At 48.1% G+C, this 60,948-nt stretch overlaps 1 protein-coding gene across 1 annotated transcript; it reads left to right on the forward strand.

Annotated features, from left to right (window-relative positions):
- The first annotated feature begins 30,187 nt into the window (after positions 1 to 30,187).
- Positions 30,188 to 60,155, forward strand: LOC143768104 (uncharacterized). The gene is made up of 3 exons (XM_077256792.1): positions 30,188 to 30,504; positions 31,367 to 33,737; positions 60,066 to 60,155. Exons 2-3 carry the CDS (start codon positions 31,590 to 31,592, stop codon positions 60,153 to 60,155), a joined length of 2,238 nt encoding a protein of 745 aa, XP_077112907.1. The 5' UTR covers positions 30,188 to 30,504; positions 31,367 to 31,589.
- Positions 60,156 to 60,948: the final 793 nt, after the last annotated feature.

Genomic DNA, 60,948 nt, shown 5'->3' on the forward strand with positions numbered 1-60,948 from the left:
CCCGATTATTGAGGGCAAACTCCGCTAAAGGCAAAAAAGCAACCCAATCATCCTGATCTGCAGACACAAAACACCTCAAATATGTCTCCAAAGTCTGATTCGTCCGCTCGGTCTGGCCATTAGTCTGAGGATGGAAAGCAGACGAGAAAGACAAATCTATGCCCATCCTAGCACAGAATGCCCGCCAAAATCTAGACACGAATTGGGTTCCTCTGTCAGAAACGATATTCTCCGGAATACCATGCAAACGAACCACATTTTGAAAAAACAGAGGAACCAACTCGGAAGAAGAAGGCAACTTAGGCAGGGGAACCAAATGGACCATCTTAGAGAAACGGTCACACACCACCCAGATGACAGACATCTTCTGAGAAACAGGAAGATCCGAAATAAAATCCATCGAGATGTGCGTCCAAGGCCTCTTCGGAATAGGCAAGGGCAACAACAATCCACTAGCCCGAGAACAACAAGGCTTGGCCCGAGCACAAACGTCACAAGACTGCACAAAGCCTCGTACATCTCGTGACAGGGAAGGCCACCAGAAGGACCTTGCCACCAAATCCCTGGTACCAAAGATTCCAGGATGACCTGCCAACGCAGAAGAATGAACCTCAGAAATGACTTTACTGGTCCAATCATCAGGAACAAACAGTCTACCAGGTGTGCAACGATCAGGTCTATCCGCCTGAAAATCCTGCAAGGCCCGCCGCAGGTCTGGAGAAACGGCAGACAATATCACTCCATCCTTAAGGATACCTGTAGGTTCAGAATTACCAGGGGAGTCAGGCTCAAAACTCCTAGAAAGGGCATCCGCCTTAACATTCTTAGAACCCGGTAGGTATGACACCACAAAATTAAACCGAGAGAAAAACAACGACCAGCGCGCCTGTCTAGGATTCAGGCGTCTGGCGGACTCAAGATAAATTAAATTTTTGTGGTCGGTCAATACCACCACCTGATGTCTAGCCCCCTCAAGCCAATGACGCCACTCCTCAAAAGCCCACTTCATGGCCAAAAGCTCTCGATTCCCAATATCATAATTCCGCTCGGCGGGCGAAAATTTACGAGAAAAAAAAGCACAAGGTTTCATCACGGAGCAGTCGGAACTTCTTTGCGACAAAACCGCCCCAGCTCCGATTTCAGAAGCGTCGACCTCAACCTGAAAAGGAAGAGCAACATCAGGCTGACGCAACACAGGGGCGGAAGAAAAGCGGCGCTTAAGCTCCCGAAAGGCCTCCACAGCAGCAGGGGACCAATCAGCAACATCAGCACCCTTCTTAGTCAAATCAGTCAATGGTTTAACAACATCAGAAAAACCAGCAATAAATCGACGATAAAAGTTAGCAAAGCCCAAAAATTTCTGAAGACTCTTAAGAGAAGAGGGTTGCGTCCAATCACAAATAGCCCGAACCTTGACAGGATCCATCTCGATGGAAGAGGGGGAAAAAATGTATCCCAAGAAGGAAATCTTTTGAACCCCAAAAACGCACTTAGAACCCTTCACACACAAGGAATTAGACCGCAAAACCTGAAAAACCCTCCTGACCTGCTGGACATGAGAGTCCCAGTCATCCGAAAAAATCAGAATATCATCCAGATACACGATCATAAATTTATCCAAATAATCACGGAAAATGTCATGCATAAAGGACTGAAAGACTGAAGGGGCATTTGAAAGGCCAAAAGGCATCACCAAATACTCAAAGTGGCCCTCGGGCGTATTAAATGCGGTTTTCCACTCATCCCCCTGCTTAATTCGCACCAAATTATACGCCCCACGGAGATCTATCTTAGAGAACCACTTGGCCCCCTTTATGCGAGCAAACAAATCAGTCAGCAGTGGCAACGGATATTGATATTTAACCGTGATTTTATTCAAAAGCCGATAATCAATACACGGCCTCAAAGAGCCATCTTTCTTAGACACAAAGAAAAAACCGGCTCCTAAGGGAGATGACGAAGGACGAATATGTCCCTTTTCCAAGGACTCCTTTATATATTCTCGCATAGCAGCATGTTCAGGCACAGACAGATTAAATAAACGACCCTTAGGGTATTTACTACCCGGAATCAAATCTATGGCACAATCGCACTCCCGGTGCGGAGGTAATGAACCAAGCTTAGGTTCTTCAAAAACGTCACGATAGTCAGACAAGAATTCAGGAATCTCAGAGGGAATAGATGACGAAATGGAAACCAAAGGTACGTCCCCATGCATCCCCTTACATCCCCAGCTTAACACAGACATAGCGTTCCAGTCGAGGACTGGGTTATGAGATTGCAGCCATGGCAATCCAAGCACCAACACATCATGTAGATTATACAGCACAAGAAAGCGAATAATCTCCTGATGATCCGGATTAATTCGCATAGTTACTTGTGTCCAGTATTGTGGTTTATTACTAGCCAATGGGGTGGAGTCAATCCCCTTCAGAGGTATAGGAGTTTCAAGAGGCTCTAAATCATACCCACAGCGTTTGGCAAAGGACCAATCCATAAGACTCAAAGCGGCGCCAGAGTCGACATAGGCATCCGCGGTAATAGATGATAAAGAACAAATCAGGGTCACAGATAGAATAAACTTAGACTGAAAAGTGCCAATTGAAACTGACTTATCAAGCTTCTTAGTACGCTTAGAGCATGCTGATATAACATGAGTTGAATCACCACAATAAAAGCACAACCCATTTTTTCGTCTAAAATTCTGCCGTTCGCTTCTGGACAGAATTCTATCACATTGCATATTCTCTGGCGTCTTCTCAGTAGACACCGCCAAATGGTGCACAGGTTTGCGCTCCCGCAGACGTCTATCGATCTGGATAGCCATTGTCATGGACTCATTCAGACCCGCAGGCACAGGGAACCCCACCATAACATCCTTAACGGCATCAGAGAGACCCTCTCTGAAATTCGCCGCCAGGGCGCACTCATTCCACTGAGTAAGCACAGACCATTTACGGAATTTTTGGCAGTATATTTCAACTTCATCTTGCCCCTGAGATAGGGACATCAAGGCTTTTTCCGCCTGAAGCTCTAAATGAGGTTCCTCATAAAGCAACCCCAAGGCCAGAAAAAACGCATCCACATTGAGCAACGCAGGATCCCCTGGAGCCAATGCAAAAGCCCAATCTTGAGGGTCGCCCCGGAGCAAGGAAATCACAATCCTGACCTGCTGAGCAGGATCTCCAGCAGAGCGAGATTTCAGGGACAAAAACAACTTGCAATTATTTTTGAAATTTTGAAAGCAAGATCTATTCCCCGAGAAAAATTCAGGCAAAGGAATTCTAGGTTCAGATATAGGAACATGAACAACAAAATCTTGTAAATTTTGAACTTTCGTGGTGAGATTATTCAAACCTGCAGCTAAACTCTGAATATCCATTTTAAACAGGTGAACACAGAGCCATTCCAGGATTAGAAGGAGAGAGAGAGAGGAAGGCTGCAATATAGGCAGACTTGCAAGTGATTCAATTGAAAGCACACTCAGAACTGAAGGAAAAAAAAAAAAAAATTTTTCAGCAGACTTCTTTTTTCTCTCCTTTCTCTGCCAATTAATTTAACCCTTTGTGGGCCGGTCAAACTGTTATGGTTCTCAATGGCAAGAGAACATAGCCCAGCATACATAGGAACTAGCTCTTGGAAGGATGGAAACTTAAACTGACCATGAACTAAACCTGCCGCACAACTAACAGTAGCCGGGTAGCGTAGCCTGCGTTTTATCCCTAGACGCCCAGCGCCGGCCGGAGGACTAACTAATCCTGGCAGAGGAAAATATAGTCCTGGCTCACCTCTAGAGAAATTTCCCCGAAAGGCAGACAGAGGCCCCCACATATATTGGCGGTGATTTAAGATGAAAATGACAAATGTAGTATGAAAATAGGTTTAGCAAAATCGAGGTCCGCTTACTAGATAGCAGGAAGACAGAAAGGGTACTTTCATGGTCAGCTGAAAACCCTATCAATACACCATCCTGAAATTACTTTAAGACTCTAGTATTAACTCATAACATCAGAGTGGCAATTTCAGATCACAAGAGCTTTCCAGACACAGAAACGAAACTGCAGCTGTGAACTGGAACAAAATGCAAAAAACAAACAAGGACAAAAGTCCGACTTAGCTGGAAGTTGTCTGGTAGCAGGAACATGCACAGAAAGGCTTCTGATTACAATGTTGACCGGCATGGAAGTGACAGAGGAGCAAGGTTAAATAGCGACTCCCACATCCTGATGGGAACAGGTGAACAGAGGGGATGATGCACACAAGTTCAATTCCACCAGTGGCCACCGGGGGAGCCCAAAATCCAATTTCACAACAGTAGTCAGTGTGTACAGCGAGGGTGGGGTGATGACGAGCGGGCAGAGATCACGCCTCAAGCAGGGGACAGCGTTTCTTGGCCAGTTGGCAGTCTGCAGCACATGGTGGATTACATGCTGCAGTGCCTGAGAAACGACCGCCGCATCGCCCACATTCTCAACATGTCTGATTATTGGGTGTTCACCCTCCTCGATCCTCGCTACCGGGACAACGTAGAAAGCCTCCTCACACCGTTGAACCGGGAGCGAAAAATGCGGGAGTACCAAGACACACTGGTGAATTCCATCATCTTCTCCAGTCCAACTGAGAGAAGTGCTGCTAGTGCATTACAAAGCAGCTCAGTGCGTCCAGGCAGTGGAGGAGGCTCTGCACAAAGAGGGAGCAGAAGCAGTGCCTCTGCCCAAGGCAAGACCAGTATGGCCCAACTGTGGCACAGTTTTGTGTGCCCGCCACAAAAGTCTACGCCATCACAGACGGCTCCAGTCAGCAGGAGGCAACGGTTCCGTCAGATGGTGACAGACTACATGTCTTGCCCTCTTGCTGTACTCCCAGACGGCTCTTCCCCTTTCAAGTTTTGGGTCTCAAAGCTGGATACATGGCCAGAGCTAAGCCAGTATGCATTGGAGGTGCTGGCTTGCCCTGCGGCTAGTGTATTATCGGAACGCGTCTTTAGTGCTGCAGGTGGTGTACTAACTGACCGTCGCATGCGACTATCCTCCGATAACGTTGACCGGCTTACTTTCCTGAAAATGAACCAGGCCTGGATCTCGCAGGAATTTTCCACTCCTCTTCCTGATTAAATAATTAGGTGACTGTCTACAGTATCCAGGTCTCCTGTTGTGTTCATCTTTCTACCACCTGAACTTTAATTCCTGGGCTCCAACACCGCCAGTTGAGGCTCAGAAGTGCCGTCTGCACAGTCAAAACATACGACCCAGTGTTATTGGGTGTCAGTAACGTCAGCTGATCCCCAGCTGTGTAGCCGGCAATGTGTCCTGCAACCGCCACGCTGACACAACAACTGAAATGTAAGGGAACCTGTCCCCCCCCCAGGTGTTTGTTACTGAAAGAGCCACCTTGTGCAGCAGTAATGCTGCACAAGGAAAAGGTAGCTATTTTTGTTTAGCTCCTTGCACATGCAGAACTTAACACTTATAAAATGTGTCCACTGATACCGTAAAACCGTCCCGGAGGTGGGACTTTCCTTCGTAATGTGACGCAGCACAGCTGTCATTCTTACCCCCTTGGCGCCGTGCGCCGGCTCCTCAGCGTTGTTTGATTCTGTCCCGAAGCCTGCGCTGTTATGTTATCCCTTGGCCAGGCACACTTAGCGCTGCCCCTCTTCTGACATCATTTGTCAGGCTGACTGTGCCTGTGCGTCCCGCCTCGCAGTGTCTTCTGATTTAATCACACTGCGGGCCTGGGATCCATGGGCATGCGCAGTGCATATCTTTACCTCCGCCTCTCGATCATCTCCCTTCGCCTTCTTCAGAATGTGCGCCGTCAGCTGATCCCTAATAGCATGCCACGGCCGTGACACCGCACAGTCTGAAGAAGCCGGAGGGAGGGGAGTGAGAGGCGAGGATATGCACTGAGCATGGCCACGGATCCCAGGACCGCGGTGGGATTACATTAGACGACACTGCGAGGCGGGTTCTCGGCCAGCGCGGCCGCACAGGCGCAGCCACACTGACACCAAATGATGTCAGAAGATGGGCAGCACTAAGTGTGCCTGGCCAAGGGATAACATAACAGCGCAGGCTCCGGGACGGAATCAAACAACGCTGAGGAGCCAGGGCACGGCGCCAAGGGGGTAGGAATGATGGCTGTGCTGCGTCATATTACGAAGGAAAGTCCCACCTCTGGGACGGTCTCACGGTATTAGGGGACACATTTTATGTGTTTAGTTCTGTGTTTGCAAGGAGCATAATGAAAAGAGCCACCTTTTCCTTTTGCATCCTTTGTGCTGCACAAGCTAGCTCTTTCAGACGCCTTGGGGGGGTTAAAGGTTCCCTTTCGACTTTCTCCAATCAGGCTTCGGCCTACACTGTGTTCCTCTGCTCCTCCTGCTGTCCCTGGGCCCCAACACCGCTAGTTGTTGCCTGGAAGTGCTGTCCGCACAGTCAACACTTGCTGCTGTGTTATTGGGGTTCAGTAACGTCAGCTGCTCCCCTGCTGTGTGTGCTGCAATACCTCCTATCTGCTCCTCCTGCTGTCCCTGGGCTCCAACGCCGCTAGTTGTTGCCTGGAAGTGCTGTCCGCACTCTGTTATTGGGGTTCAGTAACATCAGCTGTTCCCCATCTGTGTGTGTGGCAATCCCTCCTATCTCCTCCACCTCCTCCTCCTGCTGTCCCTGGGCTCCAACACCGCTAGTTGTTGCCTGGAAGTGCTGTCCGCACAGTCAACAGTCGCTCCTCTGTTATTGGGGTTCAGTAACGTCAGCTGGTCCCCATCTGTGTGTGTGGCAATCCCTCCTATCTCCTCCACCTCCTCCTCCTGCTGTCCCTGGGCTCCAACACCGCTAGTTGTTGCCTGGAAGTGCTGTCCGCACAGTCAACAGTCGCTCCTCTGTTATTGGGGTTCAGTAACGTCAGCTGTTCCCCAGCTGTGTGTGTGGCAATCCCTCCTATCTCCTCCACCTCCTCCTCCTGCTGTCCCTGGGCTCCAACACCACTAGTTGTTGCCTGGAAGTGCTGTCCGCACAGTCAACAGTCGCTCCTCTGTTATTGGGGTTCAGTAACGTCAGCTGTTCCCCAGCTGTGTGTGTGGCAATCCCTCCTATCTCCTCCACCTCCTCCTCCTGCTGTCCCTGGGCTGCAACACCACTAGTTGTTGCCTGGAAGTGCTGTCCGCACAGTCAACAGTCGCTCCTCTGTTATTGGGGTTCAGTAACGTCAGCTGCTCCCCTGCTGTGTGTGCTGCAATACCTCCTATCTGCTCCTCCTGCTGTCCCTGGGCTCCAACACCGCTAGTTGTTGTCCGGAAGTGCTGTCCGCACAGAGCCAAACACCTCGCCAATGTGTTAGTGGGGTTCAGTAATGCCTGCTGCTCCCCTGCTGTGTATACGGCAACGTGTCATGCGACCGCCACGCAGGCACAACAACTTAAATTTAAGGGAACCTGTCCCCCCCCCAGGCGTTTGTTACTGAAAGAGCCACCTTGTGCAGCAGTAATGATGCAAAAGGAAAAAGTGCCTCTTTTCGTGGTGCTCCTTGCACATGCTGAACCTAACACTTATGAAATGTGTCCCCTCACAGCGTTAAACCGTCCGGTCGGTGGAACTTCCATTTGTCATGTGACGCAGCACAGCCGTCATTCTTATCCCCTTGGCGCCGTGCGCCTCCTCCACAGCGTTGTTTGAATTTGTCCTGGAGCCTGCGCTGTTATGTTAGCCCTTGGACATGCACACTTAGCGCTGCCCGTCTTCTGACATTATTTGGTGTCAGGCTGGCTGCGCCTGTGCGGCCGCGCTGGACGAGATCCCGCCTCGTAGTGTCTTCTGATTTAATCCCACTGCAGGCCTGTGATCCATGGACATGCGCAGTGCATATCTTAACCTCCGCCTCTCACTCATCTCCCTACGCCTTCTTCAGACTGTGCAACGTCAGCTGATCCCTAATAGCATGCCACGGCCGTGACGCCGCACAATCTGAAGAAGCCGTAGGGAGGGGAGTGAGAGGCGAGGATATGCACTGCTCATGCCCATGGATCACAGGTCCGCAGAGTGATTACATTAGATGACACAGCGAGGCGGGATCTTGGCCAGCGCGGCCGCACAGGCACAGCCAGCCTGACACCAAATGATGTCAGAAGACGGGCAGCGCAAAATGTGCATGGCCAAGGGCTAACATAACAGCGCAGGCTCCGGGACAGATTCAAACAACGCTGAGGAGGCGGCGCACGGCGCCAAGGGGGTAAGAATGACGGCTGTGCTGCGTCACATGACAAATGAAAGTTCCACCTACCGGACGGTTTAACGGTGTGAGGGGACACATTTCATAAGTGTCAAGTACAGCGTTTGCAAGGACCATAATTAAAAGAGCTAAGTTTACCTTTTCCAGCATTAGTGCTGTACAAGATGGCTCTTTCAGCTACAAACGCCTTGGGGGGGGGGGGGTTAAAGGTTCCCTTTCAACTTGCTCCAGTGCAGGCTTCGGCCTACACTCTGCTCCTCCTGCTGACCCTGGGCTCTAACACCGCCAGTCGGTGCCCGGAAGTGCTAGCTGCACAGAGAAAAACACCAGCCAATGTGTCAGTGGGGTTCAGCAATGCCAGCTGTTCCCCTGCTGTGTAGCCGGCAACGTGTCCTGCAAAAGCCACGCAGACACAAAGCTGCCGCCAGTGCAGGCTTCGGCCTACACTCTGCTCCCTCTACTCCTCCTGGTGACCCTGGGCTCTAACAACGCCAGTTGGGGCCCGGAAGTGCTGGCTGCACAGAGCCAAACACCTCGCCAATGTGTCAGTGGGGTTCAGCACCGCCAGCTGTTCCCCTGCTGTGTAGCTGGCATCGTGTCCTGCAACAGCCACATGGACACAAGAACTGAAATTGAAGCGAACCTGTCCCCCCCCCCAGGCGTTTGTATGTATAACAGCCACCTTGTACAGCAGTAATGCTGCATTTGTACAAGGTGGCTCATTAAGTTACTCTCCTTGCAGACGCCGAGCGAAACACGTCTAAAATGTGTCCTCTGAGACCATTAAACCGTCCCTGAGGTGTGACTTTCCTTTGTAATGACACGCTGCAACCCCCTTGGAAGCGCTGCCCGTCTTCTGGCATCCTTGTTTGGCTGGCTGCGCCTCTGCTGCCGCCCTGCCCGACACAACGCCCCTCGGTGTCTTATTTATTTTGACTGCGAGGGTGTGATTGACGGGCATGAGCAGTGCATATCTTCGCCTGTTGTCACTCATCTCCTTCCGCCTTCTTCAGACTGTACGGCTTCATGGCCGTGGCATGCGATAAGGGATCAGCTGAGGCCGCACAGTCTGAAGCAGGTGTAAGGACCCGAGCGAGAGGCAAACATATGTACTGCGCCAGGCCATGAATCCCAGCCCCGCAGTGTGAATAAATGAGAAGACACTTCGGGGCTGAGATTCATGGGCATCGCGAACCGCACCGGCCGACATTAAATGATGTCAGAAGACGGGCAGCGCTAACAGCGCAAGGCCAAGGGATAACACGACAGCGCAGACTCCTGTACAGCAAATAACGACGCTCAGGAGGCTGCGCCCAGCACCAAGGTGGGATTTTTGACAGCTGGGCTGCGTCTCATTAAGAAGGAAACTCCCGCCTCCAAGACAGTTTGACTGTATAAGGGGCTAAATGTTATACGTGTTTCTTTCAGCGTGTGCAAGGAACAAAATTTAAAAGAGCAACCTTTGACTTGTGCAGCTTTACTGCTGGCCAAGGTGTGGCTCTTCTAGTTTGTAACCCCTGAGGGGGGGTTAAAGGTTACCTTTAAAATTGGTTCAATTAGGCTTCGGCCTACACTCTGCTCCTCCCGCAGAGCCTGGGCTCTAACACCGCCAGTTGGCGGCCGGGAGTGCTGGCTGCACAGAGCCAAACACCTCGACAATGTGTCAGTGGGGTTCAGCACCGCCAGCTGTTCCCCTGCTGTGTAGCCGGCAACGTGTCCTGCAAAAGCCACGCAGACACAAAGCTGCCGCCAGTGCAGGCTTCGGCCTACACTCTGCTCCCTCTACTCCTCCTGGTGACCCTGGGCTCTAACAACGCCAGTTGGGGCCCGGAAGTGCTGGCTGCACAGAGCCAAACACCTCGCCAATGTGTCAGTGGGGTTCAGCACCGCCAGCTGTTCCCCTGCTGTGTAGCTGGCAACGTGTCCTGCAAAAGCCACGCAGACACAAAGCTGCCGCCAGTGCAGGCTTCGGCCTACACTCTGCTCCCTCTACTCCTCCTGGTGACCCTGGGCTCTAACAACGCCAGTTGGGGCCCGGAAGTGCTGGCTGCACAGAGCCAAACACCTCGCCAATGTGTCAGTGGGGTTCAGCACCGCCAGCTGTTCCCCTGCTGTGTAGCTGGCATCGTGTCCTGCAACAGCCACGCAGACACAAGAACTGAAATTGAAGGGAACCTGTCCCCCCCCAGGCGTTTGTATGTATAACAGCCACCTTGTACAGCAGTAATGCTGCATTTGTACAAGGTGGCTCATTAAGTTACTCTCCTTGCACACGCCGAACGAAACACATCTAAAATGTGTCCTCTGAGACCATTAAACCGTCCTTGAGGTGTGACTTTCCTTTGTAATGACACGCTGCAACCCCCTTGGTAGCGCTGCCCGTCTTCTGGCATCCTTGGTTGGCTGGCTGCGCCTCTGCTGCCGCCCTGCCCGATACAACGCCCCTCGGTGTCTTATTTATTTTGACTGCGAGGGTGTGATTGACGGGCATGAGCAGTGCATATCTTCGCCTGTTGTCACTCATCTCCTTCCGCCTTCTTCAGACTGTACGGCTTCATGGCCGTGGCATGCGATAAGGGATCAGCTGAGGCCGCACAGTCTGAAGCAGGTGTAAGGACCCGAGCGAGAGGCAAATGCAGCGCCCCAGAGTCCTGGTCGTTGCAGTAATGTCGCTCTGCCACTAAGGGGAGTGATGTTACGTCTGATTGCACTAAAGGAGTTTCTCTGACCAGGTAACACTCACACTACACTTCACACTCCGGCCACCAGGGGGGGTGGTTCTATCTAGTAGGCCACTCCTCACACTCTGGTAAAACTGGGGGTTGGACAAGAAGACAGAGAGAGAAGTAACTGGGAAAAGCTATTGAGAGGACCTGTCAGGGATGGGATCCTGGCAGACTCCTAAGAGCAGAACTAACCAGTGAACAACGGGAATACAGAAAAGAGGCATTAGGACCAGAAGGAGTCGTGCTGTTAGACCGAGGCAACATCCTTCTGAGGCGCAAACAGTCGGTGGCCGGAACGCCGAGCAAGTAAGAGACTCTAAGTACTACTGCAAACCACGGCCGGACAGCCAATTATAGGTTGGCTGTCTCACACAAATCTCCTAAGCAGACAACGGAGGCAGCTGTGGGAGAGGGGCGACTCTAGGGTCCCGGAAGAACTCCAGGCCTACCCCGTCATACGGGTGCGTCCTACCATATCATCTGGGGGACGGAGAGAACGAACATCAGAGACAGACGGACTCAGTTGTGAGGACTATCCCGGGAGCTCAGCAGGGAAGGACTACAACACACAGCGTTAGAAGGTAGACACTGATTCCCACCTGTAAAGAGAACTCCTGATGTGCCTTTGGACCGGCCGGTCTCTGACAGCCCTGTTGACAGCGCTCTGGACTGAGGATTCTAAAACCTTCAGTAAAGAGGTAAAGAGACTGCAACCTGGTGTCCTCGTTATTTACTACGACCTACACTGCACCGCAATATCACCACCATTTACCACCACCTTTCACTGGACGCCCCTCAGCAGGGTCACGGACCGGGTCTAGCCACCGTGACAACCCCAGAACAGAGACTCGGAGGCCCGGTACCGAGTACCCCTCGGCCCTGCGGCAGTGGGGGCGCTCCATTTTGGCGTCACGAACAGGATTTACTTAAGCCTGAAGAATCAGGTCATGTGTGCCTTGGAACTGTGATTTATTGTGCTTGGACTGTAACTTATTGCAAAGACTGTGCGTTGACAATTGCCGCCAGGAGTTCCCACCACGATTCGCCATCGCAGTGTGCGGAGGGAGGAGCCTCAGCTTCGTGGGCGGGACCGGCCAAAAAGAAGCGCGGAACGAGAAAGCGCGGTAACGTGCCGATCCCGGAAGAGGAACTCCGATCTCCAGCAGGTTAGTGGAGGAAGGGCCAGCCATGTCCGAGTCGGGAGGAGCGGAGGAAGAGGCCGCAGCCGGGGACGCAGGGGCACCTCCGGGCCCCGCAGCGGGCGAAGCCGCGGCCCTAATACAACCACCGGTTGCCGCCGAACCCGCTGTTCCCCTCAGCCAGTCAGACGCTGCCGCTAACACAAAAGCCATAATGCCCTTCTCTATGCCGTACCTGCCCGGAGCGGCCTGGCTCCCACGATACTCTGGGGAGTCACATACATTCACTGACTTTAAGGAAGGGCTCTGCAGCCTGCTCGAGTTCTATCCCCTGACAGAGCCTCAGAAGGTTCATATGATAACCGGCCAACTCTTTGGGGCGGCTCTGAGAGAATTGAAGTCCTGGCTCGCCGAGGATAAGGGAACTGCACAGCAGATTTTTGCAAAGCTTAAAGCCACCTTCGATACTCGCACTGCTACAGAAATTAAACTGACTTTCTATGGATGCAAACAGGGACCGCAGGATAGCTTACGGGACTATGCCCTTAATCTCCAGGAGGCGATGCGGGCCATTAAGCAGAGTGATCCCGGCAGCATGCAGGATGAGGATAAACTCCTGAAGGAGCGGTTCATTGAGGGGCTCCTGTGCAGTCACCAGCGGGGCCAATTGCACTTCCTGGCCATGCAAAATCCAGACTTGACTTTTGCGCAATTCAAAGATAAAGCTATCCAGGCATTGCAGGAGCGACAGCCCAGCCGTGCAGCACCTCCCAGGCGTCCCACTCTCACATACCACCAGGAGGTGGCGTCGGATGTCCCATTCGCCGCCGAGGCCGATGCCCAGAGCCTAGAAGACGACTCCCCTGCAGGACTCCGCCTCCAGATGCAGGAGCTGACCAAGAGCGTTGCTGCCCTGGCCCGGACGGTGCAGTCCCTACAGGAGGCCCCCAAGGAGAAGATCCAGTTGGCATCCAGACCAGAGGATGTCCCTTGGATGCGACAGAGGAGGACTCCGCCGACCAGAGGCCGGAACGACGATCGCTTCCACAAGGACGGACGACCCATCTGCTGCCGCTGTCACCAGGTGGGCCACCTTGCAAGGTACTGTCCTTTAAACGAGCAACCCCTGGGGCAAAGGGCCAACCCCCAGGAGTAGGACGGTCAGGCCCGCAGCATTGGAGAACCAAGTACATTGGAGGACGACCAGTTCTCCCTGTAGTGGTTGATGGAATCCCCTTGAACGCTTTGCTGGATACCGGTTCTCAGGTGACGACTATACCTTACGTGCTTTATAAACGGTATTGGGAGGACACCGATATTACTCGTGGCCCTGACGATGATTTTACCATAATAGCCAGTAATGGTCAGCCGTTGCCACAGGTGGGGTATAAGGAGGTCACCATCAAGGTGGGGCGGGTGGAATTGAAAGCCCAAGGGATTGTGATTGTTGATATTGATCATCGAGAATGTAACCCCATGATGACTCTTGGTACTAATGTTATAGAAAATTGTCTTGCAGAAGTTATTGTTTTGTTGCAACAGGTGGCAGAAACCGCTGGCCACAGTGAGCAACGTGCCCTGCAGAAGGAAATCAGAGCTCTGATGCAGAGACAGCAGGTAGAGCTGACTGGTGGTGAGATTGGTCGTGTCACTGTGAGTGATTCAAACCCCATCGCGATACCCCCCAGGAGTGAAATGTTAATATGGTGTCGGGCAGCCATAGGCCTCAGGGGAAAGGACTACCAGGCCTTTGTAGAACCCGTATATTCAGACAATAGGCCTACTATTCTGACAGCCCGGGGGGTGGTCGACGTTCGCCAGGGGAGAGTGCCCGTACGTGTCCTCAATTGTGGGGAGGAAGAGGTTCACCTCACCAAGTATGCCACGCTCGCCAAATTGTTCACTGTTAATAATAGTGTGATACAGACACCTGAACCCTTGGTCCCGTCAAACGTGGCGGAGAACAACGGTTCTGCAGAGCACTCGAAAGATTGGTGTCTAGAATTGCATGTGGGCACTGACTCTACCCCATCCCATCAAAAACAGGGGGCCTACAGGGTGGTACACGAGTACGAGCAGGTATTCAGCAAACACCCCTTAGATTTTGGGCAGGTGAAAGGGATCCAACATCATATCCCCACGGGAGATCACCGACCCATAAAAGAGAGATATCGCCCTGTACCCCCAGCTCATTACCAGTGTGCCAAGGACATGTTGCGGGAAATGAAGGAGGCTGGGGTGGTGAGAGACAGCTGTAGCCCCTGGGCAGCTCCCTTAGTCCTTGTTAAAAAGAAAGATGGTACAATGAGGATGTGTGTTGATTACAGGCAGTTGAATCGCATTACACATAAGGACGCATACCCACTGCCCAGGATAGAGGAGTCTCTGGCTGCCTTAAAATCTGCTAACTACTTCTCTACCTTAGATCTCACCAGTGGGTACTGGCAGGTTCCTGTAGCGGAGGCAGACAAAGAGAAGACGGCCTTCAGGACACCAATGGGTCTCTGCGAATTCAATTACATGCCCTTCGGATTGTGCAATGCTCCCGGGACGTTCCAGAGGATGATGGAGTGCTGCCTGGGACACATGAACTTCGAAACCGTGCTGCTGTATTTGGATGATGTCATTGTCTTCTCTAAGACCTACGAAGACCATCTGAAGCACCTGGCTGAGGTGTTTGAAGCCCTGTCCAACTTCGGCTTAAAGGTGAAACCGTCCAAGTGTCATCTGCTGAAACCTAAAGTGCAGTACCTGGGCCATGTGGTGAGCGCTGAGGGAGTGGCCCCAGACCCCGACAAGGTCACGGTGATCAAGGACTGGCCAAGGCCCAGTGACCTTCACGAAGTCCGGCAGTTCCTCGGGCTGGTAGGCTATTACCGGAGGATCATTAAGGACTTTACTAAGAAGGCCGCACCATTGCAAAACCTGTTGGTGGGCCAACCAAAGAAGACCAAGGGGAGGAACACCCCCTTTGATTGGAACGAGGAGCTGGAGGGATCCTTCGCTTGTTTGAAGTCGGCACTGACGGGAGAAGAGGTACTGGCTTACCCCGAATACGACCAACCGTTTGTGCTGTACACAGATGCCAGCAATGTGGGATTGGGAGCCGTGCTGTCCCAGGTCCAGAAAGGCAAAGAAAGGGTGATCGCTTACGCCAGCAGGAAACTCCGTCCCACGGAAAGAAACCCTGACAACTACAGTTCCTTTAAGCTGGAATTCCTTGCCATCATCTGGGCAGTAACAGAGAGGTTCAAACACTACCTGGCCTCCGCGAAATTCACCGTCTTCACGGATAACAATCCGCTAACGCATCTGGATACTGCCAAACTCGGGGCCTTGGAACAGCGGTGGATGGCCCGGCTGTCTAACTACGATTTCACCATCAAGTACCGGGCAGTACACAAGAATGTCAATGCCGATGCCTTGTCCCGAATGCCCAATTTGCCAGAAACGGGAGAAGACCCGGAGGCACTTGAAGAGGTGGAGCTGCCTGCATTCCATCCCCCCAAAGCCACTCAGAACTCTCATCATGTGAAGAACAGGCACAGGAACCAACCGGATGCCACGCTGAATCCCCTGCCCCATCACGGGTGGGCAGAAACCCAGGATGGTGACCCCGCGGTCCATCGGGTGAAAGAGCTCTTGACGCAGGCAGGGTTGCATCCCGGCCCAGATGATCCACAGGAAACCCAACAGCTGTGGAAGGGGAGAAGCAAACTGTTTATCCATGATGGCAAGCTGTGCAGGAGGAGCATCGACCCACGTACTCATGAATTGGTGTGGCAGATAGTGGTGCCAATGCGAGATGCGCACATGGTTCTGGGAGCCTACCACGATGGAGCCGGACACTTCGGATGGAGGAAGCTAGAGAGGCTACTCCGAGGGAGGTTCTATTGGATTGGCATGAAGAGGGCCATTGAGAAGTGGTGTCGGGAGTGCGGTCCATGTAGCCTACGCAGGAAGGACCGTGGCAGCCAACGGGCTCCCCTGCAGCCTATCATCACCAAACGGCCGCTCGAACTGGTCGCGCTGGATCATGTGAAGTTGACACCTAGCCGGTCAGGCTATATCTACGCTCTTACCATCATAGATCACTACTCCAGATTTTTGGTGGTTGTACCTGTCAAGGATCTAACGGCCAGGACTGCCGCCAAGGCCTTCCAGCAGTACTTTTGTAGGCCCCATGGCTACCCGGAGAAGGTACTGACCGATCAGGGACCAGCATTCGAAGCAGAAGTGTTCCAAGAGTTCTGCCAACTGTACGGGTGTAAGAAGATCCGAACCACGCCGTACCATCCTCAAACCAATGGGATGTGCGAAAAGATGAACCAGGTGGTGATCGACTTATTGAAGACCTTGCCCGTAGAGGAACGGAACCTGTGGCCGACAAAGTTGCCTGACTTGGTGGATATCTACAATCACATCCCAGTAAATTCCACCCACTGTACTCCAGCGTACCTAATGAGGGGAAGGCCTAGCCAGTTACCCGTTGATCTGGACATGGGGGTCCTAGTCCCCGAAGATACCTCGCCGGATGCAGATTGGGATACAGAAAGGCAGCAAAGGTACCGCAAAGTACAGGAGTGCGTGGAAAGAAGTCTCGCCCAGGCTAGGCAAAAACAAGAAAGGGACTACAACCAGCACACTCCTGCGATTCCCCTGTCACCTGGTGAGCAAGTACTTAAACGAAAGAGGAGACTACACAAGCTCAATGACCAATGGGAAGCGGAACCGTATACCATCCTGCCATCCGATTTCGACAACACGAAGGTCTGTCTCATCAGCAAGGACAGAGGGGAGACCTCGACAGCGGTATCCAGGGATCACCTTAAGGTCTGCCCCGATAAGTTGAGAGAGAGGGACACGGCCCCAGGAATCTCCCCGCCGGTGGAAAAGGAGAAGAATATCCATACCGTCCTTGGTGACTTTCCCCAGTCCTGGACTCAGATAAATCAGGCCATCGTGGTACCTGTTCTAACGTTTCAACAGCCGGACCCACCAGAAGCAATGGTGGTACCAGATCATCCGGTCCCGCAACCTCAACAAGCCCTACCTGAAGATGCCATGCCAACCGTTGAACCGGCAAATCCTCCCTCTGCTATCGGTGAATCTGCTGTACCCACTGTTGATAGCAGCAGCTCTGAGAGCCCCAACCTGCCAGTGCTACCCAGACTCACTAGAAGTGTAGCTAGAAGACAGTGCACTACACCAGCGGTAGCAAGCATAGCGGGCCCTGTTAGGCCAATAGCAACCCCTGCGCTGCGAAGGTCCACACGCAGCACTCAGAACCAAACTCCCCTCCGCTACAAAACTTGGAGGTATTAATAAGGGCTGCTATTTAATTAAAAATGTTTGTGTGCATATCTTTTGTTACAGGTTTTAAAATGGACAATAGAGTAATGGACGGTGAATTGCTCAAAAACTTTCAAAAGGGGGACCCCTTTGTTTACCCGGGGTCCCCGCTGTTTCAACCACTGAACTGAGAGTCATAAACTGTGCATGACCTAACTTTCGCAACGTTCAAGAGTCCTCACCTCCCATAAAGGGAAGCACTGTTATGTTTAATTGTTTATGCTATTTCAAAATTTTGTGTGTTTTATGTTAACATGTATTGTTGTTCTTGTTTTCCCAGTCCGGGAGTACTGGATTTAACCGGGGGGGAGTGCAGCGCCCCAGAGTCCTGGTCGTTGCAGTAATGTCGCTCTGCCACTAAGGGGAGTGATGTTACGTCTGATTGCACTAAAGGAGTTTCTCTGACCAGGTAACACTCACACTACACTTCACACTCCGGCCACCAGGGGGGTGGTTCTATCTAGTAGGCCACTCCTCACACTCTGGTAAAACTGGGGGTTGGACAGGAAGACAGAGAGAGAAGTAACTGGGAAGAGCTAGTGAGAGGACCTGTCAGGGATGGGATCCTGGCAGACTCCTAAGAGCAGAACTAACCAGTGAACAACGGGAATACAGAAAAGAGGCATTAGGACCAGAAGGAGTCGTGCTGTTAGACCGAGGCAACATCCTTCTGAGGCGCAAACAGTCGGTGGCCGGAACGCCGAGCAAGTAAGAGACTCTAAGTACTACTGCAAACCACGGCCGGACAGCCAATTATAGGTTGGCTGTCTCACACAAATCACCTAAGCAGACAACGGAGGCAGCTGTGGGAGAGGGGCGACTCTAGGGTCCCGGAAGAACTCCAGGCCTACCCCGTCATACGGGTGCGTCCTACCATATCATCTGGGGGACGGAGAGAACGAACATCAGAGACAGACGGACTTAGTTGTGAGGACTATCCCGGGAGCTCAGCAGGGAAGGACTACAACACACAGCGCTAGAAGGTAAACACTGATTCCCACCTGTAAAGAGAACTCCTGATGTGCCTTTGGACCGGCCGGTCTCTGACAGCCCTGTTGACAGCGCTCTGGACTGAGGATTCTAAAACCTTCAGTAAAGAGGTAAAGAGACTGCAACCTGGTGTCCTCGTTATTTACTACGACCTACACTGCACCGCAATATCACCACCATTTACCACCACCTTTCACTGGACGCCCCTCAACAGGGTCACGGACCGGGTCTAGCCACCGTGACAACCCCAGAACAGAGGCTCGGAGGCCCGGTACCGGGTACCCCTCGGCCCTGCGGCAGTGGGGGCGCTCCACAAACATATGTACTGCGCCAGGCCATGAATCCCAGCCCCGCAGTGTGAATAAATGAGAAGACACTTCGGGGCTGAGATTCATGGGCATCACGAACCGCACCGGCCGACATTAAATGATGTCAGAAGATGGGCAGCGCTAACAGCGCAAGGCCAAGGGATAACACGACAGCACAGACTCCTGTACAGCAAATAACGACGCTCAGGAGGCTGCGCCCAGCACCAAGGTGGGATTTTTGACAGCTGGGCTGTGTCTCATTAAGAAGGAAACTCCCACCTCCAAGACAGTTTGACTGTATAAGGGGCTAAATGTTATATGTGTTTCTTTCAGCGTGTGCAAGGAACAAAATTTAAAAGAGCAACCTTTGACTTGTGCAGCTTTACTGCTGTGTTGTGAATTCTGTTTGTGGGCTCCCCCGGTGGTGTTTTATGGTAGTGCCACTTATTTGCCTTCTTCTATCCTTGATCACCTGTTGACACCCATTAGGGGAGTTTCCTATTTAAGGATGCTTGGCTGCTGGTCCTATGCCGGCCAACAATGTATCAGTAGCATTCTGTTGCATTCTCCTGCCTCAAGATCCTGTTCAGCTAAGTTGAATTTTGTTTCTTGTTAATGCTATTTTTGTCCAGCTATTTTGCAATGTGACTCTCTGTAGCTGGAAGCTCTCGTGGACTGAAATTGCCACTCCAGTGGCATGAGTTGTCACTGGAGTTTTAAAGTAATTTCAGGATGGTGTTTTTGAGTAGTGTTTGAAGTTGACCGTGAAGTGACTCTTTCCTGTACTTCTGCTATCTAGTAAGCGGACCTCACTGTGCTAAATCTGCTGTTCATCCTACGTATGTCTTTTCCTCTTGACTCACCGTCAATATCTGTGGGGGGCTGCTATCTCCTTTTGGGGTTCATCTCTGGAGGTAAGGCAGGCCTGTATATTCCTCTGATAGGGGTAGTTAGATCTCCGGCTGGCGCGTGGTGTCTAGGGCATCGTAGGAAACACTCCCCGGCTACTTCCAGTGTCGTGTCAGGTTCAGTTCACGGTCACTTTAGTTCCCATCACCCGAGAGCTAGTCCGTTGTTATTTTGATTTCCCTGCCATTGGGAAAATCATAACAGTTTGGCCGGCCCACATGTGTTAAAACTATGCACTAAAGCAGGAAAGGATATGAAAAGGTTTTTTTTCCTTCTGTGTTTGGAAAGTGCACCTTAGTACTTATTTGTACTCCTTGCTTAAACTGCAGTCTTCAGCCTTTTTTTTTTTTTCCTCTCCTCTTAATCTCTGAATGGCTTTGGTTACACCTGTTTGAATCATGGATCCACAGAGTTTGGTTGCAGGTCTGAATAACCTGGCTACAAAGGTCCAGAACTTACAAGATTTTGTTATACGTGCTCCAATGTCTGAACCTAAGATCCCTATGCCTGAATTTTTTACCGGAGACAGATCCCGTTTTTTGAATTTCAGAGAGAATTGTAAATTGTTTTTGTCTCTGAAATCTCACTCTGCTGGTGATCCTGCACAACAGGTTAAAATTGTTATTTCTCTATTGCGGGGTGACCCACAAAGTTGGGCATTTGCATTGTCGCCAGGGGATCCTGCGTTATTAAATGTAGATGCGTTTTTTCTGGCTTTGGGGTTGCTTTATGAAGAACCTAATTTAGAGATTTTGGCTGAGAAAGCCTTGATAGCTCTTTCCCAAGGGCAAGATGAAGCTGAGATATACTGCCAAAAATTTCGTAAATGGTCGGTACTTACTAAATGGAATGAGTGCGCTCTAGCAGCTAATTTCAGAGAAGGTCTCTCTGATGCCGTGAAGGATGTCATGGTGGGGTTCCCTGTGCCTACAGGTCTGAATGATGCCATGAAATTGGCTATCCAGATTGATCGGCGTTTACGGGAGCGCAAATCTGTGCACCATATGGCGGTATCTTTTGAGCAAAAACCTGTGCACCATATGGCGGTATCTTCTGAGCAAAAACCTGTGCACCATATGGCGGTATCTTCTGAGCAAAAACCTGTGCATCATTTGGCGGTGACCTCTGAAAAGGCACCAGAGCATATGCAATGCGATAGTGTATTGTCTAGAGGCGAACGACAGAATTACAGGCGCAAAAATGGGTTGTGCTTCTATTGTGGAGATCCAGCTCATGTTATATCAGCATGCTCTAAACGCATAAAGAAGGTTGATAAAAAGGTTGATAAATCTTTTTCTATGGGTACCTTGCAGTCTAAATTTCTTTTGTCCGTGACATTGATTTGTACTTTATCATCTGTTACTGTGAATGCTTATGTGGATTCTGGCGCCGCTCTGAGTCTCATGGATTGGTCCTTTGCCAAGCGTTGTGGGTTTGATTTAGAGCCTCTGGAGGTTTCTATTCCCTTAAAGGGTATTGATTCTACACCTTTGGCTAGCAATAGACCACAATATTGGACACAAGTGACTATGCATCTTTCCCCAGACCATCAGGAGATTATTCGTTTCCTTGTGTTATATAATCTACATGACGTATTAGTACTTGGATTACCATGGTTACAAATTCATAATCCAGTCTTGGACTGGAGATCAATGTCTGTGCTGAGCTGGGGATGTCGGGGGATTCATGGGGATGCACCTTTGGTTCCCATTTCTTCATCTACTCCCTCTGAGATCCCAGCATTTCTGTCAGATTTTTATGATGTCTTTCAGGAGCCTAAAACTGATTCTCTCCCCCCTCACAGAGAGTGTGACTGCGCTATTGAGTTGATTCCCGGTAGTAAATTTCCTAAGGGTCGCTTGTTTAATTTGTCTGTACCTGAACATACTGCTATGCGGGAGTATATCAGAGAATCTTTGGAAAAGGGTCATATTCGCCCCTCTTTGTCTCCACTGGGGGCAGGGTTTTTCTTTGTGGGTAAAAAGGATGGTTCATTGAGACCTTGTATCGACTATCGACTTCTGAATAAGATTACAGTTAAATACCAGTACCCGTTACCTTTACTTACTGATCTTTTTGCTCGCATAAAGGGGGCGAAGTGGTTCACTAAGATCGATCTACGTGGTGCGTATAATTTGGTGCGGATTAAGCAGGGGGATGAGTGGAAGACCGCATTTAATACGCCTGAAGGCCATTTTGAGTATTTGGTAATGCCTTTCGGTCTCGCGAATGCCCCTTCCGTTTTTCAGTCCTTTATGCACGATATTTTCCGTGAATATCTGGATAAATTTATGATTGTGTATTTGGATGATATTTTGATTTTTTCGGAGGACTGGGAATCTCATGTTCAACAGGTCATGAGAGTTTTTCAGGTTTTACGAGCTAATTCTCTATTTGTGAAGGGCTCAAAGTGTATTTTTGGGGTTCAGAGAATTTCCTTTTTGGGATATATTTTTTCCCCTTCATCTATGGAGATGGACCCTGTTAAGGTTCAGGCTATTTGTGATTGGATACAACCTACTTCTCTAAAGAGTCTTCAGAAATTCTTGGGATTTGCTAATTTCTATCGCCGATTCATAGCGGGTTTTTCTGCCATTGCTAAACCTTTGACTGATTTGACCAAGAAGGGTGCTGATGTTGCTAATTGGTCCTCTGCGGCTGTGGAGGCCTTTCGGGAGCTTAAGCGCCGCTTTTCTTCTGCTCCTGTGTTGCGCCAGCCTGATGTTTCGCTCCCGTTCCAGGTTGAAGTAGATGCTTCCGAGATCGGAGCAGGTGCAGTTTTGTCGCAGAAAGGTCCTGACTGCTCAGTGATGAGACCATGTGCGTTTTTCTCTCGAAAGTTTTCGCCCGCTGAGCGAAATTATGATGTTGGAAATCGGGAGCTCTTGGCCATGAAGTGGGCATTTGAGGAGTGGCGTCATTGGCTTGAGGGTGCTAGACACCAGGTGGTGGTTTTGACTGACCACAAAAATCTAATTTATCTTGAGTCAGCCAGGCGTCTGAATCCTAGACAGGCGCGCTGGTCGTTGTTTTTCTCTCGATTTAACTTTGTGGTTTCATATCTGCCTGGGTCTAAGAATGTGAGGGCGGATGCCCTCTCTAGGAGTTTTGAGCCTGACTCGCCTGGTGATTCCGAACCTACTGGCATCCTGAAGGATGGGGTGATATTGTCAGCTGTCTCCCCAGACCTGCGGCGCTCTTTGCAGGAGTTTCAGGTGGATAGGCCTGATCGCTGTCCGCCTGGTAGACTGTTTGTCCCTGATGACTGGACCAGTAGAGTTATTTCGGAGGTTCACTCTTCCGCGTTGGCAGGTCATCCTGGAATTTTTGGCACCAGGGATCTGGTGTCTAGATCCTTCTGGTGGCCTTCCTTGTCTCGAGATGTACGTATTTTTGTGCAGTCTTGTGATGTTTGTGCTCGGGCTAAGCCCTGCTGTTCCCGGGCCAGCGGGTTGTTGTTGCCCTTGCCTATTCCTAAGAGGCCTTGGACGCACATCTCTATGGACTTTATTTCTGACCTTCCTGTTTCTCGTAGGATGTCCGTCATCTGGGTGGTGTGTGACCGTTTTTCCAAGATGGTTCACTTGGTACCTTTGCCCAAATTGCCCTCCTCCTCTGAGCTGGTCCCTCTATTTTTTCAGAATGTTGTGCGTTTGCATGGTATTCCTGAGAATATAGTGTCTGACAGGGGTACTCAGTTTGTGTCTAGATTTTGGCGGGCGTTCTGTGCCAGGATGGGCATCGACTTGTCTTTTTCGTCTGCATTCCATCCTCAGACTAATGGCCAGACTGAGCGTACTAATCAGACCTTGGAGACTTACTTGAGGTGTTTTGTGTCCGCTGATCAGGACGATTGGCTTGATTTTTTGCCATTGGCAGAGTTTGCCCTTAACAATCGGGCCAGTTCTGCCACTTTGGTTTCTCCATTTTTTTGTAATTCAGGGTTTCACCCTCGCTTTTCGTCCGGTCAATTGGAGTCTTCGGATTGTCCTGGAGTAGATGCTGTGGTTGATAGAATGCATCAGATTTGGGGACAGGTTGTGGACAATCTGAAGTTGTCCCAGGAGAAGACTCAACAGTTCACTAATCGTCATCGGCGTGTCGGTCCTCGTCTTTGTGTTGGGGACTTGGTTTGGTTGTCTTCTCGATTTGTTCCTATGAAGGTCTCGTCTCCTAAGTTTAAGCCTCGGTTTATCGGCCCTTATAGGATTCTGGAGGTTCTCAATCCTGTGTCCTTTCGTTTGGACCTCCCAGCATCTTTTACTATTCATAATGTTTTTCATCGGTCATTGTTGCGGAGGTATGAGGTGCCGGTTGTTCCGTCTGCTGATCCTCCTGCTCCTGTGCTGGTTGAGGGTGAGTTGGCGTATGTGGTGGAAAAGATCTTGGACTCCCGTGTTTCCAGACGGAAACTTCAGTATCTGGTTAAGTGGAAAGGTTATGGTCAGGAGGATAATTCTTGGGTGACAGCATCTGATGTTCATGCTCCTGATTTGGTTCGTGCATTTCATAGTGCTCATCCAGATCGCCCTGGTGGTTCTGGTGAGGGTTCGGTGCCCCCTCCTTAAGGGGGGGGTACTGTTGTGAATTCTGTTTGTGGGCTCCCCCGGTGGTGTTTTATGGTAGTGCCACTTATTTGCCTTCTTCTATCCTTGATCACCTGTTGACACCCATTAGGGGAGTTTCCTATTTAAGGATGCTTGGCTGCTGGTCCTATGCCGGCCAACAATGTATCAGTAGCATTCTGTTGCATTCTCCTGCCTCAAGATCCTGTTCAGCTAAGTTGAATTTTGTTTCTTGTTAATGCTATTTTTGTCCAGCTATTTTGCAATGTGACTCTCTGTAGCTGGAAGCTCTCGTGGACTGAAATTGCCACTCCAGTGGCATGAGTTGTCACTGGAGTTTTAAAGTAATTTCAGGATGGTGTTTTTGAGTAGTGTTTTGAAGTTGACCGTGAAGTGACTCTTTCCTGTACTTCTGCTATTTAGTAAGCGGACCTCACTGTGCTAAATCTGCTGTTCATCCTACGTATGTCTTTTCCTCTTGACTCACCGTCAATATCTGTGGGGGGCTGCTATCTCCTTTTGGGGTTCATCTCTGGAGGTAAGGCAGGCCTGTATATTCCTCTGATAGGGGTAGTTAGATCTCCGGCTGGCGCGTGGTGTCTAGGGCATCGTAGGAAACACTCCCCGGCTACTTCCAGTGTCGTGTCAGGTTCAGGTCACGGTCACTTTAGTTCCCATCACCCGAGAGCTAGTCCGTTGTTATTTTGATTTCCCTGCCATTGGGAAAATCATAACACTGCTGGCCAAGGTGTGGCTCTTCTAGTTTGTAACCCCTGAGGGGGGGTTAAAGGTTACCTTTAAAATTGGTTCAATTAGGCTTCGGCCTACACTCTGCTCCTCCCGCAGAGCCTGGGCTCTAACACCGCCAGTTGGCGCCCAGGAGTCCTGGCTGCACAGAGCCAAACACCTCGACAATGTGTCAGTGGGGTTCAGCACCGCCAGCTGTTCCCCTGCTGTGTAGCCGGCAACGTGTCCTGCAAAAGCCACGCAGACACAAAGCTGCCGCCAGTGCAGGCTTCGGCCTACACTCTGCTCCCTCTACTCCTCCTGGTGACCCTGGGCTCTAACAACGCCAGTTGGGGCCCGGAAGTGCTGGCTGCACAGAGAAAAACACCAGCCAATGTGTCAGTGGGGTTCAGCACCGCCAGCTGTTCCCCTGCTGTGTAGCTGGCAACGTGTCCTGCAAAAGCCACGCAGACACAAGAACTGAAATTGAAGGGAACCTGTCCCCCCCCAGGCGTTTGTATGTATTACAGCCACCTTGTACAGCAGTCATGCTGCATTTGTGCAAGGTGGCTCATAAACTTATTCTCCTTGCACACGTGGAACTGAACACGTCTAAAATGTGTCCCCTGAGACCATTAAAACGTCACTCAGGTGTGACTTTCCTTTGTAATGACACGCTGCACCCCCCTTGGTAGCGCTGCCCGTCTTCTCACATCATTGTTTGGCTGGCTGCGCCTCTGCGGCCGCCCTGCCCGACACAACGCCCCTCGGTGTCTTATTTATTTTGACTGCGAGGGTGTGATTGACGGGTATGAGCAGTGCATATGTTCGCCTGTCACTCATCTCCTTCCGCCTTCTTCAGACTGTGCAGCTTCATGGCCGTGGCATGCGATAAGGGATCAGCTGACGCCGCACAGTCTGAAGCAGGTGTAAGGACCCGAGTGAGAGGCGAACATATGTACTGCGCAAGGCCATGAATCCCAGCCCCGCAGTGTGAAACAATGTAAAGACACTGCTGGGCTGGGATTCATGGGCATCGCGAACCGCACCAGCCGACATGAAATGATGTCAGAAGACGGGCAGCGCATGGCCAAGAGATAACGCAACAGCGCAGACTCCTGTACAGCAAAATGCGATGCTCAGGAGGCCGCGCCAAGCACCAAGGTGGTATTTTTGCCAGCTGTGCTGCATCTCATTAAGAAGGGAACTCCCTCCTCCAAGACAGTTTTGACTGTATAAGGGCCTAAATGTGGTACGTGTTTCATTCAGCGTGTGCAAGGAACAAAATTAAAAGAGCAACCTTTGACTTGGGCAGCTTTACTGCTGCCCAAGGTGTGTCTCTTATAGTTTGTAACACCTGAGGGGGGGTTAAAGGTTACCTTTAAAATTGGTTCAATTAGGCTTCGGCCTACATTCTGCTCCCTCTCTTCCTGCTGTCCCTGGGCTCTAACACTGCCAGTTGGTGCCCGGAAGTGCTGGCTGCACAGAGCCAAACACCCGCCACTCTGTCAGTGGGGTTCAGCACCGCCAGCTGTTCCCCTGCTGTGTAGCTGGCAACGTGTGCTGCAAAAGCCACGCAGACACAAAGCTGCCGCCAGTGCAGGCTTCGGCCTACACTCTGCTCCCTCTCCTCCTGCTGACCCTGGGCTCTAACACCGCCAGTTGGCGCCCGGAAGTGCTAGCTGCACAGAGCAAAACACCCGCCAATGTATCAGTGGGGTTCAGCACCGCCAGCTGTTCCCCTGCTGTGTAGCTGGCAACGTGTCCTGCAAATGCCACGCAGACACAACAGACCTCCAAATGCCTCCAGTGCAGGCTTCGGCCTACACTCTGCTCCCCCTGCTGACCCTTTGCTTCAACCCCACTAGTTGGGGCTGTAAGAAGACAAGCTTGAATAGGTCCCCATCCTGGTTCCAGTACCGTCAGCTGGTTCCGGGCAGAGCCTTTGGCTTAGGTGCCTCCCTCTGGGTATCCGAGTTCCACCAACGTCAGGTGGTCCTTGGTAGTGCTTTCAGGCACGGGTACCTCCTGCTTAGTAACCGGGTTCCAGTAACGTCAGCTGGTCCTCGGTAGTTCCATTGGCTCTTGGACCTTCGGCTACCCATCCGGGTTCCAGTACCGTCAGCTGGTTCTCGGCAGTGTCTTTTGCTCTTGTACCTTCTGCTCCCCATCCTGGTTCCAGTACTGTCAGCTGGTTCCGGGCAGAGCCTTTGGCTTAGGTGCCTCCCTCTGGGTATCCGAGTTCCACCAACGTCAGGTGGTCCTTGGTAGTGCTTTCAGGCACGGGTACCTCCTGCTTAGTAACCGGGTTCCAGTAACGTCAGCTGGTCCTCGGTAGTTCCATTGGCTCTTGGACCTTCGAGTAGCCATCCGAGTTCCAGTTCCATCAGCTGTTTCTCGGCATTTTCTCAGCCTTCTTGTACCTTCTGCTACATTTCCAAGTTCAAGACCCTAAAGATGATGACCCGGAAGACCACCCCTAAGATGACGACGACACCAGAGACGACAACCACTGAGATGACGACGAACCTGGAGACGATGACCCTGAAGACCACCCCGATGACGACGACCCCAGAGACGACGACACTGGAGACGACGACGACATGGGAGACCGAGAAGCAGAAGAACAAGAGGCTGCAGAACAAAGAGCAGAAGAACATTAAGCATAACACAAAATATCAGAGCAAAAGATATTATCTAAATTATAAGCAGAAGAAGACTAAGCAGTGTATGGGGGTGAGTCCGTTACTCCTCGTGGTGCCCCTGGATAAAGCCTGATGCTGCAGGCCAAACTGAACGCGGACAAATGTAACTCTTTTGTGACAGGCAGAACGGAAGGTGTAATCTTCAAACTTTTATAGATAACAACTACGGGAATGCCTGTCACAAATAAGAATATGATGAAGAACTTGAATATGAAGAAGAATAAGAGTTAAATAAAAAGAATATGAACAATGTAACCAAAAAAAATTATAGGTAGAAGATGAAGAAGAAGATGAATAATGTGAAGAAGAAGTTGATGTCAAAGATGCTGATGATGATGAAGAATAAAGTGTGGGAGAAGTAAAAAAGAGGGTGAAGGGCGTGGAAGTAGTGAAACATCAATATCTGACAAAATAAAAAAAATCTTAACATAGTCAATATCTTTGTAACTCCGTAAGTCTTAAAAAAAAAATTAAAATTCCTGCTATTCTATTTGATTGGGCTAAACCTCTATGCCTTTAATGTCTCCGCCACCTCCCCCAATACATCCTACATTATTCTTAGTTGTTTTCCTTCATGTAAAATGAACCTACAAGGAAAGAAAGGGTTTATTTTAATTCCGATATTTTCGTCCCATTCACTTGCATTGGTATCGGGTATCGGAATCGGCGAGATCCGATACTTTGCCGGTATCGGCCGATACTTTCCGATACCGATACTTTCCGATATCGGAAGGTATCGCTCAACACTAATGATAACATGAATAATGGGACAACTAGTCTGGGGAAAACAACATCCCTACGACAAGTCACCCACAAACTGGCATATCGCCACTGTAGTTATAAAAAAAAAATGTTAGCATATGCAGTAAGACAATAAAAAGGGCTTGTTAGTAGAGTTGAGCGAAACGGATCGGTCATTTTCATAAGTCGCCGACTTTTGGCAAAGTCGGCGTCTCATGAAACCCGACCCGGTCCCTGTGTGGGGTCGGCCATGCGGTACGCGACTTTCGCACCAAAGTCGCGTTTCAATGATGCTAAAAGCGCCATTTCTCAGCCAATGAAGGTGGACGCAGAGTGTGGGCAGCGTGATGACATAGATCTCAGTCCCCACCATCTTAGAGAAGGGCATTGCAGTGATTGGCTTGCTTTCTGCGGCGTCACAGGGGCTATAAAGGGGCGTTCCCGCCGACCGCCATCTTACTGCTGCTGATCTTAGCGTAGGGAGAGGTTGCTGCCGCTTCGTCAGAAGCAGGGATAGTGTTAGGCAGGGTACATTCACCCCCAAACCGCTTGTGCTGTAGCAATTTCCACTGTCCAACACCACCTTTTGTTTGCAGGGACAGTGGAAGCTACATTTTTTTTTCCTCAGCGCTGTAGCTCATTGGGCTGCCCTAGAAGGCTCCCTGATAGCTGCGTTGCTGTGTGTGTACGCCGCTGTGCAAACCAACTGCTTTTTTCAAAGCACAAATCCTGTTGTTCCTTCCTTTCTGCACAGCTATCTTGTTTGTTTGTCCACACTTTTGTGTGCAGCAGTCCTTTTTATAGCTGCCTGCCATACTTTTCTGAGATTACTGCAGGGAGATAAAGATTGGCAAGTCTGCCTCTGTGCCAGTGCTGTGTGTGGCATCTGTCTCTCATTGTGTGCCACAGAAAACCTAGTGTGTAATACTGGGCCATTTTTTTTTTTTTAATTCTCCCTGAAAAAAATAAATAAATAGTGGGAGATAAAGATTGTCAAGTCTGCCTCTGTGCCAGTGCTGTGTGCGGCATCTGTCTCTCATTGTGTGCCACAGAAAACCTAGTGTGTAATACTGGGCCATTTTTTTTTAATTCTCCCTGAAAAAAATAAATAAATAGTGGGAGATAAAGATTGTCAAGTCTGCCTCTGTGCCAGTGCTGTGTGTGGCATCTGTCTCTCATTGTGTGCCACAGAAAACCTAGTGTGTAATACTGGGCCATTTTTTTTTAATTCTCCCTGAAAAAAATAAATAAATAGTGGGAGATAAAGATTGTCAAGTCTGCCTCTGTGCCAGTGCTGTGTGTGGCATCTGTCTCTCATTGTGTGCCACAGAAAACCTAGTGTGTAATACTGGGCCATTTTTTTTTTTAATTCTCCCTGAAAAAAATAAATAAATAGTGGGAGATAAAGATTGGCAAGTCTGCCTCTGTGCCAGTGCTGTGTGTGGCATCTGTCTCTCATTGTGTGCCACAGAAAACCTAGTGTGTAATACTGGGCCATTTTTTTTTTTTTTATTCTCCCTGAAAAAAAAAAAAATAGTGGGAGATAAAGATTGGCAAGTCTGCCTCTGTGCCAGTGCTGTGTGTGGCATCTGTCTCTCATTGTGTGCCACAGAAAACCTAGTGTGTAATACTGGGACATTTTTTTATTTTTTTTTAATTCTCCCTGAAAAAAAATAAATAAATAGTGGGAGATAAAGATTGGCAAGTCTGCCTCTGTGCCAGTGCTGTGTGTGGCATCTGTCTCTCATTGTGTGCCACAGAAGACCTAGTGTGTAATACTGGTCCATTTTTTTTTTTTAATTCTCCCTGAAAAAAATAAATAAATAGTGGGAGATAAAGATTGGCAAGTCTGCCTCTGTGCCAGTGCTGTGTGTGGCATCTGTCTCTCATTGTGTGCCACAGAAAACCTAGTGTGTAATACTGGGCCTTTTTTTTTTTTAATTCTCCCTGAAAAAAAAAAAAAAATAGTGGGAGATAAAGATTGGCAAGTCTGCCTCTGTGCCAGTGCTGTGTGTGGCATCTGTCTCTCATTGTGTGCCACAGAAAACCTAGTGTGTAATACTGGGACATTTTTTTATTTTTTTTAATTCTCCCTGAAAAAAAAAAAATAAATAGTGGGAGATAAAGATTGGCAAGTCTGCCTCTGTGCCAGTGCTGTGTGTGGCATCTGTCTCTCATTGTGTGCCACAGAAAACCTAGTGTGTAATACTGGTCCATTTTTTTTTTTAATTCTCCCTGAAAAAAATAAATAAATAGTGGGAGATAAAGATTGGCAAGTCTGCCTCTGTGCCAGTGCTGTGTGTGGCATCTGTCTCTCATTGTGTGCCACAGAAAACCTAGTGTGTAATACTGGGCCATTTTTATTTTTTTTTTAAGTCTCCCTGAAAAAATAAATAAATAGTGGGAGATAAAGATTGGCAAGTCTGCCTCTGTGCCAGTGCTGTGTGTGGCATCTGTCTCTCATTGTGTGCCACAGAAAACCTAGTGTGTAATACTGGGCCATTTTTTTTTTTTTATTCTCCCTGAAAAAAAAAATAAATAGTGGGAGATAAAGATTGGCAAGCCTGCCTCTGTGCCAGTGCTGTGTGTGGCATCTGTCTCTCATTGTGTGCCACAGAAAACCTAGTGTGTAATACTGGGCCTTTTTTTTTTTTTTTTTTAAATTCTCCCTGAAAAAAAAAATATATAGTGGGAGATAAAGATTGGCAAGTCTGCCTCTGTGCCAGTGCTGTGTGTGGCATCTGTCTCTCATTGTGTGCCACAGAAAACCTAGTGTGTAATACTGGGCCATTTTTTATTTTTTTTTAAGTCTCCCTGAAAAAAAAAAAATAGAGAGAGATAAAGATTGGCAAGTCTGCCTCTGTGCCAGTGCTGTGTGTGGCATCTGTCTCATTGTGTGCCACAGAAAACCTAGTGTGTAATACTGGGCCATTTTTTAAAAATTTTTTTAATTCTCCCTGAAAAAAAAAAAAATAGTGGGAGATTAAGATTGGCATTTCTGCTTGAGTGCCGGTCCTGTGTGTGCCATCTGTCTCAAATTATTGGGGCACAGAAAACCTAGTGTGTAACATTGGGCCTGGTTTTCCTTTCAGTGTCAGCCACCTATAAAGGTGTATATAAATCCTACAGAAGTTAGAGTTCACCTTATAAGTTGTTTTACAGTAACAAATACTGTTACTTTGGTTACGTTTTGCAAACAATGAGGAAGTCTGGTGGAAGAGGTCGTGGCCGTGGGCGGTCATTGTCAGCTGGTAATGATGGTAGTGGTGGTGGAGCATCAGGTGGTCGTGGTAAAAGCAGTACAGCACCTAAGTCTCGAGTTGTTGAGCCAGGTTCGTCGTCTGGCTACACAAGGCCTCGAACGCTCCCTTTTCTGGGAGTAGGAAAACCGCTTTTAAAGCCGGAGCAGCAAGAACAAGTTTTGGCTTTCCTTGCTGACTCAGCCTCTAGCTCTTTTGCCTCCACTTCTGAAAGTGCTAAATGTAAAAGCAGCGCATCGTTAGTGGATGTTCACAGTCAGGGACAAGTCGCTTCCTTGTCTTCTTCACCCAGAACAAGAGAGAAGGATGCGTCAGGAGACACAACGGGTTACTCCATGGAGCTCTTTACACATACCGTTCCTGGGTTAGACAGTGAAACAGTTAACAGGCCATGCCCATTAGAAGTTGAATCGGACATGGAGTGCACTGATGCACAGCCACAGCCAGATTACTATGCTGTTCCTTTGACTCAGACCAGAACATTGCCCTCGCAGTGTACTGAGCCAGAATCAAACCCAGCTGAGACTATGGTGCCCCGTCACGAACGCTATACCACCGGCTTACACGGTGACACAGACGAAGTTGCACACGAGATAGAAGAGGAGGTCATAGATGACCCAGTTGTTGACCCCGATTGGCAGCCATTGGGGGAACAGGGTGCAGGCGGCAGTAGTTCTGAAGTGGAGGAGGAGGGGGAGCCGCAGCAGGCATCAACATCACAACAGGTTCCATCTGCCGGGCCCGTATCTGGCCAAAAACGCATGGCAAAACCAAAACCAGTTGGAGGACAGCGTGGCCATCCGGTTAAAGAAGCTCAGTCTGCAATGCCTGAAAAGGTATCCGATAGTAGAAAGAGTGCAGTCTGGCATTTTTTTAAACAACATCCAAATGATCAGCGCAAAGTCATCTGTCAAAAATGTTCAACTACCTTAAGCAGAGGTCAGAATCTTAAAAGTCTAAATACAAGTTGCATGCATAGACATTTAACCACCATGCATTTGCAAGCCTGGACTAACTACCAAACGTGCCTAAAGGTTGCAGCACCCTCGGCCAATGAAGCTAGTCAGCAACGCTACATCCCTTCCCTCACTGTAAGCCCACCATTTCCCGCACCACCTGCAGTATCTGTGCAGCTTTTGTCTCCAGGCCAAAGCAGTCAGGGAATCACCAGGTTCGTAGTAGGAAACACTGCATGTAGGGCACCGGCAAGAATACCATCTCCAACCCTCTCTCAGTCTGCCATGTCCACCGGCACCACCGCTAGTTCCACGATCTCCAGCTCTCCAGTCCAGCTCACCCTACATGAGACTCTTGTTAGGAAAAGGAAGTACTCATCCTCGCATCCGCGTACACAGGGTTTGAATGCCCACATTGCTAGACTAATCTCATTAGAGATGATGCCCTACCGGTTAGTTGAAAGCGAAGCTTTCAAAGCGTTGATGGACTACGCTGTACCACGCTACGAGCTACCCAGTCGACACTTCTTTTCTAGAAAAGCCATCCCAGCCCTCCAACAGCATGTTAAAGACCGCATCGTCCATGCACTCAGGCAGTCTGTGACTACAAAGGTGCACCTGACAACAGATGCATGGACCAGTAGGCATGGCCAGGGACGTTACGTGTCCATCACGGCACACTGGGTGAATGTGGTGGATGCAGGGTCCACAGGGGACAGCAATATTGGGACAGTTCTGCCTAGCCCACGGTCAAGGAAACAGTTGGCTGTAGGCGTTCGCCCCCCCTCCTCCTCTTCCTCGTCCTCCTGCAGAAGCGAGAGCTCGTCCACAGACCGCAGTCGCACATCCACTCCATCCGCAGCTGCCACTGTTGCACACCAGGTGTGCCATTATGGGACAGCTAGTGGCAAGCGTCAGCAGGCTGTATTGGCAATGAAGTGTTTGGGCGACAACAGACACACCGCGGAAGTTCTGTCCGAGTTCTTGCAGAATGAAACTCAGTCATGGCTGGGCACTGTACATCTTGAGGCAGGCAAGGTAGTGAGTGATAACGGAAGGAATTTCATGGCTGCCATAGCCCTTTCCCAACTGAAACACATTCCTTGCCTGGCTCACACCTTAAACCTGGTGGTGCAGTGCTTCCTGAAAAGTTATCCGGGGTTACCCGACCTGCTCCTCAAAGTGCGCAGACTTTGCTCGCATATCCGCCGTTCGCCCGTACACTCCAGCCATATACAAACAAGGAAAACAAATACAGCACAACCTAGTAAAACCTCCTATCATGATGGCATAAGATATTGTATATAAGAGGTAACAAGTGCCTGTATAATGAATGTCTAGGGACACACCAATTGCTAAAGCAACAAACTACCAAAAAAATGGTGCAAGAAAATGTCCAAAATGTACAAAAATCTTTATTAAATAAATATAAAAGATATAACAACAAGGAATGCAGAAATGGTGGATAAAAGATGCAGGTAACATGTACCGTATGTCTGGAGATAAATGGCACCTCACCACAAGTCAGCAGACAGGCAGAGCATAACATAATTTGCTTACTGCTACATTTTTAGGACTCAATAAGTATGCCATAAATGGAACACAAAAAAAAAAAAAAAAAATTTGTGAACCAGCCAGTACGTATCACATGATATAAGTATACAATGTAAACTAAAGGAGTCCTACCAGCTGCTGTCCTGGGGAGAGCGCATCCACTCCAGACCCACCCCAACGCGCGTTTCGGCGATGTCCTTCCTCAGGGGGCCTGAGGAAGGACATCGCCGAAACGCGCGTTGGGGTGGGTCTGGAGTGGATGCGCTCTCCCCAGGACAGCAGCTGGTAGGACTCCTTTAGTTTACATTGTATACTTATATCATGTGATACGTACTGGCTGGTTCACAAATTTTTTTTTTTTTATTTTTTTTTTTTTGTGTTCCATTTATGGCATACTTATTGAGTCCTAAAAATGTAGCAGTAAGCAAATTATGTTATGCTCTGCCTGTCTGCTGACTTGTGGTGAGGTGCCATTTATCTCTAGACATACGGTACATGTTACCTGCATCTTTTATCCACCATTTCTGCATTCCTTGTTGTTATATCTTTTATATTTATTTAATAAAGATTTTTGTACATTTTGGACATTTTCTTGCACCATTTTTTTGGTAGTTTGTTACTCCAGCCATATGCAGAACTATCAGCGGTCTTTGAACATTCCCCAGCATCACCTAATCATCGACGTTGCAACAAGGTGGAACTCCACACTGCACATGCTTCAGAGACTGTGCGAACAGAGGCGTGCTGTTATGTATTTGTGGGAGGATACACGGGCAGGCAGTTGGATGGCAGACATGGAGTTGTCAGGTGTGCAGTGGTCGAAGCTACAAGACCTGTGTCAAGTCCTTCAGTGTTTTGAGGAATGCACACGGCTGGTTAGTGCAGACAACGCCATAATAAGCATGAGCATCCCCCTAATGCGTCTGCTGATGCAAAGTTTGACGCACATAAAGGAGCAGGCGTCTGCAGCCGAGGAAGAGGAAAGCCTTGATGACAGTCAGCCATTGTCTGGTCAGGGCCGTGTAGAGGACGCGGTAGCGGGCGAAGAGGATGAGGAGGACGAGGAGGATGATGGGGATGAGTACTTTTTTAATGAGGAAGCTTCTCCTGGGCCAACAGAAATTAGTGGCGTTGCAAGGCCGGGTTCTGTTTTTTTAAGGGAGACAAGTGACGTAGATTTGCCTGTAACTGCCCCTCAAACCAGCACAACCGCAGATTTGACAACTGGAACTTTGGCCCACATGGCGGATTATGCCTTATGTATCCTCAAAAGGGACCCACGCATTATTAAAATGATGACCGATGACGATTTCTGGTTGGCCTGCATCCTTGACCCTTGCTATAAAGGCAAATTGCAAAATATTATGCCATATGAGAACCTCGAACAAATATTAGCAACCAAACAAGCTACTCTTGTAGACCGTTTGATTCAGGCATTCCCAGCACACAGCGCCGGTGATGGTTCTCACACAAGCTGCAGGGGGCTACAGGGCAGAGGTGTTAGAGGTGCACAAATCAGAAGTGGCGTTGGACAGAGGGGTTTTCTGACCAGGTTGTGGAGTGATTTCGCAATGACCGCAGACAGGACAGGTACTGCAGCATCTATTCAAAGTGACAGGAGACAACATTTGTCCAGTATGGTTACTAACTATTTTTCATCCCTTATCGATGTTCTCCCTCAACCGTCATTCCCATTTGATTACTGGGCATCCAAATTAGACACCTGGCCTGAATTGGCAGAATATGCATTGCAGGAGCTTGCTTGCCCAGCAGCTAGTGTGCTATCAGAAAGAGTATTCAGTGCTGCTGGTTCAATATTAACCGAAAAAAGGACTCGTCTGGCTACCCAAAATGTGGATGATCTGTTATGGTTCTCAATGGCAAGAGAACATAGCCCAGCATACATAGGAACTAGCTCTTGGAAGGATGGAAACTTAAACTGACCATGAACTAAACCTGCCGCACAACTAACAGTAGCCGGGTAGCGTAGCCTGCGTTTTATCCCTAGACGCCCAGCGCCGGCCGGAGGACTAACTAATCCTGGCAGAGGAAAATATAGTCCTGGCTCACCTCTAGAGAAATTTCCCCGAAAGGCAGACAGAGGCCCCCACATATATTGGCGGTGATTTAAGATGAAAATGACAAACGTAGTATGAAAATAGGTTTAGCAAAATCGAGGTCCGCTTACTAGATAGCAGGAAGACAGAAAGAGTACTTTCATGGTCAGCTGAAAACCCTATCAATACACCATCCTGAAATTACTTTAAGACTCTAGTATTAACTCATAACATCAGAGTGGCAATTTCAGATCACAAGAGCTTTCCAAACACAGAAACGAAACTGCAGCTGTGAACTGGAACAAAATGCAAAAAACAAACAAGGACAAAAGTCCGACTTAGCTGGAAGTTGTCTGGTAGCAGGAACATGCACAGAAAGGCTTCTGATTACAATGTTGACCGGCATGGAAGTGACAGAGGAGCAAGGTTAAATAGCGACTCCCACATCCTGATGGGAACAGGTGAACAGAGGGGATGATGCACACAAGTTCAATTCCACCAGTGGCCACCGGGGGAGCCCAAAATCCAATTTCACAACAGTACCCCCCCCTCAAGGAGGGGGCACCGAACCCTCACCAGAACCACCAGGGCGATCAGGATGAGCCCTATGAAAGGCACGGACCAGATCGGAGGCATGAACATCAGAGGCAGTCACCCAAGAATTATCCTCCTGACCGTATCCCTTCCATTTGACCAGATACTGGAGTTTCCGTCTGGAAACACGGGAGTCCAAGATTTTTTCCACAACGTACTCCAACTCGCCCTCAACCAACACCGGAGCAGGAGGCTCAACGGAAGGCACAACCGGTACCTCATACCTGCGCAACAATGACCGATGAAAAACATTATGAATAGAAAAAGATGCAGGGAGGTCCAAACGGAAGGACACAGGGTTAAGAATCTCCAATATCTTGTACGGGACGATGAACCGAGGCTTAAACTTAGGAGAAGAAACCCTCATAGGGACAAAACGAGAAGACAACCACACCAAGTCCCCGACACAAAGCCGAGGACCAACCCGACGCCGGCGGTTGGCAAAAAGCTGAGTCTTCTCCTGGGACAACTTCAAATTGTCCACCACCTGCCCCCAAATCTGATGCAACCTCTCCACCACAGCATCCACTCCAGGACAATCCGAAGATTCCACCTGACCGGAGGAAAATCGAGGATGAAACCCCGAATTACAGAAAAAAGGAGACACCAAGGTGGCAGAGCTGGCCCGATTATTGAGGGCAAACTCCGCTAAAGGCAAAAAAGCAACCCAATCATCCTGATCTGCAGACACAAAACACCTCAAATATGTCTCCAAAGTCTGATTCGTCCGCTCGGTCTGGCCATTAGTCTGAGGATGGAAAGCAGACGAGAAAGACAAATCTATGCCCATCCTAGCACAGAATGCCCGCCAAAATCTAGACACGAATTGGGTTCCTCTGTCAGAAACGATATTCTCCGGAATACCATGCAAACGAACCACATTTTGAAAAAACAGAGGAACCAACTCGGAAGAAGAAGGCAACTTAGGCAGGGGAACCAAATGGACCATCTTAGAGAAACGGTCACACACCACCCAGATGACAGACATCTTCTGAGAAACAGGAAGATCCGAAATAAAATCCATCGAGATGTGCGTCCAAGGCCTCTTCGGGATAGGCAAGGGCAACAACAATCCACTAGCCCGAGAACAACAAGGCTTGGCCCGAGCACAAACGTCACAAGACTGCACAAAGCCTCGTACATCTCGTGACAGGGAAGGCCACCAGAAGGACCTTGCCACCAAATCCCTGGTACCAAAGATTCCAGGATGACCTGCCAACGCAGAAGAATGAACCTCAGAAATGACTTTACTGGTCCAATCATCAGGAACAAACAGTCTACCAGGTGGGCAACGATCAGGTCTATCCGCCTGAAAATCCTGCAAGGCCCGCCGCAGGTCTGGAGAAACGGCAGACAATATCACTCCATCCTTAAGGATACCTGTAGGTTCAGAATTACCAGGGGAGTCAGGCTCAAAACTCCTAGAAAGGGCATCCGCCTTAACATTCTTAGAACCCGGTAGGTATGACACCACAAAATTAAACCGAGAGAAAAACAACGACCAGCGCGCCTGTCTAGGATTCAGGCGTCTGGCGGACTCAAGATAAATTAAATTTTTGTGGTCGGTCAATACCACCACCTGATGTCTAGCCCCCTCAAGCCAATGACGCCACTCCTCAAAAGCCCACTTCATGGCCAAAAGCTCCCGATTCCCAATATCATAATTCCGCTCGGCGGGCGAAAATTTACGAGAAAAAAAAGCACAAGGTTTCATCACGGAGCAGTCGGAACTTCTTTGCGACAAAACCGCCCCAGCTCCGATTTCAGAAGCGTCGACCTCAACCTGAAAAGGAAGAGCAACATCAGGCTGACGCAACACAGGGGCGGAAGAAAAGCGGCGCTTAAGCTCCCGAAAGGCCTCCACAGCATCAGGGGACCAATCAGCAACATCAGCACCCTTCTTAGTCAAATCAGTCAATGGTTTAACAACATCAGAAAAACCAGCAATAAATCGACGATAAAAGTTAGCAAAGCCCAAAAATTTCTGAAGACTCTTAAGAGAAGAGGGTTGCGTCCAATCACAAATAGCCCGAACCTTGACAGGATCCATCTCGATGGAAGAGGGGGAAAAAATGTATCCCAAGAAGGAAATCTTTTGAACCCCAAAAACGCACTTAGAACCCTTCACACACAAGGAATTAGACCGCAAAACCTGAAAAACCCTCCTGACCTGCTGGACATGAGAGTCCCAGTCATCCGAAAAAATCAGAATATCATCCAGATACACGATCATAAATTTATCCAAATAATCACGGAAAATGTCATGCATAAAGGACTGAAAGACTGAAGGGGCATTTGAAAGGCCAAAAGGCATCACCAAATACTCAAAGTGGCCCTCGGGCGTATTAAATGCGGTTTTCCACTCATCCCCCTGCTTAATTCGCACCAAATTATACGCCCCACGGAGATCTATCTTAGAGAACCACTTGGCCCCCTTTATGCGAGCAAACAAATCAGTCAGCAATGGCAACGGATATTGATATTTAACCGTGATTTTATTCAAAAGCCGATAATCAATACACGGCCTCAAAGAGCCATCTTTCTTAGACACAAAGAAAAAACCGGCTCCTAAGGGAGATGACGAAGGACGAATATGTCCCTTTTCCAAGGACTCCTTTATATATTCTCGCATAGCAGCATGTTCAGGCACAGACAGATTAAATAAACGACCCTTAGGGTATTTACTACCCGGAATCAAATCTATGGCACAATCGCACTCCCGGTGCGGAGGTAATGAACCAAGCTTAGGTTCTTCAAAAACGTCACGATAGTCAGACAAGAATTCAGGAATCTCAGAGGGAATAGATGACGAAATGGAAACCAAAGGTACGTCCCCATGCATCCCCTTACATCCCCAGCTTAACACAGACATAGCGTTCCAGTCGAGGACTGGGTTATGAGATTGCAGCCATGGCAATCCAAGCACCAACACATCATGTAGATTATACAGCACAAGAAAGCGAATAATCTCCTGATGATCCGGATTAATTCGCATAGTTACTTGTGTCCAGTATTGTGGTTTATTACTAGCCAATGGGGTGGAGTCAATCCCCTTCAGAGGTATAGGAGTTTCAAGAGGCTCTAAATCATACCCACAGCGTTTGGCAAAGGACCAATCCATAAGACTCAAAGCGGCGCCAGAGTCGACATAGGCATCCGCGGTAATAGATGATAAAGAACAAATCAGGGTCACAGATAGAATAAACTTAGACTGAAAAGTGCCAATTGAAACTGACTTATCAAGCTTCTTAGTACGCTTAGAGCATGCTGATATAACATGAGTTGAATCACCACAATAAAAGCACAACCCATTTTTTCGTCTAAAATTCTGCCGTTCGCTTCTGGACAGAATTCTATCACATTGCATATTCTCTGGCGTCTTCTCAGTAGACACCGCCAAATGGTGCACAGGTTTGCGCTCCCGCAGACGTCTATCGATCTGGATAGCCATTGTCATGGACTCATTCAGACCCGCAGGCACAGGGAACCCCACCATAACATCCTTAACGGCATCAGAGAGACCCTCTCTGAAATTCGCCGCCAGGGCGCACTCATTCCACTGAGTAAGCACAGACCATTTACGGAATTTTTGGCAGTATATTTCAACTTCATCTTGCCCCTGAGATAGGGACATCAAGGCTTTTTCCGCCTGAAGCTCTAAATGAGGTTCCTCATAAAGCAACCCCAAGGCCAGAAAAAACGCATCCACATTGAGCAACGCAGGATCCCCTGGAGGCAATGCAAAAGCCCAATCTTGAGGGTCGCCCCGGAGCAAGGAAATCACAATCCTGACCTGCTGAGCAGGATCTCCAGCAGAGCGAGATTTCAGGGACAAAAACAACTTGCAATTATTTTTGAAATTTTGAAAGCAAGATCTATTCCCCGAGAAAAATTCAGGCAAAGGAATTCTAGGTTCAGATATAGGAACATGAACAACAAAATCTTGTAAATTTTGAACTTTCGTGGTGAGATTATTCAAACCTGCAGCTAAACTCTGAATATCCATTTTAAACAGGTGAACACAGAGCCATTCCAGGATTAGAAGGAGAGAGAGAGAGGAAGGCTGCAATATAGGCAGACTTGCAAGTGATTCAATTGAAAGCACACTCAGAACTGAAGGAAAAAAAAAAAAAAATTTTTCAGCAGACTTCTTTTTTCTCTCCTTTCTCTGCCAATTAATTTAACCCTTTGTGGGCCGGTCAAACTGTTATGGTTCTCAATGGCAAGAGAACATAGCCCAGCATACATAGGAACTAGCTCTTGGAAGGATGGAAACTTAAACTGACCATGAACTAAACCTGCCGCACAACTAACAGTAGCCGGGTAGCGTAGCCTGCGTTTTATCCCTAGACGCCCAGCGCCGGCCGGAGGACTAACTAATCCTGGCAGAGGAAAATATAGTCCTGGCTCACCTCTAGAGAAATTTCCCCGAAAGGCAGACAGAGGCCCCCACATATATTGGCGGTGATTTAAGATGAAAATGACAAACGTAGTATGAAAATAGGTTTAGCAAAATCGAGGTCCGCTTACTAGATAGCAGGAAGACAGAAAGGGTACTTTCATGGTCAGCTGAAAACCCTATCAATACACCATCCTGAAATTACTTTAAGACTCTAGTATTAACTCATAACATCAGAGTGGCAATTTCAGATCACAAGAGCTTTCCAGACACAGAAACGAAACTGCAGCTGTGAACTGGAACAAAATGCAAAAAACAAACAAGGACAAAAGTCCGACTCAGCTGGAAGTTGTCTGGTAGCAGGAACATGCACAGAAAGGCTTCTGATTACAATGTTGACCGGCATGGAAGTGACAGAGGAGCAAGGTTAAATAGCGACTCCCACATCCTGATGGGAACAGGTGAACAGAGGGGATGATGCACACAAGTTCAATTCCACCAGTGGCCACCGGGGGAGCCCAAAATCCAATTTCACAACAATGATCTAACCTTCATTAAAATGAACCACTCTTGGATTTCAAATTATTTTGCCCCACCTTTCCCGGCTGACACCTAGCTTTCCTATAAAAAGGTCTTGCTTGTGGACTGGTCTTACTGAGTGTTCCAATCTTTTAATTTGCAGCAGCTGTTTGTCCAGCATACGACATGTTTACACCTCCCTCAATGGGAAAACTACCCCCACGGGGCCGTGGTCTCGCCACTTGGCGCAAGCACCCGTTAGAGTGCCGTTTGTCTGAAGAGGTGGGTGTGCCCGCTTTTGGTCGACGGCACTGCCACTGGGTCCCTCATAGTACAATAAAGTGTCTCTGGCGGTGGTGGCGCGCACCCAACGTCAGACACACCGTTGTAACATGAGGGGCCCTGGGACGGTACCACCGGCCAAAAGAGAGTTCACCCCCCCCAGCTCCAACTGTGCTCTACCACATGCAAAATTATCTCTCACAGCTCCACCAATGTTTAGTCTATGCGCTGACATCATTCAATGCCTGGCACTGACAATACCAATTTGTTGACATCTATGATGCTAGTTAAAATAGTCTGGGTCAGTGTCCTATATTGACACCAGTAAATACTTACTGCCAAATTACTATGTCAGAAACTCAGCAGATGAGCCCACCCCTGTACCTAAGTATGCCACACTTTTGTTTTTTTGTTTTGTTGTTTTGCGAGACATTAACATCTATTTATTTTTTGGGAGTACTAACTGTGTCAGACACTCCTTGCAATCGTCCTCCGCTGACCACACCAATGCTGCCTGTGTACCCATGTAACCTATTTAAAACTGCATAGAGCCTATTTTTATTTATTTTAGGCCCAGTAAGCCTGTCTGCGGTCGCTCCTTGCAATCCTCCTCCACTGACCACAACAATGCTGCCTGTGTACCCATGTAACCTATTTAAAACTGCATAGAGCCTATTTTTATTTATTTTAGGCCCAGTAAGCCTGTCTGCGGTCCCTCCTTGCAATCCTCCTCCACTGACCACACCAATGCTGCCTGTGTACCCATGTAACCTATTTAAAACTGCATAGAGCCTATTTTTATTTATTTTAGGCCCAGTAAGCCTGTCTGCGGTCCCTCCTTGCAATCCTCCTCCACTGACCACACCAATGCTGCCTGTGTACCCATGTAACCTATTTAAAACTACATAGAGCCTATTTTTATTTATTTTAGGCCCAGTAAGCCTGTCTGCGGTCCCTCCTTGCAATCCTCCTCCACTGACCACAACAATGCTGCCTGTGTACCCATGTAACCTATTTAAAACTGCATAGAGCCTATTTTTATTTATTTTAGGCCCAGTAAGCCTGTCTGCGGTCCCTCCTTGCAATCGTCCTCCGCTGACCACACCAATGCTGCCTGTGTACCCCTGCGAGATAACTCTAAGTGCCTTGAGCCTATTTTTATTTATTTTAGGCCTAGTAAGCCTGTCTGCGGTCCCTCCTTGCAATTCTCCTCCACTGACCACAACAATGCTGCCTGTGTACCCATGTAACCTATTTAAAACTGCATAGAGCCTATTTTTATTTATTTTAGGCCCAGTAAGCCTGTCTGCGGTCCCTCCTTGCAATCCTCCTCCACTGACCACACCAATGCTGCCTGTGTACCCATGTAACCTATTTAAAACTGCATAGAGCCTATTTTTATTTATTTTAGGCCCAGTAAGCCTGTCTGCAGTCCCTCCTTGCAATCCTCCTCCACTGACCACACCAATGCTGCCTGTGTACCCATGTAACCTATTTAAAACTGCATAGAGCCTATTTTTATTTATTTTAGGCCCAGTAAGCCTGTCTGCGGTCCCTCCTTGCAATCCTCTTCCACTGACCACAACAATGCTGCCTGTGTACCCATGTAACCTATTTAAAACTGCATAGAGCCTATTTTTATTTATTTTAGGCCCAGTAAGCCTGTCTGCGGTCCCTCCTTGCAATCCTCCTCCACTGACCACACCAATGCTGCCTGTGTACCCATGTAACCTATTTAATACTGCATAGAGCCTATTTTTATTTATTTTAGGCCCAGTAAGCCTGTCTGCGGTCCCTCCTTGCAATCCTCCTCCACTGACCACAACAATGCTGCCTGTGTACCCATGTAACCTATTTAAAACTGCATAGAACCTATTTTTATTTATTTTAGGCCCAGTAAGCCTGTCTGCGGTCCCTCCTTGCAATCCTCCTCCACTGACCACAACAATGCTGCCTGTGTACCCATGTAACCTATATAAAACTGCATAGAGCCTATTTTTATTTATTTTAGGCCCAGTAAGCCTGTCTGCGGTCCCTCCTTGCAATCCTCCTCCACTGACCACACCAATGCTGCCTGTGTACCCATGTAACCTATTTAAAACTGCATAGAGCCTATTTTTATTTATTTTAGGCCCAGTAAGCCTGTCTGCGGTCCCTCCTTGCAATCCTCCTCCACTGACCACACCAATGCTGCCTGTGTACCCATGTAACCTATTTAAAACTGCATAGAACCTATTTTTATTTATTTTAGGCCCAGTAAGCCTGTCTGCGGTTCCTCCTTGCAATCCTCCTCCACTGACCACACCAATGCTGCCTGTGTACCCATGTAACCTATTTAAAACTGCATAGAGCCTATTTTTATTTATTTTAGGCCCAGTAAGCCTGTCTGCGGTCCCTCCTTGCAATCCTCCTCCACTGACCACAACAATGCTGCCTGTGTACCCATGTAACCTATTTAAAACTGCATAGAGCCTATTTTTATTTATTTTAGGCCCAGTAAGCCTGTCTGCGGTCCCTCCTTGCAATCCTCCTCCACTGACCACACCAATGCTGCCTGTGTACCCATGTAACCTATTTAAAACTGCATAGAGCCTAATTTTATTTATTTTAGCCCCAGTAAGCCTGTCTGCAGTCCCTCCTTGCAATCCTCCTCCACTGACCACAACAATGCTGCCTGTGTACCCATGTAACCTATTTAAAACTACATAGAGCCTATTTTTATTTATTTTAGGCCCAGTAAGCCTGTCTGCGGTCCCTCCTTGCAATCCTCCTCCACTGACCACACCAATGCTGCCTGTGTACCCATGTAACCTATTTAAAACTGCATAGAGCCTATTTTTATTTATTTTAGGCCCAGTAAGCCTGTCTGCGGTCCCTCCTTGCAATCGTCCTCCGCTGACCACACCAATGCTGCCTGTGTACCCCTGCGAGATAACTCTAAATGCCTTGAGCCTATTTTTATTTATTTTAGGCCTAGTAAGCCTGTCTGCGGTCCCTCCTTGCAATCCTCCTCCACTGACCACAACAATGCTGCCTGTGTACCCATGTAACCTATTTAAAACTGCATAGAGCCTATTTTTATTTATTTTAGGCCCTGTAAGCCTGTCTGCGGTCCCTCCTTGTAATCCTCCTCCACTGACCACACCAATGCTGTCTGTGTACCCATGTAACCTATTTAAAACTGCATAGAGCCTATTTTTATTTATTTTAGGCCCAGTAAGCCTGTCTGCGGTCCCTCCTTGCAATCCTCCTCCACTGACCACACCAATGCTGCCTGTGTACCCATGTAACCTATTTAAAACTGCATAGAGCCTATTTTTATTTATTTTAGGCCCAGTAAGCCTGTCTGCGGTCCCTCCTTGCAATCCTCCTCCACTGACCACACCAATGCTGCCTGTGTACCCATGTAACCTATTTAAAACTGCATAGAGCCTATTTTTATTTATTTTAGGCCCAGTAAGCCTGTCTGCGGTCCCTCCTTGCAATCCTCCTCCACTGACCACACCAATGCTGCCTGTGTACCCATGTAACCTATTTAAAACTGCATAGAGCCTAATTTTATTTATTTTAGGCCCAGTAAGCCTGTCTGCGGTCCCTCCTTGCAATCCTCCTCCACTGACCACAACAATGCTGCCTGTGTACCCATGTAACCTATTTAAAACTGCATAGAGCCTATTTTTATTTATTTTAGGCCCAGTAAGCCTGTCTGCGGTCCCTCCTTGCAATCCTCCTCCACTGACCACAACAATGCTGCCTGTGTACCCATGTAACCTATTTAAAACTGCATAGAGCCTATTTTTATTTATTTTAGGCCCAGTAAGCCTGTCTGCGGTCCCTCCTTACAATCCTCCTCCACTGACCACACCAATGCTGCCTGTGTACCCCTGCGAGATAACTCTTAGTGCCTTGAGCCTATTTTTATTTATTTTAGGCCTAGTAAGCCTGTCTGCCATTCCCTGGTGTTGTCCTCCACTGTATAAATCTGAGCTTCAACCTTCTGGCTCTCATTAAGTATTTGTTGGTAAAAATTGGTGGTTGGGGCATACTAACGGTGTCTGCCGCTCCCTGGTGTTGTCCTCCACTGTATAAATCTGAGCTTCAACCTTCTGGCTCTCATTAAGTATTTGTTGGTAAAAATTGGTGGTTGGGGCCTACTAACGGTGTCTGCCGCTCCTGGGTGTTCTCCTCCTCCTGAGTGTTCTCCTCCTCCTTGGTGTTCTCCTCCAGGTTTCCTTGTCTGAGCTTCAACCTTCTGGCTCTCATTAAGTATTTTTAAATGTAACACTACAGTTGCCATACTACTTGGGTTGGGGCCTAGTAACGGTGTTCTCCTCCTCCTTGGTGTTCTCCTCCAGGTTTCCTTGTCTGAGCTTCAACCTTCTGGCTCTCATTAAGTATCTGTTGGTAAAAATTGGTGGTTGGGGCCTACTAACGGTGTCTGCCGCTCCTGGGTGTTCTCCTCCTCCTGAGTGTTCTCCTCCTCCTTGGTGTTCTCCTCCAGGTTTCCTTGTCTGAGCTTCAACCTTCTGGCTCTCATTAAGTATTTTTAAATGTAACACTACAGTTGCCATACTACTTGGGTTGGGGCCTAGTAACGGTGTTCTCCTCCTCCTTGGTGTTCTCCTCCAGGTTTCCTTGTCTGAGCTTCAACCTTCTGGCTCTCATTAAGTATCTGTTGGTAAAAATTGGTGGTTGGGGCCTACTAACGGTGTCTGCCCCTCCCTGGTGTTGTCCTCCACTGTATAAATCTGAGCTTCAACCTTCTGGCTCTCATTAAGTATTTGTTGGTAAAAATTGGTGGTTGGGGCCTACTAACGGTGTCTGCCGCTCCTGGGTGTTCTCCTCCTCCTGAGTGTTCTCCTCCTCCTTGGTGTTCTCCTCCAGGTTTCCTTGTCTGAGCTTCAACCTTCTGGCTCTCATTAAGTATTTTTAAATGTAACACTACAGTTGCCATACTACTTGGGTTGGGGCCTAGTAACGGTGTTCTCCTCCTCCTTGGTGTTCTCCTCCTCCTTGGTGTTCTCCTCCAGGTTTCCTTGTCTGAGCTTCAACCTTCTGGCTCTCATTAAGTATCTGTTGGTAAAAATTGGTGGTTGGGGCCTACTAACGGTGTCTGCCGCTCCCTGGTGTTGTCCTCCACTGTATAAATCTGAGCTTCAACCTTCTGGCTCTCATTAAGTATCTGTTGGTAAAAATTGGTGGTTGGGGCCTACTAACGGTGTCTGCCGCTCCCTGGTGTTGTCCTCCACTGTATAAATCTGAGCTTCAACCTTCTGGCTCTCATTAAGTATTTGTTGGTAAAAATTGGTGGTTGGGGCCTACTAACGGTGTCTGCCGCTCCCTGGTGTTGTCCTCTACTGTATAAATCTGAGCTTCAACCTTCTGGCTCTCATTAAGTATCTGTTGGTAAAAATTGGTGGTTGAGGCCTACTAACGGTGTCTGCCGCTCCCTGGTGTTGTCCTCCACTGTATAAATCTGAGCTTCAACCTTCTGGCTCTCATTAAGTATTTGATGGTAAAAATGGGTGGTTGGGGCCTACTAACGGTGTGTGCCGCTCCATGGTGTTGTCCTCCACTGTATAAAGCTGAGCTTCAATCTTAAAGCTCTCGTTAAGTAGTTGTTTTTAAAATGTGTGGTTGGGCCCTTAAAACGGTGTCTGACGCTACTGGGTTTTCTCCTGTTTTGTTGTCACGACCTTCAATGTTCAGGCTTTCGGCTTACATTTTAAATAATTAAACTGCAGTTGGCCTTCTACTTTGGTTGGGCCTAGTAACGGTGTGTGCCGCACCTTGGTGTTGTCCTGTGTTATTTTCCTGACCTTTAATCTTCAGGCTTTCGGCCTTCATTTGTAATATTAAACTGCATAGGGCCTACTAGTGTGGTTCGGCCCTACTAATGGTGTCTGTCTGCCGCTCCTGGGTTTTCTACTCCACTGAACTAAGCAATGCCACCTGGTTAGTCCTGTTACCAATTTTGACCTGCATTTTACCCACTTTATTATTTGGGCCTATATCAGTGTTTCCGCCTCATCCTGCCCATTGCCCAGCCGGGGCTAGATGAGTCTTGTGGTACTTTGACCCAGACCACTACATTCCCCTTGCACACTACACAGCCACAATCTGACCCTGCTGAAAGTCAGGTTCCCCTTCCCGCATACTATACCACCTTACACAGGGACAAAGAGGAAGGTGCAGATGAAAGTGCAGGTTTCTTCAACAGGTAGGGGGGCATACTTGTTGGCGACGTCACAGGCACAGGGCCCCTCAGAGTACGCAAAAGTGTCGCTGCCGGTGGGAGGCGCCTGTTATGTTGGGCTGGTGGTTAGGAGCACTAGAAATGACCAGATGAGCAAACTAGCAATACAGGACGAGCTCTGGGAAGTGGGAGCTCTGCTGACCGCAACCCCTAATCCTATCACAACAACTAGAAATAGCCGTGGAGCGTTCCTGACTCTGCCTAGACGCCTCTTCACAGCCTAAGAGCTAACTACCCCTAAAGATAGAAAATACAGCCTACCTTGCCTCAGAGAAATTCCCCAAAGAAATAGGCAGCCCCCACATATATTAACTGTGAGTTAAGATGGAAGTCACAAACACAGGAATGAAATAGGTTTCAGCATAGGAGGCCAGACTGAACTAAACAGACTGAGGATAGAAAAGGTATCTTTGTGGTCAGCATAAAAAACTAACAAAAAACCACGCAGAGTGTGCAAAAGAAACCACCGCACCGACTCACGGCACGGTGGTGCCACTCTGCATCCCAGAGCTTCCAGCTGACAAGATAAAATCATAATAGCAAGCTGGACAAAAACACAGTGGTAACAAATAAGCTAGCAGGGACTTAGCTTTTGCTGAAGTAGACAGGTCATCTGAAAGATCCAAGAGAACTGAACCAGTACTAGGACATTGACAGCTGGCATCAAGTAACGATCTGAGTGGAGTTAAATAGAGCAGCCAGCCAAGACCTGAACAAGATCAGCTGGAGAAGGAATCTCAGAACCAGCAGCTCCACTCACAGCCACCAGAGGGAGTCCATAAACAGAACTCGCCGAAGTACTATTCATAACCACAGGAGGGAGCTCGAGAACAGAATTCACAACAGTACCCTCCCCTTGAGGAGGGGTCACCGAACCCTCACCAGAGCCTCCAGGCCACTCCGGACGAGCCAAATGAAAGGCACGAACAAGATTGGCAGCATGAACATCAGAGGCAACCACCCAGGAATTATCCTCCTGACCATAACCTTTCCACTTGACTAGGTACTGAAGTTTCCGTCTCGAAATACGAGAATCCAAAATCTTCTCCACCACATACTCCAACTCCCCCTCAACCAACACCGGGGCAGGAGGATCAACGGAGGGAACCATAGGAGCCACATATCTCCGCAACAACGACCTATGCAACACATTATGGATGGCGAAAGAAGCTGGAAGGTCCAAACGAAATGACACAGGATTAATAATTTCAGAAATCTTATAAGGACCAATGAAACGAGGCTTAAACTTAGGAGACGAAACCTTCATAGGAACAAAACGAGACGACAACCAAACCAAATCCCCAACACCAAGTCGGGGACCAAAACAGCGACGGCAGTTAGCGAAACGTTGAGCCTTCTCCTGGGACAATGTCAAATTGTCCACTACGTGAGTCCAAATTTGCTGCAACCTGTCCACCACAGAATCCACACCAGGACAGTCCGAAGGCTCAACCTGCCCTGAAGAAAAACGAGGGTGGAAACCAGAATTACAGAAAAAAGGCGAAACCAAAGTGGCCGAGCTGGCCCGATTATTAAGGGCGAACTCAGCCAAAGGCAAGAAGGACACCCAATCATCCTGATCAGCAGAAACAAAGCATCTCAGATATGTTTCCAAAGTCTGATTGGTTCGTTCGGTTTGGCCATTTGTCTGAGGCTGGAAAGCTGAAGAAAACGACAAATCAATGCCCATCTTAGCACAAAAGGACCGCCAAAATCTTGAAACAAACTGGGAACCTCTGTCCGACACGATGTTCTCCGGAATGCCATGTAAACGAACCACATGCTGGAAAAACAATGGAACCAAATCAGAGGAGGAAGGCAATTTAGGCAAAGGTACCAAATGGACCATCTTAGAGAAGCGATCACAAACCACCCAGATAACTGACATCCTCTGAGAGACAGGGAGATCTGAAATAAAATCCATGGAAATATGCGTCCAGGGCCGGCAAGGGCAAAAGCAACCCACTGGCACGAGAACAGCAGGGCTTAGCCCGAGCACAAGTCCCACAGGACTGCACAAAAGAACGCACATCTCGTGACAAGGAAGGCCACCAAAAGGATCTAGCCACCAAATCTCTGGTACCAAAGATTCCAGGATGACCAGCCAACACCGAACAATGAACCTCAGAGATAACTCTACTAGTCCATCTATCAGGGACAAACAGCTTCTCCGCTGGGCAACGGTCAGGTCTATCAGCCTGAAACTCCTGCAGCACCCGCCGCAAATCAGGGGAGATGGCAGACAAAATTACCCCCTCTTTGAGAATACCGGCCGGCTCAGGAACTCCCGGAGAATCAGGCACAAAACTCCTTGAGAGGGCATCAGCCTTCACATTCTTAGAACTCGGAAGGTACGAAACCACAAAATTGAAGCGGGAGAAAAACAGCAACCATCGAGCCTGTCTAGGATTCAACCGCTTGGCAGACTCGAGATAAGTCAGATTCTTGTGATCCGTCAAGACCACCACGCGATGTTTGGCTCCTTCAAGCCAATGTCGCCACTCCTCAAACGCCCACTTCATAGCCAACAACTCTCGATTACCCACATCATAATTGCGCTCAGCAGGCGAAAACTTTCTAGAAAAGAAAGCACATGGTTTCATCACAGAGCCATCAGAACCTCTTTGAGACAAAACAGCCCCTGCTCCAATCTCAGAAGCATCCACCTCGACCTGAAACGGGAGCGAAACATCTGGCTGACACAACACAGGGGCAGAAGAAAAATGACGCTTCAGCTCCTGAAAAGCCTCAACGGTCGCAGAGGACCAATTGACCACATCAGCACCTTTCTTGGTTAAATCAGTCAATGGTTTAACAACACTAGAAAAATTAGCGATGAAGCGATGGTAAAAATTAGCAAAGCCCAGAAATTTCTGAAGGCTCTTCACAGAAGTAGGCTGAGTCCAATCATAAATGGCCTGAACTTTAACAGGGTCCATCTCGATAGTAGAAGGGGAAAAAATGAAGCCCAAAAATGAAACCTTCTGAACTCCAAAGAGACATTTAGACCCCTTCACAAACAAGGAATGAGCACGAAGGACCTGGAACACCATTCTGACCTGCTTCACATGAGACTCCCAATCGTCCGAAAAGACCAAAATATCATCCAAATATACAATCATGAATCTATCCAGGTACTTTCGGAAGATGTCATGCATAAAGGACTGAAACACAGATGGAGCATTAGAAAGCCCGAATGGCATAACCAAGTACTCAAAATGGCCCTCGGGCGTATTAAATGCTGTTTTCCAATCGTCGCCCCGTTTAATACGCACAAGATTATACGCCCCTCGAAGATCTATCTTGGTGAACCAGCTAGCTCCCTTAATCCGAGCAAACAAATCAGACAGTAGCGGCAAAGGGTACTGAAATTAGACGGTGATTTTATTACGAAGGCGGTAATCTATACAAGGTCTCAGAGAACCATCCTTCTTGGCCACAAAAAAGAACCCTGCTCCCAACGGTGACGACGACGGGCGAATATGCCCTTTCTCCAAGGACTCCTTTATATAACTCCACATTGCAGCGTGTTCTGGCACAGATAAATTGAACAGTCGGCCCTTCGGAAACTTACTACCAGGAATCAAATTAATAGCACAATCACAATCCCTATGAGGAGGTAGGGCACTGGATTTGGGCTCATCAAATACATCCCGGTAATCTGACAAGAACTCAGGGACTTCAGAAGGATGGGAGGACGAAATAGACAACAATGGGACATCCCCATGTACCCCTTGACAACCCCAACTGGATACAGACATTGATTTCCAATCCAATACAGGATTATGGACCTGTAGCCATGGCAAACCCAAAACGACCACATCATGCAGATTATGCAACACCAAAAAGCGAATATCCTCCTGATGTGCAGGAGCCATGCACATGGTCAATTGAGTCCAGTACTGAGGCTTATTCTTGGCCAAAGGTGTAGCATCAATTCCTCTCAATGGAATAGGATACTGCAAGGGCTCCAAGAAAAAACCACAGCGCCTGGCAAACTCCAAGTCCATCAAATTCAGGGCAGTGCCTGAATCCACAAATGCCATAACAGAATAGGACGACAAAGAGCAAATCAGAGTAACGGACAAAAGAAATTTTGGCTGTACCGTTCCAATGGTGGCAGACCTAGCGAACCGTTTAGTGCGCTTAGGACAATCAGAGATAGCATGAGTGGAGTCACCACAGTAAAAACACAGCCCATTCTGACGTCTGTATTCTTGCCGTTCAGCTCTGGTCAAGGTCCTATCACATTGCATAGGCTCAGGCTTCTGCTCAGGAAACACCACCAAATGGTGCACATTTTTGCGCTCACGTAAGCGTCGATCGATCTGAATGGCCAAGGACATAGACTCATTCAGACCAGCAGGCGTGGGGAATCCCACCATAACATCCTCAAGGGCTTCAGAAAGACCCTTTCTGAAAATTGCCGCCAGGGCGCACTCATTCCACTGAGTAAGCACAGACCACTTTCTGAACTTCTGACAATATACCTCCGCTTCATCCTGACCCTGACACAAAGCCAGCAAAATTTTCTCTGCCTGATCCACTGAATCTGGTTCATCATAAAGCAATCCAAGAGCCAGAAAAAACGCATCTACATTACGCAATGCAGGATCCCCTGGCGCAAGGGAAAATGCCCAGTCTTGAGGGTTGCGACGTAGCAAAGAAATAATGATTTTTACTTGCTGAATGGGGTCACCAGAGGAGCGGGGTTTCAAAGCAAAAAACAGTCTACAATTATTTTTGAAATTCAGGAACTTAGATCTATCCCCAGAAAACAAATCAGGAATTGGAATTCTGGGTTCTAACATCGGGTTCTGAACTACATAATCTTGAATGCTTTGTATCCTTGCAGTGAGTTGATCCACACAAGAGGACAGACCTTGAATGTCCATATCTACACCTGTGTCCTGAACCACCCAGAGGTTAAGGGGAAAAGAAATACAAAACACACTGCAGAGAAAAAAAAATGGTCTCAGATCTTCTCTTATCCCTCTATTGAGATGCATTAACACTTTGTTGGCCTGCTGTACTGTTATGTTGGGCTGGTGGTTAGGAGCACTAGAAATGACCAGATGAGCAAACTAGCAATACAGGACGAGCTCTGGGAAGTGGGAGCTCTGCTGACCGCAACCCCTAATCCTATCACAACAACTAGAAATAGCCGTGGAGCGTTCCTGACTCTGCCTAGATGCCTCTTCACAGCCTAAGAGCTAACTACCCCTAAAGATAGAAAATACAGCCTACCTTGCCTCAGAGAAATTCCCCAAAAAAATAGGCAGCCCCCACATATATTAACTGTGAGTTAAGATGGAAGACACAAACACAGGAATGAAATAGGTTTCAGCATAGAAGGCCAGACTGAACTAAACAGACTGAGGATAGAAAAGGTATCTTTGCGGTCAGCATAAAAAACTAACAAAAAAACACGCAGAGTGTGCAAAAGAAACCACCGCACCGACTCACGGCGCGGTGGTGCCACTCTGCATCCGAGAGCTTCCAGCTAACAAGATAAAATCATAATAGCAAGCTGGACAAAAACACAGTGGTAACAAATAAGCTAGCAGGGACAGCTTTTGCTGAAGTAGACAGGTCATCTGAAAGATCCAAGAGAACTGAACCAGTACTAGGACATTGACAGCTGGCATCAAGTAACGATCTGAGTGGAGTTAAATAGAGCAGCCAGCCAAGACCTGAACGAGATCAGCTGGAGAAGGAATCTCAGAACCAGCAGCTCCACTCACAGCCACCAGAGGGAGTCCATGAACAGAACTCGCCGAAGTACCATTCATAACCACAGGAGGGAGCTCGAGAACAGAATTCACAACAGGCGCCCCCGCTGTGCAAACACACCACCGTACTTTGAGGGGCCCTGTGCCAGTGCCAATGCGAACGAGTGGGCCTCCCTGCTTGCTCAGGATCACAGCACTTGCAAAGTTGAAATACCTCTCACTGCTCCACCACCGTGACGTAGTCCACGTTTCCTGGGCCCACTAAAACCTTGAAGCAGCCCTACCCCCCACAACTTTTGCCAAATGACCCCCAATTTCCAATGCCCAACTATTATTATAAAGTTAATTAAGATTGACAAGCTTCAGAAACAAGAATGGATGTTTTTGGCATTAAAATGGGCACTGTAGGTGTTTTCCTGGCCTCCACTGACTGTCGACTATGCTTCCCCATTGATTTGCATTGGGTTTCATGTTTCGGTCGATCCCCGACTTTTCGCGATAATCGGCCGACTTCACTCGACTCGACTTTGGACAAAGTCGGGTTTCGCAAAACCCGACTCGATCTTAAAAAAATGAAAGTCGCTCAACCCTACTTGTTAGGATGGGTATATAGATAGCAATAACTACATGCTGGTGCTTTAGGGGCAAAATGAAACTGTCAGGTTCCCCTTAAATGTGTGCAACAATTCCTATCTTCTGCAATGCCATAAAAACAATCTATAGCCAGATAGTGTCTTTCTTGGGTAAGAGAGTAAAGCCTAAGGGGGCTTTTGGTGTTTCTATGACTTATGAGGAGATCCTTCAGTGTATGGTATTATACATGCTATGTCCTCCTGCACCCTTCCAGAGTAGGAGCAGGAGGTATGCAGGGAAGCAGTGGTGGAAGAATGGCAAACAGAGGTAAGAAATCTTTGAAGGGTTCGAGCTAATACTAACATTATGAGAACTAACATACACGGTGCTCCTAGCAAGATTTCAGCTTTTTACGCAGATGATCTACTTTTTCTCATTAGCAATAGTGATGAGCGAATATACTCGTTAGTCGAGATTTCCCAAGCACGCTCGGGGGTCCTCCGAGTATTTTTAGTGCTCGGAGATTTAGTTTTTCTTGCTGCAGCTGAATGATTTACATCTGTTAGCCAGCATAAGTACATTAGCAACCAGGCAACCCCCACATGTACTTATGCTGGCGAACAGATGTAAATCATTCAGCTGCGGCAATAAAAACTAAATTTCCGAGCACTAAAAAATACTCGGAGGACACCCGAGCGTGCTCGGGAAATCTCGAGTAATGAGTATATTCGCTGATCACTAATTAGCAACCCAGTTATTTCTTTGACGAGTCTGATGGCAGGATTCCATTTATACAATGGCTTATCTAATTCAAAATCAAGTTCTCCTTGTCAGAAGTCATGGTTATTATTATCCCCTCGTCAAGGAAGCACCCTTGAAAGAAACATTTAGCTTGGGCTAATTCAGCTGTAAAATATTTGGGAATCTTCATATCAAGAGACATACAGTGGGTACGAAAAGTATTCAGACCCCTTTAAATTTTTCACTCTTTGTTTCATTGCAGCCATTTGGTAAATTCCAAAATGTTATTTTTTTTTCTCATTAATGTACACTCTGCACCCCATCTTGAGTGAAAAAAAGAAATGTAGTAATTTTTGCAAATGTATTAAAAAAGAAAAACTGAAATATCACATGGTCATAAGTATTCAGAGCCTTTGCTCAGTATTGAGTAGAAGCACCCTTTTGAGCTAGTACAGCCACAAGTCTTCTTGGGAATGATGCAACAAGTTTTTCACACATGGCATGATGCTGCCACCACCACCATGTTTCACTGTTAGGATTGTATTGGGTAGGTGATGCCTGGTTTTTCTCCACACATACCGCTTAGAATTATTACCAAAAAGGTCTATCTTCGTCTCATCAGACTAGAGAATCTTATTTCTCATAGACTGAGAGTCCTTCATGTGTTTTTTAGCAAACTCTTTGTGGGCTTTCATATGTCTTGCACTGAGGAGAGGCTTCTGTCTGGCCACTCTGCCATAAAGGCCCGACTGGTGGAGGGCTGCAGTGATAGTTGATTTTGTGGAACTTTCTCCCATCTCCCTACTACATCTCTGGAGCTCAGCTACAGTGATCCAAGGCTCTTCTCCCACGATTGCTCAGTTTGGCTGGACGGCCAGGTCTAGGAAGACTTCTGGTGGTCCAAAACATCTTCCATTTAAGGATTATGGAGGCCACTGTGCTCTTAGGAACCTTGAGTACTGCAGAAATTCTGTTGTAGTCCCATCGGACGATGTCTGCACACATACAGCACCGCAGACCCCCACACATCTCCAGCAGACCCTCGGACAGCCCCGGCAGACCCCCAGACAGCCCCGGCAGACACCCGGACAGCCCCGGCAGACACCCACATACCCACGGACAGCCCGCAGACACCCGGACACCCACAGACAGTCCGCAGACCCCCGGACAGTCCCAGCAGACACCCGCACACCCACGGATAGCCCGCAGACCACACAGACAAGCAGACCCTGCCCGCACACACAGACACGCACATAGCTCCGCCCACACTCCGCCCACACACTTCCCTCCTCACGATCTGCTGTGTTTCATCCGCAGCTAAACCGCAGATCTTTTTTCCATCTGCGGATTTGCTGTGGATGTGCCTGACTCAATGCAAGTCAATGGGTGCAGAAACGCTGCAGATCCACACAAAGAATTGACATGCTGTGGAAAAAATACTGCTGCGTTTCTGCGCGTTTTTTTCCGCAGCATGTGCACAGCGGATTTGGTTTTCCATAGGTTAACATGCTACTGTAAAACATATGGAAAACTGCTGCAGGTCCGCAGCATAAAAAACGCTGCGGATCCGCGGGAAAATCCGCAAACGTGTGCACATAGCCTTATGCCCCTTTCACGCATCAATTTTTTGCTATCAGTCGCAATCCGTCGAATTTAAAAAAAAACGGATCCGGCGACTGATTCCGCCAGATCCGTTTTCTCATAGACTTGTATTAGAGACGGATTACGACAGATGGCCTCACGTTTCATCCGTCGTTCCCCGGATCCATCGACCGGAGACAACGGACAAAATAACCTTTTTTGTGTCCGTTGATAAAACGGACAGCGACGGATCCGTTGCTGTCCGTCGTTTGCCGTTTTTTAACTGAGCATGCTCCGATCCAATTAGCCAGATCCGCTAGTAGGATCCGTTGAAAAAACGAATCCGTTGCATCAGTTTTTCGCAATCTGCGATGGATCCGTCGAGCCGACGAATTATGACTGATGGCAAAAAACTGATGTGTGAAAGGGGCATAATATAGACAGATGTGCGCCTTTCCAAATCAAGTCCTATCAGTTTAATTAAACACAGCTGGACTCCAATGAAGGAGTAGAACCATCTCAAGGATGATCACAAGGAAATGGACAACATGTGACTTAAATATGAGTATCTGAGCAAAGAGACTGAATACTTATGACCATGTGACATTTCAGTTTTTCTTTTTTATTAAATTTGCAAAAATTTCTACATTTGTTTTTTTCTCAGTCAAGATGGGGTGCAGAGTGTACATTAATGTGAAAAAAAAATGAACTTTTTGGAATTTACCAAATGGCTGCAATGAAGCAAAGAGTGAAAAAAGGGGTCTGAATACTTTCCGTACCCAATGTAGATTTGATATACTCGCTTAATTTCTCTAAATTACTATAATCGGTGAGGGAGAACTGCTCAAGATGGTATTTCTCCACCATCCACCCAAGATGCATGGACAGTAGGTCAACTGTTGCATTTTTTTTTCAGTTACTCCCTCCTAGCGCCTTCTATAATAGTGAGAGAATTATTTTCGAGACAGTTTGCTCAAGTGCAGGACCTCTGAGGCGCACCTTGTCATTTACGTACTCTCTACTGATTAATCCAGCAGACCTCCCGGTTGTCAGCTTTCAGACACAGTGGGAAGGTGATTTAGGCCTCTATCAAAAGATAAATGGAGCCAAATTTTTACTTTAATAAAGCGTCGATGTGTTCTCATTTCCTTGAGGTAATTTATGAATTGCTGTCTCGGTATAGAGTCTCATCTCGACTACATTCGATTTTCCCTGAGACGAGTCCCATGTGTTGGAGATGTGGCAATGAGGAAGGGGATCTTCTACACATTTTTTGGTCATGCAAACCAATCACTCCTTTTTGGGACAAAGTACAGTGATACGAAGGCTCACTGATCTCATGATTGATCTGACTCCAGATCGTGTCCTCCATCACTGCGACATCCCGCTTAAACATACAAGCATTCTATACTGAGGCACCGAATTGGGACAGCTTGGGCGTCCATCCTCTGCTCTGGAAAAAAGATACCGCTCCGATAATCGCCCTATGATTTTCTACAATGAATGAGGTGGTGTTGATGGAAGAATTGACTGCTACAGCTAACAACTCCTACAACCGTTTTTATAAAACTTGGTTGTATTGGCTCGAGTTTACATTTTTGGCCGGGTATTGGGCATACATGGAGGATCGTCGAACACAGGACCCTTAGTCTAATAATCCCCCTTTTCCCTGTGCTTTCTCTACTGCTTTCATCTTTGCTTTATCTCTATCTGCTTTTCTCTTGACTTACATTTTGTATTTTGTGAATGTTCTAAACAAACTTCATATTAGGGCTGTCCAGATAATTCCGGTACCGGAATAAATCGGTACCGGAGTTATCCGTGTCCGTGTGCCTGGGAACTCACGGAGGCCATACGTGCGGCACACGTGTGCCGCCCGTATGGCGAGTGGGTACCACACGGAGCGTGTGGTACCCACTCTGCATGGTGCTGAAGCTGCGATTCATATCTTCCCTGCAGCAACGTTTGCTGTAGAGAAAATATGAAGAATAGTGTTTAAAATAAAGATCTATGTGTCCGCCGCCCCCCCCACCCCCTGTGCGCCCCCCCGCTGGTCAGAAAATACTTACCCGCTCCCTCGCTGCTTCCTGGTCTGGCCGCGGCTTCTCCTGCATGCGGTCACGTGGGCCCGATCATTTACAGTCATGAATATGTGGCTCCACCTCCCATAGGGGCGGAGCCGACTATTCATGATTGTAAATGATCGGCCCCACGTGACCGCATACAGTAGGAGGCGCGGCCAGACCAGGAAGGAGCGAGGGAGCGGGTAAGTATTTTCTGACCAGCGGGGGGGCGCACAGGGGGTGGGGGGGGCGGCGGACACATGGATCTTTATTTTTAACACTATTCTTCATATTTTCTCTATAGCAAACGCTGCTACAGGGAAGATATGAATACCGGCTTCAGCACCATGTGGGGGGGACAGCGCTTACTGTAGCGCTGTCTCCTGCACGCACACGGACCCCAGACGGAGAATGTCCGTGTGAGGTCCGTGTTTTACGCGGACCCATTGACTCTATTGGGTCCGTGTAAAACGTGCGCTCCCACGAACACTGACATGTCTCTGTGTTTGGCACACGGAGACACGGTCCGCAAAAAATCAATGACATCTGCACAGATGCATTGATTTTTATGGGTCTACGTGTGTCAGTGTCTCCGGTACGTGAGGAAACTGTCACCTCACGTACCGGAATCACTGACGTGTGAAACCGGCCTTAGGTTGCTTCATTGTATAACTGTTACTAAGAATTTAGTATGACTAATAATCACCTCAGTGTCAAGATGCTATGTTATATTTCTTAAGATCACCTATATGGACATTGTACTAAGTTACTGCAGTGACCTACAAATGTGACAGACTCAGTGCCACAGCTTATGGTTGTTTCTTATGAAAATTAATAAACAAAAATATAGAAATAAAAAAAAAGGTAAGAATGTTGCAAAGTTTATTATATTACAGTTTTACACCCACACGATATGCATAACCTCAATAACAATACTACAAACTAAACGTAACTAGGTTGAATTGTCTAACAAGCGGAATAATTAAGCTTGCAATGGCTGCAACTTGTCTGGCAATGCTTTGGGGTTGAAGATGGATTATCTATCTTTCTCTATTGTGGCACTGTTTTACGTTGTCATATATTTCTATATTTTTTTGCATATTTTCAGCATTTACCTTTTGCAAAGTATAGTTTTATATCTGTAATTCAGAATAAATTCCTCAGCAGAAATTATCCGCCATATCTGAATTTAGCCTAAGGATAAGTGCACGCAAGGCAATGCTGCATGCATGAATATGGGGTCTCAATAGATCTGTATTACAGACCCATGAACATGCTATTTTCTACCATATTGTGCTTCCGTAATATAACATGCGATAAAGCAAAAAGAAAAATCTAAGTGTCATTAGGTAATATTGATAACAATGCATTATACAGTATAGCACTTCTATAGAACATGACAACACCAAATACTGTGCTGGGAATATGATCACACACAACTGAAGAAAACTATGACATAATCTTAAAAAATATAATGTATTAATAAATGTAAAAAACGTACAGGTAACAAAGCAGGTAATACCTCATGCTTGAGGTACACAAAAATACCTGAACTAGATACAAGGTGTACATAAGACCTGAGGCATAACTGTGAAGAGGTATAATTCAATGTCAGTGCCATGAAATGAGGAAAACTCCGTACCCACAGTATGAATATGGCTATGTCCACTGGCAGACACAGACACAAAAGGACCCCGGTGCAAGACAATATATGAGCATTATACAGCACAAGAGTTCCTAAAAATGCTAACTTGCACCTGCTTTGGAGTTATAAATGTGCCCCTTTACTTCTTGGGCCCCTGTGCGGCAATGATATATCCGCCCCTGGGTATGTCCCCATATACTCAATGTAACCTCAAGCAGCATAGTAAATCTTGTATAAAGTATCTATACCTTCAGTAGTGAAGTCACAGCTATAGATGATATGTCAGACTCAGTGTCCCTCCACCCAGACGAGCATTTCGCCTCTTTTCTTTCAGGGGTGTGATATA

This window comes from Ranitomeya variabilis, chromosome 4, assembly GCF_051348905.1.
Source record: "Ranitomeya variabilis isolate aRanVar5 chromosome 4, aRanVar5.hap1, whole genome shotgun sequence".
NCBI lineage: Eukaryota > Metazoa > Chordata > Amphibia > Anura > Dendrobatidae > Ranitomeya > Ranitomeya variabilis.

Bases quoted from the DNA above. Each gene is read 5' to 3' on its own strand.
- LOC143768104 (XM_077256792.1), top strand. From the start codon at position 31,590: ATGAGGAAGTCTGGTGGAAGAGGTCGTGGCCGTGGGCGGTCATTGTCA. The intron at 33,738-60,065 runs GTGCAGTGCTTC...GCATATTTTCAG, and splicing joins CTCACACCTTAAACCTGGTG to CATTTACCTTTTGCAAAGTA.